The 57085-nt window shown below is 38.6% G+C and overlaps 2 protein-coding genes across 2 annotated transcripts; both read right to left on the bottom strand.

Annotated features, from left to right (window-relative positions):
- Positions 1–5285: 5285 nt before the first annotated feature.
- Positions 5286–20211, bottom strand: IL18R1 (interleukin 18 receptor 1; the record flags this gene model as incomplete). The annotated part of the gene is made up of 9 exons (XM_082277764.1): positions 20132–20211; positions 14325–14502; positions 13260–13413; positions 12697–12759; positions 10359–10515; positions 10043–10176; positions 9031–9192; positions 7311–7469; positions 5286–5686 (listed from the first exon to the last, which is right to left on the bottom strand). Exons 1-9 carry the CDS (start codon positions 20194–20196, stop codon positions 5286–5288), a joined length of 1473 nt encoding a protein of 490 aa, XP_082133890.1. The 5' UTR covers positions 20197–20211.
- Positions 20212–24587: 4376 nt separating this feature from the next.
- On the bottom strand, positions 24588–48698 carry LOC309570830 (interleukin-1 receptor-like 1; the record flags this gene model as incomplete). Its single annotated transcript, XM_082277842.1, has 12 exons — positions 48629–48698; positions 46211–46412; positions 45772–45940; positions 45527–45689; positions 43308–43376; positions 41323–41455; positions 41073–41230; positions 36835–36978; positions 34693–34851; positions 32310–32652; positions 27532–27723; positions 24588–25257 (listed from the first exon to the last, which is right to left on the bottom strand). The coding sequence occupies exons 1-12, from the start codon at positions 48693–48695 to the stop codon at positions 24588–24590; spliced, it is 2469 nt and encodes an 822-aa protein (XP_082133968.1). The 5' UTR covers positions 48696–48698.
- Positions 48699–57085: the final 8387 nt, after the last annotated feature.

Genomic DNA, 57085 nt, shown 5'->3' with positions numbered 1-57085 from the left:
TAAGCACTCAGTGAAATTACATACAGTCACAGGTGGCTTGTGGAGCTTGTAGGTGATTCGCTGTGAAATAAAGGAAGGTGGTGTTACTTAGCACAAATTTGCTGTACTACAGTGCCTTCTGCCTTGGGCATCACGGACTAACATGTCTAGAGCCACAGAGGTACTTTGAATGTACTAGTAACTGAATAGCCACATGCCAAGAGAGAAAGCAAAGCAAATTCTCACCATGCAAGCCTTTAAAAACTTTTCACTCTCACAATCATTAGCAGTTAATTAGAAAAGATTGTCTAGCACCTCAACTATTATTACTATTCCTATTCTCTACTATTCTCAACTATTATAACTATTCCTTCTTGCCTTCCTTGGTAGTCCAGCCTGCTTACTGCAAGCCAAGAAACATAAACCTGACAGGGATGGCCACAGATGAATTTTCAGTTTTCTTTCAGAAACTTACTTTACTTCAGCTTAAAAGTAGGTCAGAGTAGTTTCTGCATTACTCTCACAGGAGACCTTACCGTTATAATGGCTTTAATGCCCATTGAACATTTATTCTAGGATACATCCTTGTATGGATATCATTCCTTAACTTGAAGAACTCTTCTTTCTAGTGCTTTTCTTTACCTGTATGCATTTGGTAATAATGCTCCTATTCCTCTCCCTGTTCATTTTACCAACCTAGGCAATTTAAACTCTTCTAGGATCCCTTTTCATGGTTCCCCTGGTGATCCTCATGGCTCTGCCTCACAGGTCTCAAGGTCTTGCTTCACTGGAAGCAATTCATCAGTATTTGTCTTTCCTTCATCATGCTAGAAGCTGGAGACACTCCTGAGTGTCACAAGTTTTCATTTCCAGTTTATGAGTTCCTTCCTTGTAGATGAATTTTTGTTGCTAGTCCTTAAAGACAGTATCTTCCTTATGTATTACATAAATAAATATGCTTAATGTACTGCTTATTAAGCCACTATGCACAAATAGAGACATTGCTATCACAGCTGAGAGATAAATATTTACTTTCAAGTCTCCAGAAAAGCCTGAATCCATAAATGAGGTCTTGTGATGATGTCCTCAAGAAATCCCTTTGCTAGTGATATTCAGATAATTCCTAGTATATACTGCCAGCTCTTCAAGACTAGACATGGTCACTTCAGAATTTTCCCAACTGTTTCTAAAAAGTCAAATTTCTACAGCATTACAAGTAGTTTTGGAACCTCTTATGGAACAGCATTCCTTCACCATAGTCAAAACCCCTAAAACAGCTACAATTTCCCTTCAATGAATAGCAAACAGTTTTGTAGCCATATAGTGGAATGATATCTCCAGCACGCAACTGAAATTGGCTTAGTTATGGTAGTGGTCAAAAGCAACAGAGCAATAACCCATAAACCTATTTGATTATCTTTCAGAAATACCTTAAGGCATCAATGTACTGAACTTTATTATTTTTGTATTTGATAGGTTACAAGCAACAAATATATTACATTGGACTGTGGTACATCTTGCTGATGTACACACTATTACTTACCCATGGAGGCCAGATGGGAGATCAAACAACGCAATAGAAGACAAAACCCTGTGATGACTTGTTTATATATATAGCTGACAAAAGAAAACAACAAAAAAAAAGACAGTATTGTGCCTTATCTGCAGCTGCTTTCGCAGAAATTCAGAAAATTTGAATTGCTGAACTACAGGAAGCTGCAAGTTGTGGATACTGCAGAAAGATTGGAAGCTGCTGCTTCACCCAGACAGCCAATCTACTTCTAGTTTGGAAAATTATTTCCCAAAAATGCAATCACATTTTCTTTTTCAAAACACTGAATGCTTTTTAAATACATCACAAGCATCTCATTAGGAAAGGAAACATTTCAAACATTCTTAAAGTCTGTAAGCCAGACTGTAGTCATCTCCAAAAAGAAAGCAACTTTTTTTTTTTACTTCCTCTGAGAAACCAAGATAAAAAAGGACAACTTCAATATATAACCACAGCTCCAGAGTAACTTTCCAGGCCACATTCACACATCTACCTTTATAATTGTTAATCTCTACTTTCTAGCAATTTTTAATGACCCGAGGAATCAATCTACCGAATTCTGGTTGTGACACATAAAATTCTGGACCATTCTGCATAAATCAGCTATGTAGTCCCTTAAGGTCTGAGATGTCCAGTGAATACTAACCTTGTCCTTCACACACAGTAGTTCTGTGCCCAGAACTTGTTGGACCATCCTTAATGGAGCTCTCCTTTTTCATGCTGACTGCAACAGCTATGTTTAACTTCCAGTTCAGTAAACACATTGATGACAACTTGCTTCTGCAGGCATCTTCAGTTGCTCTGCAACATAACCAGCAATCTTAAGGTTCCCTCCATCCTCCAGCCCTTCTGCAAATCTCCTGCATTCATTACAATCTGGAAAGTGATGGAATTGATAGGATTTGTCCTTATGCTTGGATTTGGAGTGACACAGCTGGTTCGGAGGGGGAATTTACTCCTGTTTTACAAGTTCTACCTCTGTAATCTCTGTAAAGAATGCAGATGGTCATGAAGGAACAGAATTACTTATAGTAGGAAAAAACCCTCTAATTGACAAACCTTATGCAGTTATAGGCCCTTATTCACTACCCTATAGTAATGATACTATATACAATAGTCCTTATTCTTCCTACATTTATGTTACAATTATCAACAGACAAGATTTCTTTGATACTGTTTTCTTTCTAGCCTGTGTTGTGTCTGGTAGAATTCGGTAAACCAGTAACACTAAAATAATGCAGACACAGACCATGTTCTCACAACCAGTTACTATGTTGTAGTACATAGCAAGAGAGACAAGAAATTTCAAGACTGGTGGCTTGCAACAGCTGTCTCCTTGCTGATCCTATCTGTGTCCTCCTCAGGGAAATTACATGTTTCAATAGCCTTTTTTGGATTTTGCTTTGTTTTAATCTTCCTAAACTACAAATGAGACATTTGTTGCTTGTGGTCTGACCACGCTTGCTTTTCTTCCATTTTTTCTTCATACCCTAAGCTTGATTTTTGACACTTACTTGTGGTGGTGCATCTCTCCCCCCCCACCCCTCAGATCACACTATGAGCTGAGAAATAGGCCTCAGCCTTGAACAGCACCTGGATTGAGCTCTCTTGAAGAAAGTTTCCAACCCAAATTGTGGCCAGGATGGAAAATTACTATGACTAAAGCCTACTCTCTTCAATGCTATAAACAGCAGTCCTAAGTAGGACCCTTTGAGCTCTCCTGGACCACAGTGAGCTGCAACCAGCAACCTCCTTCTCAGAGCCAGTGAACTCTCAAGCCTGCTATATTTGGAGGATCACCAGACAACAGCAGATCCTGGGCTGACACCCCCACTGCTCAAGGCTCAACTCTTTGTCCACTGAGAAGATGCAAAGGCATCTGATGTGAGCACATCACTGAATTCGAGGGGCATTTTTCACAGGTATACCTTATATATATTTCTCTAGGTCTGTGGGCATGAGAGTGTGAATATTCTGTAGCAAATGTACTATGAATGGTGCTCTCCTAAGGTATTTAAATTTGTAAGCTAGGCCTGTAAATGAGATACTGTCATGCTGTAGTCAATTCTGTATTAATCTTTTGTTAAATTGTTTAACTTAAGTTATCGATTGAGTGCTGCTAAATCTTTAGGCCTGAACTATTGGTCAAGACTGTGGCTCAATTTAGCTGTGGCTTTGAACCTTGTCCCTAAATGGGAAAATCTTCCTTATTCCTTTTTACCTCTTCCTACCCTAACTCTTTTGTTCGCCCCACTCCCACTTCCACAGATAATTTTTGGGTTGACTTTGGGGTTAGATTGATTGATTTTAGGTTTTAGTCTGATTTTCGTCTGTTTGCTTTAGCTATCTAGTAAGTAGTAGAGTGGACCTTGCCAATGAACTTTTTCAGCCTTTCACTTTTATACTAAATCAGCTTTTGCCAAGACATGTGTCTGTGATTCTATAAGTGACCTTAAAACACACATTCACAATATTACTTCTGTCTAACTGCAGCAAAAACAGAAGCCACAGATGTGGAGAAGGGGAAATTAAAAGTTTTATTAAGTGCAAAAGTGAACAAAACCCACAATAAAAATCATTGAAATGACCCATTACCTCAAACAAACTATCATGTGACTTCACTTATACATTGACATACACATGATCAGGCAAATCATCACAACTACAGTCTAAAAAAGTAATATTAGCAGTTCCTTTTCTCTATGGACTGGCAAGGAGAAAGCAGGCATTTCCAAGCCCTGATAAATGTCAGTAATTCAGGGTATAAGAGCAGTAAGAACAACATCTGGCATTAGTATGAGTATGCATATCCTTAATTTCCCTTGTCTCCCTCTTCCACTGCATCACAGGCAGCGAGGATCACCTACAGAGATTAAGTGATGGTGTCATGATACCCTTCTGTGCAAAAATACTTCTCCTTTTACAGATGTTGAATCATTCAAAGTGTGTCTGCTTTGCTGGCATTCAAAGAACTTTGGAGTTAATACCATTTAGCTTTCAACCTTCCTTATGTATAATCCTCTGTTATTCTGTAAAATCTCAGGGCAGTCAAATTCTGTATGGTGTCACAGGCTTTAGGGTACAGCTTCATGATGCGTAGCACGTATAGGCAGTCACATTGTCTCTCCAAGCTGAGGTGAGGGGGCATCGACGGCAAATTCAATTTCAATTTAAAGTAGCTGATTGTCATACAGGGCATTAAACCATCCAAAACTGCCCTACTCTTTCAAACCTCCCTTTTCTCTGTTGGTTCGGGTTTTTTTCTGCTTGATATTGCCCAAAGCCTGCATGCCAAGCTCTTTAACACAGGAGCTATTTGGGCCTACTTACATTTAGAATCCTTAGAAAACATCAAAATACGAAACAAAGAGCATCTAACTAACAATAGGAGATTGTAAGTACTGGTTTATTTGTTGAAGAGCCTCAAAAAGTATATGCAAGTAAAACAAGTAGCATTCTACATTACTGAAAACTGTGAAATAAAAATATTTTTCATTGTGCTTCATGCCACATGGTAAGTCCTAAGCAGAATGAAACTTCTGCTCCTTATGTAGATTGCTGAGGAAACCTTCTCCGGAATAAGATTTAATGATTAGGGTTAACATCATCCTGGCCACTGCAGCAACTTCTGTGTTCTTCTCAGATCTCAGAGCTGGCCTCTTAATCAACACTATTTCCCAAAATATTAGTTTATTTGGTTCTATTAGTTAGCAAAACATACAGTTTTCTGCTACATCTTCTGTCTCCAGAATTGTTATACAACTGCATTAAAGTCACAGCCCTCAGTCTGTGGTTGAGCAGCTTCTGAGCCTAAGCCAAGATTATTACAGTGCCCTTTGGTCTTTATCTTGACAGGCTTTGCCGGCATCAGGTACCGAAGATTTTTCCAAAATCTGGAATTCACAGGAAGAGATTTATCTTTTTTCCACTTCACCACCCTCTTTGATGGTAAAAGTGACAGTGATTCTGGCAAGAAATTGTAGTCACTTACAGGCATATATTCAATTAATATGATCTTAGTTTTTCTTTCAACTAGGGCTTTATGCAGTCCACTCTCAAGTTCATATATGGCTCTGTCAGAAACGTAGTTCTGGCTCAGTATAATGATTAATCTTCTGCTTTTATCAATGAATGAATTGATATCATCAACAAATGCTGCAAATTAAAGATAAATTCATTGTTAAATTCAATTGAAAAGATAGGCAATGAATCGACTTATCTTTTAAATTCACATATGTACCAGAAATGTCCCTCTTATAAAGTGACAACATTTAAGCATCTTGCCCTTATGAAGAGATTAATGTGTATAAAGGATTAAGGGTCTCTGAAAATTAACTCAGTATTGGTCAAAGCTTATTCTCTAGAGCAGATATAAGCCTACTTAATAATCTCATCTACCCTAGACAGCTGTCTGGCTGTAGGCACATGGATAGAAGGTGACAGCAAAATCTAACTTCCCCCCAACCAGACATCTCTTTGCTCTTTCCTAATAGATACCATTGGAGTGATTCCACAGAAAGGCACAAACAGCAACCTCTCACCAAGTATTCTGTAACCCTCAGGTTGCACCTTCCTTTATGACATCAAACATCCAAATCTATTTCCAGTAATCCAAGGTGAAGAAGACCAGCATGTGATGGCAGAAGGAGTTCCAACTGTGTTTCACATTGATGACTTTTGGCATGAAAAGTGGTGAATGAAAGTGAATGGTGATACCCTTTAAACATCAAATTGAATTTTCATGCACAGCTTCCAGTGCGTGTTTTAGAACCATGGGACAAAGTCTGCATAAATCAGAGATCTGGACAACATGACTTGAAGAGAAAGGCAAAGCAAACTGCAGAACTAACCTAATGAAGAGAAAACTGAGGGTAAAAAGAGGCTGACAAGGGTATTACAACACCAAAGGATCATGTAAAAAGAAGGAAATATTCTATTTTCCATGTTCACAATGGATCAGGCCAGAGAAAAGGAAATAAGCTAAAACTATTGAAAGATGTCAGTAAACATTTTTTTAATACTTAGAGAATAGGTTAAAAAAAAAAAGGCTTGCAAGAGCTGTGGCACCTCTCAGGTTAGAAAAATTTGTCAGGAATGGATATAAGGAGACAAGATCCTGTTTAATGAAGGATGGTGACTGATCTTATTGTTCTGTGGTTTGAACAATGAAATTCTATTCCTCAACTAGATCTTTGGACTAAGTGGAAACTTGTAATATCTTTTATCCAAACATCCGCAAAAAGCAGATGTCAGATACATCCATAGGCCAAACAAAATTCCATTTCTTATTTCTATTTTTTTATGGCACCCATTTCATTCAGAATATGGTTTCAACCACCACACTGAAGATACAGCAAACATACAAGTTACCTAAGAATAATTAGTACCAGAAACACCAGCTGCTCTGTGCAGTAAATGTGAGTACATTAACTGGCCCTCAGCAAAAGCAGAGCAAAAGCACTATTACTGTGAAATATCTGACACCTTCTGTGTCTTCACCTTAACCTTCTCGATGCTTGCTCTTTCATCCTTTCATCTTGGTTCTTTGTAATTAGTGATATATGTGTGCATATGTGTGTAAGTGTATATTAATTAATAAATGTAACTATAAAACATGTAAAATGTTTGCAAGCAAACTTTGCATGCACATAGTCCAGATTAAATGAAAACTGTATCCTTTCAATGCACAGCACATGGCAGAATTCCTTCTAATTATAGACTTTACCTTTTTGTGAACTTGATGAGCCTATTCAATGACAAGAATATTCAATACACTCACCTCCTCCAGGGAATACATCCCTCTCAAATATACATAACTTGTACCCAAAGTTTTCTTCTAATATCATGGGCAATATCTTCAAAGCAAATTCTCTCTCCTCTTCAATGGGAGAAGCACAGTCTTTCAGGTAAGACACAAATGCATCATATTCTTTTCCATCTGAAAAGAAATCACCAATTGTTGTCTTGTTATCAACCATTAGAAATCCAGTATCTGATTCATTATTCTGGTTTTCAAACTTAGTGTCTCAGTAGCAAAGCATCTAGAAACTCCTGCTCTTTCTTCTGAAGACTCTGAAAAGTCTTCAAACACTCTTCATTGGATTCAAAAAATGTCCTGAAGAAATTTAATTTTGATATAAAGATTCTGATTTCATTTGGCAAATACTTGAGAACATTACTTTTCTACATTAAAGTGCTTTTTAAATAAAATCAGATTAATTTAACCAATTAATGTCACACCTGTGAAGCTCAAGATATGAAGGGAAGCAAAAAATGTGTCTGTAACCTGATAAAATTGCTATTTAAGTGGTATCGCAGATTTCCACATTTATTTTACACTTTGTCTAAGAGTATCAAGTAGAATGGGTACTGGCAGAAGAGAGAAAAAAAACAGTTAATTTTTTTTGTTACGAGAGCATGCCTTGTCTGGTCATGGTTTGGGAAATCAACGACCAATCCAGAGGCTGGGTCCACCGCACTGCCCCAGAGCAACTATCAGGATTGATACACCAGCACACGTGGCTTTTCTTCTTAAACTGCACTCCTTTGTTTCCCTTTCTGAATACTTTACCACATAAGAGAGAACACAAAGTCAAGTCCATGAAACCCTACACCTTCAAGAGCTCTAGGAGTAGGCAATCCATTGCCTAGTATTCAACAGGCAGCTCCTCCAGGGTGGCCTAGTCCAGGATCTCAGAGATCGTCCCTGTAAGTCAGTGTACACTGTGATAGCTGACATCAACAACTAGATAAATAACACTGGCAGGCATAAATGACATCCAACCATTGTTGAAAAATCTCCAACCACTGCTGTTTATTCAAGTTATATTCAAGCTGATTTAGAGACAAAGAAAGGCCAAGAAAATCAGACCCATATATACAGCAAGTTTTGTCACTGCAATTTTCAGAAAAATAATTCCTAAATTGAGTAATTGTCAGGCTTGCTTGCTGTGAAGGCCACAGAGCTGGTGCCTGTTAAGATACTGGTAGTGTGCACTCCAGCTCTCCTTAAGTGCATGTAGTGACAAACCTATAAACATGCAATGGCCTCTACAGTCAAGGGAACATTTTAACCTTCACCTTACTGAAGGGCATCAGTGAGGTGAAAAAAAATTGTGTCAGTCTATCCATCTGACAGCTCCAGAGTGTTCATCCTCATCACAAATAGACAACTGAAAATTTCTCCACCCTTATCAACTTTTCTGATGAAGAACATGTCAGAACAGAGCTCATCTGAACAGCTGACATCCTCTCCACTGCGTGATCCACAGGAAGCTTCTTCACTGTTTATCTGCTGTCATTGCCACATGTATATAACAACACACTTTAGCACCTGACCATCAAGTTCTCTTTTATATATTCTTTGTTTCTTCTCACACTGCTCCTGAATTTAAGATAAAAAAATTATCTTCGTCAAAGATGGTTTTTTCATAGAACCTACTAGAAATTATTTTTTAATCAATACACTTATTTCAATGTCAGCATTAGTAAAATCATACCTCCAGCAGTATCGTCTCTTCTGCATGTATCTCTGTAAAATAGAACAAAGTCGACCCTAAACATCACAAACACAAACACCACAGCTACAACAACAAACGGAAATAGCAGAGCAAGGACCATTCCAGTGGTAAATATGTGCACAGGTAGGTCTTGGGTCTTCCCTGTAAAACAGAAAAGCAGCAAATTATAGCCTTAACAAAGAGTATTATATGACAAGATTACTGTATCCAATACTTATGACACCTAAAAATCATCTCAAAAAAACCACAATGTTGATGGGAATCCTTTCCTGCTAATGCTTCAAGCACATATACATGCCACTAGTCCTGAGATGAAGAGGAACTACACAACATGGATTACTCTAAGAACTGGAGAAACAATCCTGCACATAATCACATACAGTTCATTTATGTGTGTGCAGGCTATGTGAGATCAAGACTGACACTACAGATCCTCATAGATGTGCAGCATCCCAAACTGATGGTCACTTCCTTTTATGATGAGTTTCCTTAAGGTTCTTTATTATTTCCTGTTATTATCTACCTTTCACCCCTCTCTCAGTCCCATCCATAAGTCCTTAATTTTCCCTTTAATCTGTTTGGCTGAGATACTTTTGTATTTTTTTTTCCTCCAGTCTCTTTCAGGCTTTTCTTTTTCTTTACTATTATTATTATTACTATTTTATCTTTGGGTTTTTAGTTCCAAATGCAGATTTTTAACACTTTAATCTTTGTGATTTTTTTTATGAAGGCACTGTCAAGACATGCTCATTGTAGTCAGCATTTCTTTTGCTTTGGATTACTTCTGCCCCTGTCTGAGAGCAGGAGGAATCACCCAGGGGTTGTTATGTACAGCACCAGATGGATGAGGGCCTTCATAAGCGGACAGACGTATTAGGAATGGTGTTTTGAAATGAGTACCCTGCCCTCAGGTTTGAGAAGGCTGGCATGATTAATAATTAATAAAATTACTTAATAAAAATTAATAAATTCTTTCTAGATTAGGCCATACCTTTCTTCAATTTTACTATTTTTATCTGTGTGCTTTCATCAGCTTGCAACATGCAGGTGAAATTATGATGCATGTCCTCATCTCTTACTTTTTTAATCCGTAGTAGCCTTGTGACATAGAACTTGTTTCCCAACCTGCAACATAAGGAATGGTGTTAGCAACCCTATCTGTACAGAAACCTACAACCACCTGAGAGGCAGATTTTGAGGGGAAAGGTTCTAAAGAAAACCCTCAGACTGTGGTTTTACTGAATTTGCAGTTCCACAAAGTGTAGGACATTATCACATACTAAATGCAGGATTTTCAGGAAACCTACTGTAATTTTTTGAACTCTTCTTCACATATTGAAGGTTCATTCTCAGGGATACCTGTGCATTGTTCTGGAAACGTTTGGTTAATTAACCAGTAGAGGCTGGCATCTTCTTGCATATAATAACCCAAGAAACCTGTGCAATTGAGTATCTCTTCTTTACCTACAAAAAAAGCGTAACATGAGAAGATCTAGTGAGAAGTAGTATTCATGTACACAGTGCAAGAAAATGTCAGCTTTCCAGGCAACATATCCTATGAGCTGTGCACCTTTCAGGATTTCATAGCCCCTTCTCAATGTTTTACAGGTGTTACACCTGCACTGGTGGTGTCTTCAGCAATCATGCACTGTTGCAAAGTGACAGTCATGCATTGCTTTCTTTCAGACAAATCATCACAGCCAGGTGACTTTAAATAGGCCAGAGAATTTCAGGCTTTAGAGAACTAAAGGGAATTTGACTTGATGATGCTTATGGGTTCCTTCTACTTCAGATATTCTATGATTCTATAAACTAGACAGTGCTCCGCAGGCTGAGAAGATAAGAGGACAACCTGTCACCAGTGCTCCAGGGCCAGGTAAAAGTAAGTAACTGGTAAGGGGAATTACAACAATTAATTCATTATAACAGGTAAACTATATATGATTACTGAATAAAACCAAAGCCCAGGCTGAACATGCACAGAGAAAATTATCATCTCAGTATCACAACTGAAAATTCCTGAATACATGAACAAGTCATTTACTCAGTCAGCTACTTGTTCCATTTCAAAGCACTAACTGTAACTGACAGGAACAACCCCATAAGGTTTTGATAGTTTTAAGAAATTGCAAAACTAAAAGGACAACTGGACACTTGGAAAAAAATAAGGGCGGAAGACTGCAGCTCTGGAGTGTGAGATTTTTTAAACTCTGCCATGGGAAGCCTGACCTGCATTTAGCTGCAACCATCTAGGTTATTCCAGCATCATTTCCAGGGAATACACCCAGAATGCCCTTTATTAAGCCAGGAAAAGTGCATGTCAGTCTTTGTTCAGGGCATCATGCACAAATACTTTCCAGTAAGCAAGGTCTGCACAGCAATTCTCTAAGAGCACATAAAACTGACTTCTCAAGATTTGTCAGAGACTTCTAGAACCTTCAAAGCAAGATACAGCTGAAAATCTGGCCATCACAGATTCAGGCCTTAGAAATCCAAATTACAGTTGCACAGACCTAACCTTCCAGTATCATTGACCTTGCAACTCTAGCATTTTCAGCATATACAAGACCTATTTGGAGGCAAATATTATAGAATGCCATTTTAAACAATGAGAGATGTTAAAGGTCATGGATCTGGCTCATCCTAAATTCCCTTCCCTCTCTACCATGCCATCTTTCTCATCACTCAGCAGGGAGTTCAATGACCTTATCAAATGATCTTATCAAGGCAGATAAGGGATGGAAGACAGGTAGTTCATATGTATATGATGCCAGACCCTTCTAACTTCTAAGGGTTGGGACAAGCACAGTAACGAGGCAGAAATGTGCAGGAAGGGTGTACTGGGAGTTTGGAAGGCATGAGGAACCATAGGATTGGGGTACTACCATTGGGAAAAGGACTTAGCAAGCAGTATTGGCAGGAAGGCAGCAAAATTAATATCTGAGGTCCTAGATGAGCAAACGAGATATGGGTATGAGCCACAGAGGAGATAAGCTTTGGAAAGGAAGGATTAGCTACCCAGAAGAGAGAAGCCTCAGGAACAGGAGAGGAAAAAGACAGGTAAATTTCTGTTTTTAAAAATTATTTATAGCCTCAATCGCAAACTCCTGGATCCTGCCCAAGACTGTGTGAAGCCTGCAGATAATTTTATCTAACCTACTTCCACCTAGAAGCACAGATAAGGTCTCTTGACAATACAGATCTTCATGCACACATTGCCAGGACCGTCATACCTCACACTTCTCACTTCCCTAACATTTTCAACCGCATCAGGTATCAGGTGATTACTCATTACTGCTGTTCACTGAGTGAACCATACATCTTTTACACATTGCTTCATGGGTTTTGCTATCTACAAAAGAAAGCCATGGAGAGATATTTTACCACCACCACCACTTTCTCTTGCAGGTTGTAGCAGTAACCTCAGCTTCTGCCTCTCTGAAAGGGTACATCGTGGGTACTTGTATATTAATCATGTAATACACTAGGCAAAACATTACCAGATGTGAGGTTAGATCAGATACAGGATGATGCACAGACAATTCTTAGTTTGGTTATACTTACCCAGACCATCAACCATAAGGAAATCAGAACAAAAGCCTGTAGGTAGAGTAGCTACACAAACATTTTTGTGTTATCTCATACCTATTTCTGTTTCAATTTCTTCATGATGTCCAACTATCTCCAAAGTTACAGCCTCTGCTGCATCTAAAACAGAAGTACGGCTATTGAAGTAATACTTTACTTACATTCTTCCATAGTAGAAGTTACATACGTGCTCTATATCTAAAATTAATCACAAACATTCAATTTAATTCACATAATATCTGGGTTCTGGCATTACTGAGTAGTTTAAAACCCAGTATGTCTTGTTGAATTTTTTCACATACATATAAATACAGAGTACAATTTGCAATGGTTGGAAAGGCTCTTGTGCAAAATTCTCAGTAAGTTTAAATAACTTACTTAGAGCAGCTATTTTGAAAAAAAAATAAAACTGCAGGGAAAACATACTAAATACATCTTCCAAAATTGGTTATATTTCATCTTAACTTCTGCTTTTTTACTTCTCAAATTATTCTGAAGTAGTTCAGATTACCAGACTTGTTCCCCTTGGTATATATTTATCAAATGAGAAGTGCAATGAAAAATCTCCATAGTAAAATGAACCAAAAAGTATGCTTCAAAATTTTAGAAAGCTTTCTTACCTTCTTCTACTACAAGTTTAATTGTATTTGTGCTGTGGTATATCCTTCCTTCATGACTGATTAAAATTTTACAGGTATATATCCCAGAGTGCTGTACTGTTAGGGTTCTAAAATTTAGTTCCCTCTCTGTTTCATGTTCATAGTTCTTGCAGTCCTGCAATAAAATAAAACCAGAAAATACTATTCTGTAGCAAACGTGCATTCAAAACATTGAAGAAATGATGAGGGTTTTTTGACACAAGTATCACCATCACCTTTTCACTGTCTCAAAGACAAGTGTCTGACCCAAAAGAGGTGTGCACCCAATTTTCACTCATGGTCACTTAAATGCCACATCTGAACATTTAACCCATTAGAAGTTCAGAACATTGCAACTGAGGAAAATATAACGACCTATGGCCCTATCCATCAATGGTCCCATCATCCCAGGCCCTGAAACACAAGAAAACAGGGCTGTAGTTCATTCTTGCCAGGTTACTCCAGATGCCTTTACTAAATCAGTCAAAATCTCCTCCAGAAACTGACTGATCTTGGAGTGAACAGGGTCTGTTACTCCAACCAGGAGACCTGAGAGGAATAAGGATCACTTCTCAAAGTGATGACTTGCCAAAAAATGAACAGAACTGGATCTGTTACACATGTAAAAAGTGTTCAGAAACAGAAAAATTGAAAAGTTTGTAATTACTTTACAAGTACATGCCAACTGTAAAATAAAAATCTTGGCACCTCATTTAGCATCAGTACAATATCTGTATCAGCAAAGTGGCAGCTGGCTAAACCAGCTGCTGCCTAAATCAGCAAACAGACATGCACATCAAATCTTTTATGATTCCAAACTATGAGTTTAATAACTTCTGTAACAGGTGTATTTTTTTAACAAATCTGAGGGCAGACAAAAACTTTGTTTTGCATACCTGTCTAAAGTTTTTTGCCCTAATCCCATGAGAAATTAAAGCTTTACAATGTTTGTAGATGCTTCTAAAAATGTTTGCAATTAATATTTCCTGTAATCAGATGTTTTGTTTCTATAGGCAATGATTTGAGTGACACTGTTTCAGTAATTACCTTGTACCATGTTATGCTCTCATTTTCATAGATGGACAAATCACTGCATTTCAGTGAATGACCAGTTCCAGCACTTTTAATTTCTGTAGTCAAATGATTTTTGTTGAAACAGCTACTTTTATTTCTTTCAAGTACATTCAAGGTCCATTTTTGAATTGTTAAATTTTGTTTTCCATTGCTAAGAAAAAAAAAGATAAAGCAAAATCAGTTTTAGGAGCTTTTAAAAATTATGCAACTTAGTGAGTTACAAAACACAAATAAATTCTCAAATACATCTGGTAGGTAAAAAGTACATCTACAGTGACCTAATTATTTTTATTCCCCTTTATAGTTTCCCACTCCCAAATAAGTGTTATTTCCTTTAACCAAACAGGTTACCTAAACTAAACACACTACCGAAAAACATCTGACAATACAATTACATCTATGGAACGTGACAATATATGCTACATTGACCTGAACAAGGATGCAACAGTCTGTGACATCATGAACAGTTACATGAGAGCATCAAAGAATCTTGGACCTTGAATCAGCTAAAGATCCTGCAGGCTTAATTTCCTATGTGTTGCTAAGGTTAAAAGCCATAACTGAAAAATATATTTGTAAAATAAATGATAAGACTGGCAACTCTGATATGGTTCATAAAGCAACATTAATCATTGTTTGATACTCTGCAGATAGTCACTGATATTTTGGAAATATTTCTAAACTCCACAAGTCTCATGAATCACAGCATCATTTATGGATTCAAGCATGTCTGCTAAACAAGGCATTTTGGAAAGGGCGCATCTCTTTGTCTTTTGAGTCTGAACTGCTCAAAGATCTACAGTAGCTGAGCACCCCAGGCTGACTGGAAGAGTCAGGAACTACCACTTCTGCAGCAGAGGCATCACATCCCATGCAGTGTCTAGAAAAGATCACACAAATATGCTCAAGAAATACCTCTTTTGAATATCTGGGAGCTGATGACTGTCATTTAGATATCTACTAAGTTCTATCCATATATTCCTTGAAAGAATCAGATTATAGCTGTTATTTCACTGATATATCCAAATACATGACTACCAAGGGAAAGGAAGCTGGAGGACTTTTGACTTAAATTTGGCAAAGTTAGAGCTTAAGAGAAAGCCATATGTTGCTGTCAGTTAGCGGGTGAGATTCTGACAGTTAATGGGTGAGATTTTGCAATTAGTGCATAAAGCTCTCATTTGTTTTCTGAACGAGCAGGGCCTGACAAAGAAAAAGCAGCAATCACAGAGCACTTCCCTCCAATGTCAGTCATATCTTCATAAATATGTTTGAATCTTTCTGCCTCCAAGAAAAGAAAAAAAAATTGCTTCCAGAACTGCAACTGGTCAAGAATTGTTTCAATGAGAGAGGCCAAGAGGACAAAGCAGTTGGAATGGAGAAGCATCCCTGGTGAGTACATCATCTTAAATATCATTCTTGACATGCCTTTTGAGTGTACAGGACTCAGAAGAGCTATTAGGACATAATTTTTATGATGAATTTAGACCAAGTCTTGGGTTGTTTCTCTTCTGCTTTTTAAGCCCCCTAAACAAATGTATTTATGTATTCTGCTCACCCTCTTTGCACTGTAGCCCTTTTTCAACCTACACAAGTTCTCCTTACTCACTTGAGATGTTTATTACTCGTAATTGACTCTTTAAACCAAAACATCGTGGTTTGGTTTCTAAATCAGCTACCTATGCTGTTACAAACAGGAAAAGCCTTACCAAAACTTTTCCATCAGAGATAAGCTTGCATGGGTATTTACAGTGGGTGGAGTCCTTCTCACCTATTCTTCAATATCATATTTACACATTTAAATCAGAGCTACTAATCACAGTCAGCAGTGGGACCACAGTCAGTAGTCAACCTGTTAGAGTGCAGTTTATATGACCTATTTTTTATGTTTGCTTTAGGACAAGATAATCTGTGGCCCAGAAAGGCCTCTCTCTCCCTGACAGTAAAGGTACCTAAGATAAGTTTAGGTGTAGACATAAACATTATATCAAATTAATTCCACTGAGTCTGTGTGTTTCTTTAGGCATCACTCTACCAATCTGAATAATGTCAGAGAAGCAATTTACAGATCTAGCCACGAAATGCATATGATTTTACTGTCTAAATTCAGCAGATGAAAGAAAAGGATCTGTAAAGCCACATGTTCCCCTCAGCACTGTCACTCCACAGAAGGTTTCTTCTGTGATCCTGTTTGGGGAAATCACTCGAAGTGGATCAAGATATTCTACCTGATGAGCCAAAATCTGGCAAGGAGAATGTCCCTGGAAGGTATTAAAACCATACCTATGCAAACAAAGATTAATTTGTCTTGCATCATTTCTAGTTGCCTGCCATATAGAACGGTTTTCAATATATATATATAAAAAAGGCATTTAGGTGTATTTTTTAAACTGCTAGTGTCTAAATTGTTATATTTTTATCCTGGTTTTTACTTGTTGAGAGTCTTTAGTGATATTTTGTCAGGAACAAACCATTTCTGGTTTAACAGACTTTCAATCTTCCCCCAACAAACCCACCAAGAAGGAACAACAAAATCTAGCTTGGCTCAGAAGATGATACAGGGAAGTGAAAGCCCTTAGAGAATATAAACCAAGTTTACTGGATACATAACCAATTCTAAGTCATCCCTTAGCTATTTCACTGCAGCAAGCCAGTGTTATCGCAATATTTCAATCTACTGCAGAAACTGTCACTCTGCTTTCCAAATTGCAGTATTAACTCCAAATGCATGTTCCTATGGCTTTCAACTGTTCTAATCATATTGAAAAGTTGAAAAATATTAGGATTTTAAAATTTATCGTGTATTTATCATGGTTCTCTGTAGTTTTGGGTTTTTTTCAGGAACGTGTAAGTTCCCTCCGTTTCAAGGTCACCAAAACAGAGCAACCTGATGACCTGCTTTTTTGTATTCTGTTTTTCTCTTTGACAACCACAGGATATAGGCTATAAAAAACACCCATACAAATTTAAAATCTTTCCAAAGACCTGTGACACAGTTTTTTTCTGCTTACCACACTCACTACAAGTACATGTGAAATTTTTCAGCAAGAATGTTGCTGAAGATGGGCACATTCATGCTTAGAGGTGATGTCCATTGATTCCTGAATTAACATCCTAAGTCTAGTGTACTAACACACGTGAACACATCAACACACATATATGCACACTCCAGCTATCTACATACGTCTCAGCAGGACACTTCTAGGTTAACTGTAAACCTTCTGATTCCTTTATAAGTAAAAAATAAGCGGTTAAAACACCATAAAAACATTGTTAGATCACCTTCGCCTCTTACTTCTTGTATATTGTCAGTTGTAACACAGCAGAAAAAAAATTCCTTTGTTTAATGAGTTTGCAAAATCTGTCATGTTGTCTTCTTTTCTTGAAAATCTGCAGTATATGTAGCTGTCACATTGTTCCCTGAAACTGCCTAAACAGTTATAAGTAATCTAAAAATTATTTCCAATATAGCTTACAAATACCTATCCCCAAATTAATAGTTGAAAATTTAGAAGATAAATAAAAATATATTTAGCATTCCTTCTTTCAAAAGTAATCCCTTTAACCTCCTATAAATACTCTGAAATTAAACTAATTCCACTCAGTCATTCTTATTAAATATTAAACCAGTTCAGTAGTCCACAATAGCCCACAATCTTTCCCTACAGCAACTGCTAAAATCCTCTGTCTCTGCAGAAAAAAAAAAATTCAATAATCTTCTGTATTTTCTGAAATGTATCTCATTTAATTTGCCTGCCAATAGTGAAATCCATCATATGAAGTAAGCCAAAGATCCCATTAAAATCCATTATGCCTGTTGTTCCAGCAGTGAGACCTGTGAAGAGCTCTCACCGGAGGATTGCAAGCTTCTGGCATCATTCTGATCCTAACAGAAAAATGAGTATTCATATGGGCCTAATGAAAAGAAAAGAAGAAGGGAAGGGCAGGAGGAAGGGCAAGGGGAAGGGCAAGGCAAGGCAAGGAGTTTCAGAGTAAGAAATTTTTTCCTCAAAGCAAAAATACTTTCTTTCAAAACTGATTTTTAAAATGTAGCAGCTAACATAGTCCTAGAACACAAGACAAAAAAGCAGAAAATCAAAACTCTCAATTTCAAACAAATGCTCTGATGTAATCAAGACTTTTTTGCCCAGTTTCTCTCTTAAGCAAATTAGTAAATCAAGACATTTCATAAAGGATTCTGATATTTTCATGTTTTCCAACAATTACTTATTTTAACAAACCTCATTTTAATAGTTTTACTTCAGTTCTTTTCCTGTCATTTCCTTCTTCTATATGTAAGGCTGCTTCCTTCAGTTTTGAGGTTTACACTTTTTCATAATAACTTGATAGAATTCTTATGATTTACTGTGGATTTACTGTCATTACTCCAAGTCCGTAAAATAATCAGAAAACCACAATGATCATGAATTAAGGCTGGGGTTATCATAGCTCTCTTCTCTTCTGTCCTGTATTTTAGACTCCTTGTGGCAGTCTCCTTCGGTAGCCTGGCAATTCAGGTACGATCTCCACCTATCTTTCCCTGTGACAAAATTAGTCAGTCTGCATTTTGTGCCATTGATTAGGTGGTATTAGAGTGAGTTTTAGATTTAATAGCTCTTTTTGTGAAGAGACAATGCAGACAACTGATCAACACAACAAAACTGCACAACAAACTAGACAAACTACCATATCCATCATCCTTAATGAAAATTCTCTTGAATTTAAGATAGATGAATACATTTTTCTCATTATTTACCCTTCAATTAAAAATACTTTGCATTTCATATACGATGACTCACTACTTTTAAAAATAGTATCAATAAGGAGGTACTAGTAATGATGCATGGAAAAATAAAACAAGGAGATTGCAGCTTCCAAGTTAACTTGGAAGTTAACAATTGAAGTCTAGCTTCAAACTGTAAAGTATCGAACTTGAGCCTGCGATATTTCTGGAAAAACATGGGGAGCATTTTTCAGTATCCGCGTCCCGTAACCTTTACAAACCTGCCTAGAACCTTAAAATTATTACTTGGAGAACAGGACAAATCATTACATGCAAGGTAATCTGCTTCAAATGAATTGTTGCTTCAACTGTAAATGCTGAATTATGGGTTTAGTGCAAGTTAGTCATAAGAACTCAGTGCAACAAACCTTTGATTTAGTCCCTTAGTCTTTTAAGGTGTTCCAGTGAAGACTGGCACCAAATAATGGAGGCCCATCCTTATTTCTCCTTTTAACCCATGATGTTCTACAGCAGTAAGAAATCAAATCCAATTATTTAATTTGTTCTTTGAATGGCTTCATGCAGGGAAAGGTTTGAACAGAAAGCAGAGTTTAGCTATGCTATGTTTAATCTTTACTATACAGTTAGATGATTTGGCAAGCCTCATAGCATGAGATCTGCTCAACACAGCAAGCAAGAACAAGTCTGGGGAAGAAGACAAGCAAATGTTTCCTTTTCCTTGTCAGGGGACAGAAGGGCTGCCTGACACTCATTTTGCTTAGGTAATTAATCACAAGCCAGAAAAAATGCTACCTGCCTTATCAAAAGGTTTACAGAACATTTAAAAGGCTGAAACTCCTTATAGATATTTGTAAATATTAAAAGTTCACCTTGACAGTTATTGTGAAATGAAGTGTGAAATGACACTGTAGTTAATGCAGTTCCCTGAGCCCCTTTTATATAGATGCCACTATCTCTACAAAACAAGACAAAGAAATTATCTTCATCATAGACATGTGCACAGGCAAGACATTTATACATTCTGATGTGTACCCACCTGTGAATGACAGAGTAATTCCCAGAGTCACTGAGTTCAGCTGGCCAAAACTCCAGAAAATTCATTTGTGAAACAATTCTGTGTGTTTCCTTTACCAGTTGCTGCTTTCCAGCACTTTCTTTGTACCAGTTTATTGTGTATGCTTCTTCCTGAAAATGTTCTTGCCTTGACTCAAGGTAACAAAGGAAAAAATATTCCCCTTCTAGAACATCAATGGAGGCACGAAGGGGGCACAGCTTTTCTTCAGAGAAAGGGGAAAAAAAGATACGTTAGGAAGCCAACTACTTATTTCAGAAAATTACATTAACCTGACTTTAAAGTAATTTGCTGTGCTGCTGGTATCTTATAAAGAGAATTCTTTCAGCAAAGTGGTCTGGCAGCATTTATTTATTTATTCCTGCAGTATTTTCTGAAAACCTCAGTTTTCCACACCTTTATTCTATCTTACCAAAGCAATACCAGAAGAAAAAGGCGGCTGAAAATAAAAAGACATTTCCCTATCTCTATGATTCTTTCACATGAGTTCCACAGAGTCAGAATAAAATTCTGAAAGGGCAGAATCTGGCCTCACTCTACAGTAAAGCAGCTCCCACAAATGGAAAGAGAAAGGAGAAGTTCTTCACATATGATTTGACTTCACAAATATGTCTGAGATAAAAGCACAGATCCTATAAATTAACATTTGTATTTCCTTATCTTCTTAATTAAAACAGAATCATTATGTAGATATATTTCTGAAAAACTTCAGATGTCTTTGGAAAGTTGCCTTGGAACGAGATTATGTGTGTAAAATTTAGTTTTTAAGTCTGCCTTTCCGCACAAATTTCTCAAATTTGCTTTTGCATACAGAAGTCATGAAAAGTACAGAAAAGGAACCATGATCTAGCATTAAGAGTCAAAAATAAAATCAGCCTTCAGTCTCTCTTTCTCCTAAGGTTCTCAGAGATTATTGTTGTTTAGCAACTATTGTGACCACACTTCCGAATGGCACAAAAAGAAGCAGACTCTTTCTCTTGCTTGCTATGTCTCTTCACACAGTCATGGTCACATACAACAGCATCAGGTTTCTCCAGGTAGCATCCTTGCTTTTTCATTTCATAATTTTGGTGTTTGGGACCAAATTTCCCAAGCCTGGAGCTGGGCTGAAATTGCCAAACCTTTAAGTTTTTGTTCTTGGCTGCAAAACACAAAACTTGTCCTACTCCAAGCAACTGTCAAGATGCTGGCACATATTTTGAAGGTTCTGGTTTTGAATTGAAGACTTTTACTTACCAGTGGCAGATTCCATGACAAACATTACCAAAAAAATCATCAGAGTCATTTTCCTGAGTTACTTCTCACTTTTGAAAAAAAAGAAAAGAAACCGAATTTCTCTTGTTTGTTCTGAAAACCTAAGAAAAAAAAAAACAGATTCACAGTTCATCACAAGTTCAGTAAAACATTCCTTGGAGCATGTGAGCATTGTAACTATTGCCTGGTGCTGAAGAGGGATTTCCAAATGGGAAGTTACATATTTTTATCATAACAGCTATTTTCATACATCAGGTAATGTATCTAGATTTTTCTTGCAATTTCACTTCAAATTCAGAAAGCACTGCAGGATTTCCTTCTTCCATTTTCTTATTTAATGCATGCATTTTGCAGTATTACAAAAGCACTCAAATCCCAAGCCAGTAGATACCTACCACAGGATAGGACAGTGCTTTTTTTTCTCCACAAAGAGAGCAACTTTGCAAGACTGGACCTTGTAGAAACAGCCAGTGGAAACTTCCCTTGTTTTCAGTGAGAACAGCACAATGTTGCAGATTGGATATGTTGATGGCTAACTTTGAGCCTGCTGGAAAACAATGAGACATGTAATTTCTCTCACAATTTGGTCCGTGGAGGCAATAAGCACCAGCTAAGAGTGCTAACATTTCCACTGGGGGGAAGGACATGAAGCAGCCTATATTCAGTTGCTTCATGTGTAGTCAACTGATTTCAAAGGCAAGTGAAAAACACCACTAAATAAGATCAGCTTGGAGCACCTTCTGAGGTTCCTCAGAACAGCAGGTTAACTGACAACCAAAGACAGAGCTACTCCTGAGACTCTGCTTCAGTTTTGCTTACAAAACAGACAGGTTAGATACACAACTCAGTTCAGCCTCTGAACCTAAAACAGACAACCTTGCTCAGTGTTACCCAAGCATGGATGGACAAATGAGACACATGCACACAAGATGTATTTCAGAGATCTAAGAGATCTCCCAAAAGAAATGTCATTAGCAATCCATTTCTTTTTTATTAAGCAAATCTGTTGCAATTTGAGAAAGCACAAACTTAATGTTGTAAGAGACTGCCCTGAGATTTACAGTCAGAAAGTTCCTGTGACCTGAAGAGTCTGGAGGCAAGAGGGTACTGCATTTCCCACAGTATTCCAGAATGACACCAAACTGAGTAGCTGCTCTCCCTCTCCTATCTTTCTTCTCAGTTCTTTACAAGTGTGTCATCATCCCATAAAGCACTGTAAGGAGATGGAGGAAGTGTTTCACATCCCTTTTTTCAGACAGCCTGGTAGGCAAATCCAGATTTAGAAAGCTAAAAGAGACTGGATGCTGAGTACTGGAACAAGCAATTTCAGTTCCTTGTTACGCATGGAGATTCAAACTCCTACACTTCATAAGGAAAGAGGGGCCTCTCTCTTTAATTTCTCTAATCTTTTTATCCTATCACATTCAGAAGAAATACAGCTGTTAGAGACTACAAGACTATGATCCACTACATAAAGATAAAACCATTTATCACCAGATTTTTAACTCTAAATCCAGTTCTTTTTTGGTATATCACGTCAGCACACAGTGGAAGTTCGTTTGAATGCACACAGTATAATGGAAGCTATTTAGTAATGACCAGGTTTGAGATTCACGACTAATGAAAAGCAAGACACAGGACCTTAATCTTACTCTCTCATTGCTGTTGAACCTGATCAATTTGTCTGAAATTGTTCACTGTAGGCTAAAAGTGTTTACATTTGAGCCACACAGTTTGAGTACTCCTCAATGAAAAGTTGGGAGGGGCGGGGGGGGGAAGATGAAAAGAAAGAAAAATGCTTTTAGTGGAAGTCAGTTAATACAAAGATAATCTTTGAGAAACAGAATAAGAATTTTAATTTTCGGAAAAAATTGAGAAATATTTTAAAATAAAAGCAAAAATTCTCTGCCTAATAAAGGAGTACAGAAATATTAAAGGACAGAATGCTGAGGCAATAGAGGGAAATGACAGTTTCGATGAAAATTGGTTAAATTACCAATTGTCTATAAGGATCAAAGTGACAATAGCTTTAAGCACATTTTATAAATTTTATACCTGTTTAAAACCACTGATGGAATTTTAATAATAAAATATGGTTCTTAAAAATGCTTGTGCCACTGTGAAACCAACAAAAACTTTAAATAAACTGAAAATTTAAATTCTGTAAAGTGCATTACCAATATCTCATTAATTAGAAAATTGTATATATTTAAGCAGCCTTAAAATTATTCCCCACTTTTCTAGAATCACCAGAAGATTTTGAAATGAAGTGGGGCTGATACACAGAAGTGACGAATCCTCTGTCTTGGATAAGTAACTCATTTTGATCAACACTTTTGGAAAACTCAATTTGGTCCTGAAGGGTTGTGACTTCCTTTTTTAAAAAAACACAACAGATTCTTCTGAACATGAGACTGCTCTAACAATCATCTTCGGGTCAAGGGAGGAAAGCACTAATCTTTCCTCTTTAAGGAATTCCTGTGGAATTTAAGTATTTTCTAAATATTACTACACAGAGTCATAATTTTCTCAGCATTCATGAAGAAAACAAAAATATTTAACAAACAGTTGTCTTAGACATATTAGATCCAAGCACCATTCTGCCAGGATTGCAATTTCTTGGTAAAAATGAAAATCTGTCTTAATTTCAAAGAAGACAAGCAAAGCTGTTTACTTACTATGCAAGTCTTGACAGGTGGAAAGTGGAAGGAGAGGGAGTCTTCCAAACTCCAGGGAGCTGCAACTTGAACTTATAACTCTTCTGAGTTTTAGTCATCACTGAAACAGAGAGTTGTCTCTCTCAGCAGGTGAATGCATAGATATTTCAGTTTGAAAAACCTTCTGAAAAAAGGAAAAGAGAACTGCTGATTGCAGGAAGGAAAACAGAAGAGGGAGATGTGAGAAAATAATTTCTGCTGGTATTAATGGAAAGGTAAAGGCAAGTCCTTAATATTAATAATTTTTCTAAATGAGACATTTGAGAGCTGATATAGAAATGCTTTAGGCATTATCTTTTGCTCCTACCACCTACAACAGCGCTGAAGGAGCCCATCCTCCTCCAAAGCCACCCAGGTGTGAGGGAAAGGGCTGCAGACAGCCCAGACAGGGCGACAGGGACTGTGTGTTGAAATAAGCCATTTTCAGGGCTAACCTGTTTATGGCAGCTCTATAATGAGGAAAAATTATATAACGGACCCCGGAGAGAGGTGTCCGAGCCAGGTGGTTCTGGGAAGTGCCGGGCAGTGCCGCGGACAGGGAAGCGCGGCTGGGTGGGAGAGAGACAGGGCTGGGGACGGGCAGGGCTGGGGACGGGCAGGGTGGCCCGGAGAGATCCCCGGCCAGCGAGGGCGGCGCGGGGCACACCCGCAGGGATGCCCTGACCGGGGCAGGCGCTCGGTTGCGAGGGAGGGGAGAAGGAGCCGCCCGCGCCCGGCCCTTGCCTCCCCCAGCGCGCTGCCCGCCCCTGCCCTACCTGGCTGCGGCAGCAAGGCAGCTTGCCCGGCTTGGCGAGGGGGCCACCCGGCCCTGGGAAACCCAGAGGCGCGCCCCGCCAGCAGAGCGAGCGATGATCAACTTCTAGGAGACGGAGAGGGGGGTGTGGGTGTGTGCGTGTGCCTTCCTTCTCACAACCTTCCAGGGGAAGAAAAGCCGTAAGGAGATGATTGTCTTCCGTTGTCTTCAGCTGAAACGCCTCCTCCTCCGCCTTTCTGCTGAGCGCCCATTGTAGGACTTTTCCAAGGAGTGTGGTGGAGGTAGGACGGAGTGCTACGAACGAGTATATTGGGCTGAGAATACCAACTTTTATCTCTGCTACGGCTTCCTCCCCACCTCGCTGCCTGGTTTGAGAATGAGGACGTGCAAAGAGCTAAAACTGAAAGGTTGATGTTCTGCAAAGACCTCAAAAGACACACACACAGAAAAAAAGAAAAAAAAAATACATCCCACAAAAAAAAAATACAAAATATGGTGTGGAGGAAAATAGACAAGGCAAAAGACATGATACTATATTGGTTTTATGATAAATGTCCCCATTTGAGTGCTATTTTTTTCTGTGCTACCATCCCCTTCATGGGGACAATAAGGAAAACTTTCAAGACATGAAACATTTTGTAGTTCCGTTACCGCAAAGTGAGTGCATGTATTCACTTTAAATAAGCCGTGGTGCCGTTAGTTGAGTCGGCTTGTTAGCCAAACGTTGATACATTGGAACTGTGGTTCCACCAGGGGTTTCTGACAGGCATATTTCCTGTTTGAGTCCTGTTCCTGAGTAAATGAATGCTTGCCTTTGTTAATTACATTGCATAGTTTATCTGCTAAGTACTGTTCAATATACTTCTAAATAAAGTTAATTTGGTAACAGTGGGAAAAAGTCATTCCCTCAAGAATTCTTTTATTTTCATATCACCCTTTTCATCTTCAGAAATTTGCTTGGTGACAGCTATCTTTTGGGTTTTTTACCCAGGACGACTCCTAATGCAAAAGGTTCCAATTGCAACAAGAGGGATCAGGCTAGACATAAAACAAACAGGTTACACTAAAAAGGAGGGAGGGATTACACAGAGCTGGCTGTCTTGCATATTTTCATTGCAGAGGTGAAGCAAAGAAACCCTGGAGTGTTTTACTGTCTCATCTCATTTTTTTCCTCATCACAGATTGAAACAATATGTATATAACAACAATCAGACCTTTGGTTAACATAAATCAGCACAATTTCAGGACAGTAAGCTAAGGATACAACTAACTATGACTACTTTAAAAATGTGTAAAAGGTACTTTATAGTGCTTTTGGTTCTATGACTTAGTACCTGATTTTAAAACCAAAAAGAAAGTAGGTATCATAAAGATGATAATGATTTTATAAGACAGTTTGGAAACTATTTAGCAGTCAATAAATAAAACCATAAAGTAAAATGTCATTAGCTTTTTACTTCCACAGACTAAGTCTTCATAGTGACAGTTTTGAAACTTCTTTTTTTTGACTTAGTCTTTTACAGCAATATTTTCCGTGAGCTTTTCTCGCATTTTCTCTCATGTGCATTCATACTCTTTTGAAACCCTCACAAGTTTTTTGAACTTTAATCTGCATTGCAGAAAGAGCTGTGTTCAATTGGTCCTTTCAACTGTCATAGCTAGCTCTGTGATACATGAATATATGTGAAAGGAGAATAAACTTCACACTTTTTAGTTCTCTGACTAATACAATTTTAATAGAGAAACTTTAGTCTGGTAATAGATATGTAACTTGACTAAAAATAGCTACAGCTTAGATTTTCATTTTGAAAATGCCATGATGAACATGAAAGTTTGCACTAATATTGGAAAACAGATTGTTGAAGGAAGCTCTGACAACCTGATCAACCAGTTAGGGAAGACCTGTTACTTCACAGTTTTTCACTTCCTTTCCATCCAACATAAGCTATACCAAGGTGCTAAATGAAAAACTGAAACTATTTCCATCAGAAATTGCAACACATCCAACTCCTGTAACCATGGTTTAAACCTGTTTGCTGTTAGCTGGCAGTAGTCCTTCTTAAACTACTCCTATTATCTCTATATACAAGTTATATTAATTCTTAGCAGAGGTTAAATTATATTCAATAGTTTTTCAGCATTATCTTCCCCTGATATCAAAAGAGCAGGTTACAAACTGAAAATGTGTCTGTTAGAGCCTCATATGTTTCTCATAAATATTAAAATACTGAAGTTGGACACTTTCAAACTTTCCTCCATATCACAGCATCACAGGGTAATTCAGGTTTGAAGGGACCTCTGGGAGTCCTCAGGTCCAGCCCCTCTTCAGGGTGCATACAACTGAGACACGAACACTTACAAGGGTGGGGATTCCGCAGCTTCTCTGGGTACATGTTCCAGCTTTGGACCATACATATGGTGAAAGTGTTTTTCCTAATACATAATACAAATTTCTCATGTTCTAATTACTGCCAGTTACTTTTTTGTCCTATCTCTGTGCTCCTTTGAGAAGAGTCTGGCTCCATCCATTCTCTCTGTCTTTTCATTAGATTCTCGTAGATGGAAACAGGGCCTCTTGTCCTCTCCCTGTATGATCTTGGCTCTTGGTGGTCTTCCCCTGGACTTCAATATGTCAGTACCTCACTTGTACTGGGGAGCCCAAAACTTTACATAGTGCCCCAGAGATGATTTCACAAATGCTGCATTCTGGGGAATAACCACTTTCCACAGCTACATTCTCATTAGTAAGGTGCAGGGCGCAGTTGGTCGCCTTAGTCGCAGGGATACACTGCTGAATCATGTCCACTTTAGTGTCAACCAGGACATCCAGTCTATTTCCACAAAGTTATTTTGTGTTAGGTTGACCTCCAGGCTGCGTTGCTGAATGGGTTTATTCCATCTCAGATGCAGCACTTTGCACATGCCTTGGATTGAACTTCATGAGTTTCTCATCAGTCCATTTCTTCAGCCTGTTGCTGTCCAAAACAGCAGCCCTGTGCTTCAGTGGGTCAAGTATCCCTCCACAGTTTGATTTTCTGTCTAAAAATCCACTGGTTGTGCAGTCTGTCCCATTGTCAAGGTCATCAATAAGGATGTTAAACAGTCCTGGTACTGATAACACTCCCTGAGGGATGTCTCTAGTGATTTGCTGTGAGCTGAGGTTTGTACACTGGTCACAACGCGTTGGTCCCACAGGGACTTTAGTCCCACTGTTTTTCTGCTCACTTTTGTGGATTTGTCTATCTAACAGAGACTGTGTGAAAGACCTTGCTCAATATAAGATATGCAGCATCCAGTGTCCTCCCACTGTCCAAAACACAGCTGGACATGCATGATATGTATCTAAAACAACAGCTGTAGTTTTCCAACCCTTGAAAGAATCAGGAACATACAGTTGTACATTCAATTGAATATACTATCAATTTTACACATCATCTTTCAAACAGGCTTTGTTCAATGAAAAGTAAGAAATTAATGTTGCATATACTACAAATAATAGCTTGCTACGAAAACTTCCAAAAATTTCTAAAAACTTCCTTTAAGTGGTCAGTCTCTTGGGCTTCACAACCATGTGAGCTGTAGGAACATAAAATCTCAAACCTATAGGATTTCTAGCTGGTCAGAATCTCTGGGTCCCTATTCACCCAGGAGAGGGCAGGATGACTCTGCTCTATTAAAGAAGTTAAAGCAAATCTGCTCTCCACCTTGGGGTGCCAAAACCAGAGAAGCACAGGGCAGAAACTGAAGAACATTAAAACTCTTTGTGGACAATATAATTAAGCAACAAAATTGCCTTGGTGCTGTTTAGTTTAAGCTTAAAGCATCCAAACTGAATCTTCTATAAGATTTCTATATTTATTCCTATGTTATTATTTCTATGTTTATTTATTTCTATGTTGGAAGAAGACTTGTTTGTTTGTTTTGGTTTTGTTTTGTTTTGCACAGAGCAGACTGTCATTCTGTTATTCTGTGAAGGCAGACTTCTTAGTGTAAAAATAGCCAATTTTAATCAAAAAAGTGTTTTTGAAAATCTAGGTTCTGTGTAAGTTGCATATCATAGAATGATTGAGAGTTGAAGGCACCTCTGGAAGTAATCTCATCAACCCCCCTGCCCAAGATTGGCCAGAATCTAACCCTGGAGATTTTTTAGTATCTCCAAGGCTGGAGACTCCACAACTTCCCTGAGCAACCTGTGCCAGTACTGGGCCACCGTCACTGTAAAAAAAAAAAACCTTTCTGATGTTCAGAGGGAACCTCCCTTTTTTAAGTTTTCACCCATTGCCTCTTGTCCTGTCAATGGCCATCACTGAGAAGAACCTGACTCCCTCTTCTTTGTACCCTCCCTTCAGATGAGGGACTTCACCAGGCTAAAGAGTCCCAGCTTTCTCTGCTTCTCTTCATAGGAAAGATGTTCCAATTCCTTCACCAAACTCAAGGCCCTTTGTTGTACTCACTGCAGAATGTCCATGTCCTGTTGAGGAGCTCAGAACTGAACACAGAACTCCTGATGTGGCCTCAGTGGTGCTGACACTGTAAAGATGCTGTAAAAGTATTCCACAGTACTTTTTGTGCTTTCTCTCTAACATTACAAATATGATAACATCTGTAGAAAGACATCCATTTTAATGTATAACTCATATTTCTTTACTAAACACCAAGGAATAACAAAAGAAACTGTGACAACTGCAACATTTTTTAGTCATTGTTATGGTCACATACTCACCCCCCTGGTCCTGTAAATGTTCTTTGTCACTCTCAGAATTTGCTCCTTTTCTTTCTGTCAAGGCCATTTTGTTCACTGCTGGCAAACCACAATAAGAATTATTTTCTGCCACAGCCTGTGGCATAAATTAAATCTCTCCTGATGGGAGAGAGTTTTTAAAGTCCTTGCTAGGAGTTAGTTCGAGAAACAAATGGAGACTTTCAGCCTTCACTGCTGCTAGATAGTTGTTTATTAAGTCTTACCAGAGAAACAGAGTCACTAGCATGACCCAGACACAGCACAGAGCAGAGAATGCAGCAGAAAGCCTAATTATCAAGATTTACACAGCCTTTTAAAGATAATTTAACCAATGGTTACTAAAAACGTACATTATTTTCACTTTCCTACCAATTATTCAGTAACACAGGCAGGAACTGTGGAATTCTTTGTCCAATCATCCCAAATAAGTTTTACTGCAGAATATGGAGTAGTAGAAGAAGAAGAAGCAGGTTTGGAGAACAACCATAATCCTCCATTTTGATGTTTTTTGCTCTTATCTATTTACTACAAAGAGAAGCCCAAAACCTCTAAATTTTTCACCTTGTGACAATCTTACATAGTAGTCTATCACCTAATTCACACCATTGTATTTTCTAGTTCTTGCCTGATAGTTGGCAATTTTTTCCATGGACGAAGGTCAAAACAGTATTGTTCAGGGGGGTAAAAACCCTTCAAAACAGGCAGAGAAATATTCTCTGCACTCTGGGTTCCTACAATTTTCCTCTTTTTTTTTCTGGGCTGACCACAAAACTTGAAAAAAAGTAGCATCACCACAAGAGCCATGTAGTGAGTTTGGTTTTTTACCACAATGACTACACTGACTACAGAAGTCAATGATACATCAGTTTGTTTCAGAGTGATTTGGCTCATTGCTGATCCCATGCACTTCCTCACTGTACCTTCTCCTCATCCCTTTCCAGCTTAAAATTCATCCCAGGCTTCTCGTTTCCAAGATTCTCACTTGTCATCCTTTCTTGTTCATTACATGCCCAGGACTCAAACCATATTAAAAACTTATCCTGTGATAATCTTGGAGGTGAATATTCTGTCTTGCTCAGAAGCTTATGTGAAAAATCTTCATAGTAAATTTATAGCAACAGGCTTTCCTGTTTTTACTATGCCTTAGTGTTAGTATTCTCTCTGTGGGAAGAAATGGTACTGTAGGAATAAACCAAGTCTCACACTGGCATGAATCCATTTTGTGGAGCCTCCCCAGAGACAGTAAGGTTTATCCAGAGGTATCTTTAGGAACAGGACCCAACACTGCACTAAATCTAATGAGGCAATAACAAAATGCAACATGAAATGCTTTATAGTTGTGGTGAAGTGAGTGATGAGTGAATGAACACTTGAAAATAGATTCATTAGTGAAAAACTGTCTAGGTTGCCATAGATCTTTTAATTGAATGCCGAAAAATATCTATACATATATTTTATGCACATTTTTTCTATTCCAAATAGCTCTCCATAAGTCTGAAGATCAATATTCAATAAAAACTTACAGCGAAAGAAAAGAACTTGCCTGTTCTGTAATCCTGGACTGGGTAACAATAAGTGTTCTGCATCTAATTTTCACTTTTTAAGTCCATTCCGTAGCAAGTCTAAAGCTGAAAACTAAGCCTTCTCTGACAGTAAGAATTTCCTGGGTTTGAAAAGCTAAAAAAGATTAAAGTTTGCAGGGATACCTGTACTAGAATACATCTTGTTCATACTACCCTGAACCAGAAGAAGTTTTGGCTCTGACCTTTACCTCTAAGGTTATTTCCTATCAGAAGAAAGTATAACTACACATGAGGCCAAAGCATGGAAAAAAGGTGGATATTTCTTGTTATAAAAAAGCACTACAATTTTTTCAGTAGCTTAAAGGAGTGCTATCAGTGTACCAAAATCCTAAATTTTAATATGTTATTTCTATCTGGAGATAATAATTAGAGTAACAGCATGGTTATTGTACCTGAAAGATTTAAAATCTCCCCTTTGTGAGAGACTCAATTTAATAGATATATAAAATATTTTAAAATGCATATAAAATACCTATATATATTAGTGCATTTATTTCCCTTAAAACTGCATTTTTTTAATGCTGTATTCATATCAGTCTCAAAAGAGCCTTTAGTGAGACATCCATACTAAGAAAAATAAAATTTCGTCTTGTGAGTATCACTATTGAATCAAAAAGGAATAAGTGTCAGGGAAAAAAGTTAACAAAAGCATAGCATTATACTTTCTAGTTGCAAAATACACATTATACTTTCTAGTCAAATAATACAGAAGGCATTTATATTTTATCAACTGCATTATAAAGCTGAAGTAAACCTGCAAGGCATTCAGTTATTCACAATCATAACTTTCTGTTATATATAACTATATATAGAAATAGTATAGGTACATTTGGTTTCCTGTGACATGTTCTCCACAAAATCTAGAACTTTTTCTTTACAGAACTCTCACACCATACTATAAAATCTTCCCTCAGTTTCCTAGACCTCTTCCATCAATTTGCCTTATCATTACTCAATTGAAGGACTGAAAAAAAAGTTCAATAAACACAGCCAGACTTCCAGACTGTAGAATCACATACCTTCTGAAAGGAAAAACAGTTGTGGGCTTGTAGTCCATTCTAATAGTTCAGCACTGTTTTCCAAAACTGTTCACCTGGCGTTAGCTGAGTGTGAGGACCTGCATGTCAGCGGCATACGGTACCTCACCTGTTTCCAGAACTTAGAACTGGGGGACTGGGGGTGCACTGTGTGCTCCTCTTTCCATTTGATGGTACCTTGCTGCTTAATAATAAACCTAAGAGATTCCTGAAGATTCCCATAAGTCCCAATTGTCTCCATTTCCAGAAGGATCACCTTTGTGTCATTTTCAATGAGAGCATTGTATAAAGCAATGTGTTGATCATAAGCATCTTCTTTTGAATGAATCAGCTGGTGTGTTAGCAGGATGATCAGCCGTCTGCTCTTCTGTATCCTCTTCTCAATTGCACTGGCTGCATCTAGCAAGGTACAATGTGTTATTTCTTTTTAAATTCTTTTGTGATTGGAAACTCCATTTTCATTGCTTTGTAACCAGAAATAACTTCTATCTCACTTCAGTCTGGTACAGTTTATTTATTAGAAAAAGACTTTACTCCCGAAACCGGTCCAAAAGACAAAAAAACACCAACCAACCAAAGGAGATAGGGCAGGGGGAGAGAAAAGCAAAAAGCCCAAAACATACAGTTTTCATTTCAAATGTTTTCTTTGGCTGAAAAATTATTTTCACTGCTTTTAAGTATTGTTAGGAATTTCTAGTCCAGTGACCTAGGTCAAGTCCAGTAGATCTGACTGTATCAAATTCGTGTTTGATCTACAGCCTCCATGTAAGGAATCATGCTGTACCAAGTTTAATGCCTTAGAAATGATCTTACAATACTTACTCGTGAAAACTAGTCATTAGGAGACTTTTGGGTGACTTGCTTCTAAGAGGCTTATTTACAGGTGGGGTTAGAGTTAATTACAGTTAATTGTCCTGAGTTATCGTGTGCTAATTTATATGCTAATCTGTGCATTATGTTGGTCTTCACCCTGCAGGGGTAGATCAAGAACTGCAAGGCATCTGTGTGTCAGCACAGCTGAAGGTGTTTGAATTACCCACTGCCATATTAAGGACAGCTGATAAATGCCACTGTCACTGTGATGTTGGAGGTGCTGAACGCCAGAAGCTCAAGAGCCAGTGTGCTATGGAAAAAACTTCTGGGCCAGCTTGGAAATCTCCACATCAAGCCTCTGGGAGCTGCTTTTCTCAATGACCTGCTGGGATGTCTATGGGAGGTAGACTGTAAATGAATGCCTGTCCAGTGAAACACTCATCCCAGTTATAAGAGGTTCTGATGGTCTGTATGCTGAAAGCTGGAGTTGTTTTGGTGGGAACATGTGATGCTGGGCCAAAAGAAAAGAAGTGGTGGCCCAGCTGAGGAAATTCTATGCAACAATTATTTAACAAGCCAACTGATTTGCACATGCATCAGCCAGCTCCATATGTACCCTCTTCTCCTTTGCTGGGGCATGCCAGACCACTACAAGTGGTGTAAGTTTTTGCCATTGACAGTTTTGTGAGCTACAGTTAGTTCCTTGTGCCGGATCTGGGAATGCTCTGGCTCAACAATTTTTGCAACTTTTCTTTACCTTAATTTTTCCCAAGGCCAGGCAGCCCTTTCACAACTTTCCAGAACAGAAGGGCATCAAAGATCTCAGCCTCAGCCCAGGTCAGATGAATGACACCTGGCCCAATGCAGATGATTTCAGAAATGGGAAACAGAAAATGCACCAGCTTAGACTTCATGCTGGCTCACTGACAGAGAGAAAACATATGGTCTACAGAAGAACAAGAGCACAAGATAAACAGACAAGTCAGCTCTGGAGGAAAGCAGATAGCACCTAGATGACAGCAATCATATGCAATAATGTGAAGGGTGTCTATATGGAAATTAGCCCAGATTAAATAACATGATTTCATCCTGAAAGACAAGAAAGCAGGTATAAAGCATACCAATTCTCTCCTGAACTAATGCTGGGAATTGTGTGAAGGGAAAATAGAACATGTCAGTGAAAAGAAGCTGAACTTCCTGCGACTCTAATGCCCTCACAAAAGGTTGAGAACTCGCAAGTGATAGCAGCAAACATATCTCCTCAACCTGGTTTGTGGGTTTCTCCTCTTCCTTGTCTTGTAGACAGCTAAGCCAACTCATGCACAGTTTGGTTGTGGCTTTGCCCAGATAATGTCTGTGCAGAGTTAGACTTTCCAAAGAGCAACTGTATATTTAGAAGAGTCACACTCAGGGTCATATTTCCTGCACATGCCAAGATGATAAGAAGTCTGTGCCCCTTCCTTGTAGTTTGCTTTGCCTTGTGTCACCTAGCCTGAAAGAGCAGACAGATGGCTGCTGAGGAGATGAGCATCAAGGTCAGGGATGTAAAGTGACCTCTTATACACCTAAAAGGGATTAGAATCACAATTTGGTCAAGCTTGACAAGTAATCAGATCTGAAACTTACCTTCTCCAGGATATATATCTCTCCCATAAATACACAGTTTATATCCACATTTATCTTCTAGAATATCTGGCATGATTTGGTAAACAAAATATTCCACAAAATTAGCTTCACTGGTGTGGTTTTTGGGGTAGATAACATACGCATCATATATCTTCCCATCTGTAAGGCAAAACAAGAAGAAGGAGTGTTGTGCTAATATGAATTAGAGCTGTCTATTGCAAAAAGTAGGAGAGAAATAAAAATATTAATTACTAATAGAGATCTAAGAAGAAGTTCTGGCCAATCTGAATAATGTATATCATCCAGTACATGTTTGAAAACTAAAGACTGTGTATATTTGGTGTTTTCCATGCTCAGTTGTTTTGTCCTGTGTGTTTGTAGCTTTGGAGAACCTGACCTTTGTATTGTGAAGGCTGTATCCCAAAGAATATGGAGAAGATTTCAGTTGATTTATGTGTATTAGCATGATACAGCAATGAAGCTCAGCATTTGTTATTTCACTGATACAATATGCTATTAACAGGCTTTGTCTCTCAGGACAAGATATTCCATTTAAATTCTTCCATCATGAAGAAATGATTCATCATTCCCACAACATATCATCCTCCTGAGTGAAAACCCCATTACTTAGGAAAAAATCTTAGAGTCAGAACCAAGCACAAAGTTAAATATTTATTTCATTCTTTGCTTCATGTCTCTCAATTAAGTTTTCCATTACAGCGTTTTTATTCTAATCCCAAATGTTTCTTTCTTTCCAGTGAGGTTTCTTTCTTTCTTTTGGGACTGAGGTTGTTGCTCAAACCATCCTAACAATAGATCCTATGAAGAGCAGCTGAGGGAGCTGGGGTTATCTAGTCTGGAGAAGAGGAGGCTCAGGGCTGACCTTATTGCTCTCCATAACCACCTGAAAGGCGGCTGTAGCCAGGTGGGGGTCCGCCTCTTCTCCCAGGCAACCAGCTGTGACCAATAGGTAAAACTCTGCCTGTTGGTCACAACCAGTGACAGGACAAAAGGACATAATGCCAAACTGTACCAGGGGAGGTTTAGGTTGGACATTAGAAAGAATTTCTTCAGAGAAAAGATGATTAGGCATTGGAAGGGGCTGCCCAGGGTGGTGTTGGAGTCACCATCCCTGGAGGTGTTTAAGGAAAGGCTGGCTGTGGCACTGAGTGCCATGGTCTAGCTGACATGGTGGTGTTTGGTCATAGGTTGGACTCGATTATCTCAGAGGTCCTCACTGATTCTGTGAATCTGTGATTTTATGATTCTGTAATAATAATGAAATGTCCATTTCCAGAGTCTGATTCATTTCATCCTAAAATATACTTAAATGGAAACTGCCCTAAAAGCATACTTCTTTCCTCTTTAAAGAGAAGCAACTAGATCAGCTGTAGATATCTACCACACAGACATGTGTGGTAAGAGCCAGCTTCAGATTTAAATATTGTCCATTTAGCTGGATTTGGTCCCTTAAAAATATATACCTCATCATGTCATTAGGCACTGCCTGCCCTTCAGCTGCCCCCTGAAGAGGGGTTCAGGTCTCGCTTAAGCCGTAAGGCAGCACCAACTGCTTACAGTTAGACAGCTGAACCCAGCCACAGATCTCCAGGTTTCATGCCTATGATGAAAAATTGCATGTGTGCACCTTGATTGCAATTAAATTTAGATGTCTGAATTCCATCAATAACGTTAGGAGGGATGTATTCCTCCAGAAATGTCTTCCACGCTACTGGTATTTTTCTTTTTGGCCTATAAAAACTGTATTGTTCTAACCTGTGCCTTTAACATGTCAGCCAGCAGGTTTGTTCCTTTGCTTTAGAAAGCACATAGTAAGTACAGTTAATAGCACAGTAAATCAGATTTTCAATGCTCAATATTTTTTGGCAAATCTTCTCATTTAAAAAACTACAAAACCAGGACTGAATCCCTCTTTTATGCAATTCAGCACTACAGAAACCAGGAAGCAAGGGAATGTAAAGCAATTGCAGAGCTATGTATGACTTCTCCTTACTAAAGGCATAAAAAAGAGAGGAATCCGATTCAGGAGCCGTGAGTTAGTAAGCAGCTATCAAATAAATTACTTTCTCTATAATTTGTCATTTTCCTTTTTTTAAACTTTCTTTCTCAAATATTACTTACCATCCTTGACTGAGTCGGGCTGGAATATCTCCCGATACAACAGGACAATATCAGCTTGGAGAGACTGGTAAAGTATAACTGAGATTGCTATTGCACCTAGCAGAACTAGAGATCCTGCAATCAGGAGGACAGTAGGAAGAACCTCTGCAAAGTAGAGGAATATATTGTTAGCAACAGAGAAGTTAACCTGTGTGCTGAAGCTTTAGCCTCATATTTTTATTTCTATTACAGCTTTTGGGACCTCAAAACAGAGATGACAAAGCTTTTCCCTTCCCCAGCTGGCACAGCCAACACACAGACCTCTAAACTAGAAGCATATTATACAGTATATAATTAGTATTCACTTCATTGAATCCAGACCTACTTACACTAACAACTACAGCTGACAATGATGTTTAAGTATTTTGTAACTTTTTAAAACTGGTAATAACACAACCATTTTGTAAGACATCTAAGCCTACGCATGGAAATCATGTGTCTACAAAAGGACAAGTGGAGGCTTCTGGCATGATTGCACAAACAGGGTACAAAAAGCATGTGCAAGTAATGAAATCTGCAAATAAGAACTAAGATGACACTAGACAAGCAGGAAAACAGAACATGTCCCGGTCACAAAAATAAAATAAACTATGCTGAAGTCAGATGATGTTCTCTCATGCTTTTTCCTTTCAAGAGGGCCAAGGAGCATATAATAGCAATGATGAGTAAGAAAAATTGGGAAAGAAAGGAGCCACCCACCTTAGTTCCAGTTTCATGGAACTAGTTCCACTAGTTTTATGGGCTTAGTTCCAGCTCATGGAAGAGCTTTAGAATCTGACCACCTTTACCTCAGAGATGAAGACTTATCAAGGATAAATTAAGTCTAGATATATGGATGACATTTTTTACACTGAGAGTGGTAAAACACTGGAACAGATTGCTGTTCAAGAGAAACTGTGGATGCCCCATCCCTGTAAATGTTCCAGAATAGCTTGTATGGGGTGCTGAGAAATTTGGTCTAGTGGAAGGTGTGCCTGAGAAATTCTGCAGAAAAGGTATGTAAATGAGGAGTTTACAAGTACATTTTCCCTTTCCTCTGGTAGGATGCAAGGTAAATTTAACATGATTTTCACATTCTTTACATTTCTTTCTTTGGCATTTAAAGGGAGAAAGAAATAAAAAAAACTTTGTGATGAAGCTTACCTCACCAGAGCTAGACCGGGGGAAACACCTTCCAATGAGGTTGGGCAAGAAAACAACCAGTTCCTTCTGAAGCAAAGTTTGGCCATATTTTTACCACTGTCACATGATGCCTACAGAGGAACTTCATGCTTGTGGACCCCTTCAAATTTTATTATTTGATCCATTTTCCTGGTCAATACACACACGCACAAAATAAGGAAACCCCTTCCACTACCCAGTGGGTATGACTCAAGCATCAGAGTTTGAGGTTGTTTCTTACCGATGCATTTGTCGACAGTGTGCTCATCGTAACATTACAATTACTGGTGTATTGCATGAAGTGTCTATAAACATCGAGAGAGGAAACCTGTTCCAACACCAACTTCTGCAATTACAAACCTAAAAAACACTGTTTCTATTTGGGGTTACACTGATTAGACCAAGGCTGGAAAAGAAGTGACATGCCTATGCAGTTTCTAACATGTCAGACATGAGCCCCACAGAGGTGCTTCCTGGACGAGCAGGTTTGATTCCCAGTAATGCTAGCTTAACCTCTCATTTCTCTGGAATAAATTAGCCAAACATTCGCTAATTTAATTCGCTCATGAACATTCGGCATAATGGGGGCAAGTGCCACAAGCCCCTGAACAAGGTTGAATAAATCCTGTTGTTTCATTTGACTTTACTGCATCATTTAGCAGCTGAGTTCATGAGTAAGCCATCTTCTATTTATATTCAAGAGCAATGGGAATACAGAACTAACAGCTCACAAAGAATAATATTGGAAAGGCTGGAGAAAACATGTCAGAAAGCAACTTCCTGACAAATTCCAGAAGAGCAGCAGTTTTTTCTGTATTCTCTGGCTTCTAAGGTGGATGCACTTCCAGAGAGTGAAGGCAGAGATCTGGGTCTAGGGATCCTGTCCACATCAGTCTACCAAATATGAGCCAAAAGCTTAGCTTTAGCATTAAACATCTTTGACAAAGAATAGAGCTGATGCTTTGGGCTGAACTTTATCTCTGCTTTGAATGACTGTAAAAAAAACATTAATGAGATAGTAACTAGCAGACACAAGTTGTACTGAGGGAAACACTAAGGAGCAATCCATATTTGGAAAAAAATATGGAAAAAATAATTTTTCCTATTAAAAACAAACACACAAAACACAGAAAAGAATTAGCGTGCACATCTTCATTACACATTTACAAGATGAGAGGCACAAGAAAATCCTATAGCATTTTTATTATTCTCAGAGACAAGCGGCATTGCTTTAGCATAAATATTGCTCAGCTGTGTGAGGAGTGAGTGAAGAAAACTAAAGTAGAGCACAGCCACTTCTGGACATAGCATTGCTGACACCAACAGTGCTGAGGAGCAGACGCAGACATCTTGTCAACAGCAGCAACAAGGACAAGGGCACAGATATCCATACAAAAAGGGCAGCAACGAAAGCAGGGTCACAGTCAAGAGCTTTCATGAACATTTACTGAAGACCTATGAATAAAAAACAAAATAAGATTTGACTATAACAGAAATCAGATTCAATGATTCATAGGATGAATACAGAATATGCTATACGGTCTCCTTCATCTAGTCTGTAATACCGGGGCCAGTCAGGGACTTGTATTGTTGAACTAGTGAGCAGACACTGTTACTCAGTTTCCTTCCCTCTCGTTGCAAGTACACTCCCACACTCAGGTACTTCAGTGCAGAGGTGGTGTGCTTCCAGCTTCCTGAGTGAAGCTGCACTCAAACTTGCCTATCCAACCAAAATACTTCCTGCCACCTTCCTGCTGGGTGCTATTCTGCTGTTACAATTCACCTATGTCCCTTCCAGTCCAGGCTACAGGAAGGAAATATGTCTAGGCTTTGAAGTCATGATCCTGTAGAACATCATGAGCAGTCGAGAATATGGCAGGACATGGATGTGTGCACATCCTGTGATCACAGTACACTTCATTTTACTCTTCCCACCACTCTCTTATAGAAAACCAATCCCTATTAAAGGCCTTGACATTTCTTTTCAAAGTCCTCTAGAAAAGAGAGTAGTTTTAGATTAGATATTAGGAAGAGATTCTTTACTGTGAGGGTGGTGAGGCACTGGAACAGGTTGTCCAGAAGCTGTGGATGCCCCATCCCTGGCAGTGTTTGAGGCTAGGCTGGATGGAGCTCTGAGCAACCTGGTGCAGTGAAAGGTGCCCCTGCCCTTGGCACGGGGTTTGTGACTAAATGATCTTTAAGGTCCCTTCCAACCCAAACCATTCTATGATTCCACGATTCCTGGTGGTTCAGCATATCTGAAGGGATGAAAAAGGAAACCATTGATCATAGCTTCTTCTTGTGCCTTCACAGACAAAATAGCATTTCTGATTCAGGAGTGTTGGCAACAATGCTTAGGGATCTGGCTATCCCTATCAGAAAAGAAAATTCCCATATGAGCAAAGATTATCCCTGTCCCTATCATTTACTGCCCTGGATTTTTCTTCTCTTTCAAGTACTATTAGAACCAGGAATTTAAAACAAAACCAAGGAAATGCCTTTGAAGTGCTACTCACACCTCTGTGTGGCACAAAGTGAACACAGAAGCACTCACAGCAGATAAAGAGAGATTTTGAAGAGGTAAGTCACACAACATTCAGTCAAAAAAAAGGCACAACAGTGGATGCAGTATAGTAAGAAAGGCAAACAAACTGGCAAACCAGCAGCTGAAACACTTGTTTTTAAAGTTTGCCTATTTTCTGTCATGGTTTTACACCAGAAAAAATATTTGATTTGTCGCAGTGGACAAATATCCTAGAAACAAGATATTCTTATCACAGGGCTGATACAGTCATGAGTATTTAATCTCTCACTGATACTCTTTGAATAACGTCCCCCTTTCTCCCCAACAGAATTTACCCCAAGGATTCAGCCACAAGAATTTTGCAACTGGCTTGAACATGTAGGGAAGAAGCAGGCTGGTTTTGCTTCTTATGAACTGAAACTTTTTTACTGTCTGAAACAAATAATAAAATAAACTCACCAACATATTTCAAACTGAGTGCAAATTGTAAAGGATCAAAATGAAAAAGTCCTACCCGCAGATTGCACTTTGAGTCGTAATGTCACCGTGACTCTTGTGTTGTACATTGTGTTCAATGCTATACATGTGAAATTTGACTGCAGATCCTCTTTTTTTACTTCAGTTATATTCAAAGTGGTCTCTTCATAGTATTCTTTCTCACGTCCTTCAAAACTAACAGAAAGAGAAAGAGCTGGTACCATTGGTTTTAATGGCTAGGCACGGTTTGCTTAGAAGAAAAATTAATCTGTGTTATATGCACTTACAAATGAGTTTCTTCATGAAATCTATAAAAAACAAGGCTTTTCACTGGGATGTTATTCACATCCCATCTGACAGCAGCCAGTGGCTGTTTCTTAATCCCCAGGCGTGCCTGACATTTCAGAGACAAAACAGCACCTAATCAAGATACAGAGATATAAACATTCCTTGATGAAAAACATGATTTTATTTTCCTCATAACATCTTTTTCTACAAATCTTCATACAACTTGTGAGTTTTGTCATAACAATTTTGACATATTTTTTCTGAACTACTGCTGACAGAATGGTACATAGAAGAGACAAAAAGAAATAGTAAAATGAATTTTTCAACAAATGATCTAATAACACACTAAGGATTACAAAAGTAATTATTTATATTTATTATTATGAAGGCAACGTACCCTCTACTTGTGATGCTTGACACATGTAATCAGCTATTGAGGAACATAGAAAAAATATGCTGGTTGACAAATGTACAGAGAAATAACCTAATTAAATTTCAATATATATTATCTTGCATAAGACTTTTAGTGCTGCCTTATCTTGGATTTTATTCAAGCTGGACAAAAGTAAAGTAAACCAGTCCAAGCAAAACTAAAGCAGGAAATTACTTATTAAATATTTCCCATTAGGAAATATTTATTCCAAAGTAAGGGTCACCATCGCACTGAAAAAAGGTATAATTAAAACATGTTAAATTGTTTCCATGTAAGTCTGCATCTAAGCAAGTCTTAGATAATATCAGATCTTAGGGTTAGATCATGAATTGGTATTAGGGACCATGGAGAAATCCCTTCAATTTTGCAAACAGGAAACAATAGAACCAGTACAGCAAGTGGGTTTTAAATAAAGTGAATTTTCTCCATGTAAGCAGTGCCAGAGTGATAGGCAGAGCCCACAGAGCACTAGGCACTGACCATCTTACTAGAGAAAGCTTGTCCTGGAGCAGAGACCATCTCATTTCTGAGTGACAGAACAACTGGGGGAAAGAGGAAAAAATGAATGGGAATGTGAGTCAACACGGCAAGCCTCTGAGCCCCAGCACATGGCACAGAGAGAGCTGTGGACCCCTGCAGTATCTGCTACCAGAGCAGTCTTGGTGTAGGACAGAAACAGTGGAGTGGTAGTTAAAATCCTTTATGTCACTGGCCCAGCTTCATCCCACTTGCCCTGGGAGACAGGCATCCTGGATTATCTATTTAGATTTCACATGGGTTCAGTCTCTTGCTGGAGAGTTCCACCTTTCTCCACTGACTACAGAAAAACCCCAGACAACTCTCACTCCTACCAGAAACGCCTTGTCCTGATGGTGCAAGTCACCCAGAATGAATCTGAATCTCTGAGAACATCTACAGCCCTAAACAGAAGGGAGCCAGGAGCAAGCTCTACATCATGGGCTGTCCAACTGTCTACACCTAAGTTCACTGCTTGGTCCTGTCCTTCAGCCCTCCCAGTATCTTCCAAGCAGTCTGGTCTGATCGCTGCTAGCCAACACGGATATGGTGCTCCTCAGCCTCAAGGCCAGCAACCAGTTCCTTGCTCTCCTTCATTCCTCAAGAGACACAGCCACTGCTCCACATGGGGACTGAAAGTAACAAGGAGTAGCTCTAGTCACAAGAGCCATCCATCCTTCCCTCTTAGGAGTACCATCAAGCAGTTTCGAGGGATTTAGCTACAGCCTTCTTTGAAGTGGATGGAAGCTGTCACCTTTCAGCTGAGATGTAATGATTCACTCTGTGAATAATCTTAGTCTATCCCAGTGAGAGTAGAACAGGTTATTTAAATCTCCTTAAACTTCACTTAATACCTAAACAACCCATCAGTTATATCTAAATTCACACCCCTGGTCCTGGAGTGAATTAAATCTGGTAAATATTATGAGGCAAAACTGTGTGGAAAGTTCCATCATTACATCTTCTTGAAGATACCCATGTTGGCTAAACCGTTACAAAATGTTAATTTAAAAACAAATTAAAATTTGTACTCACCAAGCTCTGCTTCTATTACATCTTCATTCTTTGGAAATATGATTTGAGGTGGTAGAGGTGAGTATTTTTCTTTAGAAATTTAAGAGGAAAAAAAGCACATATTAGAAAGTTGTGAAAATGCATTTTGTAAGATAAGGTTTGTAATCTGTACACAAGACAGAATTGCAAACTAACAGTGTTTCACATACCTATTGGGATCATCTGGCTTTATTCCTACAACCAAGTATTTCTGGGGAGTATGAACATGTTAATATTTTCAGTATTTTCTCCCCATTTATTTAATTTTTACCTGTGTACATAGAAAGTAGGGAAAAAAATCAGTTTTTGAAGTACTGTTTTAGCTGCTGAGTGGGGGAGGGGGGGGAGCAAATGCTGCTATAGGCTTGTGTTTTCTCAGCTGTTTTGGTGGTTTTTTTAAGAGACATTTGAGAAATTACTCACATCCATTATATGAAATAGCTAATATGTTCTTTTATGCAGTATCCTAACTCCAAACACATTGCTTACTAATCTTTTCCTCATTAAGCTTCTCCATCTCAAGGCATCTCTGTGAAACCCATATTTTCCTAAAAAATCTGCAGGAACACATTTCAGTTCCTGCTTCCCAGACTGACTGGATATGATAAAATAGAAGTCAGGAGAGAGCCAGTAACCTCCTGGCTATCTGACTATGCCAAGTTCTTAGCTGCCAGCATTCAGAGGCAGAAAGTCCTCTGAATCAGTGTGGATCTGCAAGGCAACGGGAATGTGTATCATAGCTCTCTAGTATTAACAAAACATAACAGCTCCACTCATCAGCATGCTAATTTTAAGGTCTGATAAAAACTCAAAGTCGTCATTAAGTACTTTGAATTTAGCAAAACCTGGAGCAGATATGCCAGACCCAGACCAGATTTCACATGTTATGTTGCAATCTCTTCTTTCAGCAAGGACTTCCAAAGAAAGTTAGATAAACTTCAAGCTCAAGATCTGCCCAGATGTAACAAAGGCTTTTGTAAACTTGAATGCCTTTGGGCCAAATAATAACCAGAAATTTTTGTTGCAACCCAGGATGAACAACATTCCAGACCAGTCAGAGAAGCTTTGACGGAAGTACATTCAAACAAAAATTGTTAGGCAGAACAGTATCACATGGAGCATGACCATGTAGAGCAATAGGTAGAAAATGAGGAAAGGCACATTTCCCAGCTACTGAACTAGGCCTCTGCTCAAATTTCTCTTCTGTCCAGCTCAGAATAATCAGAACAAACTCTGCTACTGACATCTGGACACAGCAGCAAAAACAGCAGTCAACACTCCAAATCTGCATTCTGCCCATAGGTTGTGTGCCTCCCCAGAGCAAAAAAGCCTGATATTCAGTCTGTAAACTAACATTACTTCTTAAAACCAAACTAACTAACTAACTAACTAAACAACAACAAAACAACCACGCAAGCCAAACTCAAGCCCTCCACCACCACCCAAGAAAAGGTCTTTCTGATTTTTTTTTACTGATCTGATTGCAGAACTGAAGATGCATTTTGAAGTTTTGTGAGTTGATGCAATCTGATACTGCCAATCACTGGGTGCCCTTCCCCAGACCACCATCCAAATACAAAGCCTCCCTGAGGAGACTGTATCCCAGAGGCAACCCAAAGTCCACACACCTTAGTCATATTGGCCATGTTCAAAATTACAGAGACATAGTAATCACTGGGCTATATAGATCTTGTTCATTTTGTCTCATTCAAGACAAATCTAAAAGTGTTTTCAGTCCTACCATGAAATAAATGTTGGATAGTTGAGATGGACCAAGAGGCATTAAGTTGTAGGCCATCAACACATGACTTACCTAGTGACCACCAGATAATCCTCCCTAGCTACAAATTGTGCTGCCCTCAACAAAACAGAAAGCAGAGCATTGTAGCATCTCTCTGAGGAGATCCTTCATTTCAGAAATGTGCTACCAGAGAGCTCTGCCAACCACAGAACCAGAACAAGAGTCATTAGGATCTTTTAAACAAAAAACTGAATGTGACCAGGTCTGACTTTACTCCATCTTGCTCTATTTGGATGGCCATCCACAAAATTCATCTAATAAAGCTCATCTAAACCTTAAGTAAGATGATAAAACAAACCAAACAAAACTCCTTTTTTCCTTAATGTACAAAAGGAGTTTCCTCTGCTCTGAGTTGACATTAGTCTTTTTATCTTAGCAAGATGCAGAATTACTGTCTTACCCTCACTTATGAAAATTCTTGTTGCTGATACATTAAATACATTTCCTTTATGGGTATAAATAAATTGACAAGTATAGTAACCATCATCCTCCTTTCTTGGGTTCTCAATATAAATATATTTTTCTTTCTTGTAGTATCTCTGTTCTTGAAGAGGTTTGCAGTCCTGGAAAAGAAAAATTTATTTGGTTTCAAAGAGCTTTTCACAGTATTCTGGCCTACACTGGTACTATCAGGGTTTTATTTACCTTGTACCACTGGATGATAGTAGCATTCTTATAGTTATCAATGGTAGGACAAACAATTTTTCCTCTTCCAGTGTCATTTGGGTAGCGAATCTGACTTGGGAAACATTCTCCTGGCTTGTATGAGTGCACTTGCACACTCATGTTGTATGATTTTGTACGATTACTTGAACTTTAAAAATGGAATAAGGTATGTCAGTGATTGCATTTTTATATGGAATATATTAATATTTATAATAAATGCGAGTCATTTTATAAACATATGAATTATTATAGTATTTCAGTCACAGATTAAGTTTCATGATCTGCCATAAGAAATAGCAGTCGCAGGGTGAAAACTTATGAAAAAAAGGCATCTTTTCCACAAATAATATTTAAAATATATTGTTAAAATATATATTCTTGCCAGTCTTACACCTTCCACTCTCCACACAGCACTTACAAATGTGTTACACAAGTGTAGTTTCCAGAATCCTCTCTCGAAGTTGGCAGAAACCAAAGAAATCGTTCTATGGAAAACACTCGTGATCCCTCCTCTTCTGCAGAAATTATTTTGTTAGTATCCGTGTGATACCAGGTGACTTTCACAGACGAACTCCATTTGGGACATTTTATAACCAAAGCCTCACCTTCCATAGAATCAACTGCAAATGAACAAAAGATTAACATCTCAGATAAATCTGTCCACTGAGACAGAGAACTTGGCACTCCTGGATCAGTAAGCCAGTCATGTGCCTCCACCTTCCTTGGGCTTTCAGAGATGATGCATAGCAAGCTTATTTTCTCTAGATTGTTTTTCAATAAAAATTTTGTTTACCTTGAGTTATGGAGCCATTTTTTTTTCCAAAAACAGTAATCAGTGTGGGGGGCACAAACAATCAAACAAGCAAACAAATCCCTAGATTCTAAGCAGACAAACACTAAAAAGTAAGAGAATTTAATTGAAAAAATAATGATTTCTTACAATGAGCTTATTATGTAAATATTTGTCTAAAATGATGTTTTTATTCAAAACACGAATTAAAACACAAAGAAAAACACTGGCTTTAATGTAGTTATCTTTCCTTACTTCTGTATAATGAATACTTATTTATACAATAGATAAGTGCTTTTGTTCTGCCTTTTTAATACAGAAAAAGAAAATTGATTTTTCTTTTCTTGGGAAAAAAAAACATAGGAGGAAGTCTGTAGATTAGATCCTGAGGGGGAAAAAAAAAAAGAATAAAATAAAACCACAAAGGAACATCTTCTATCTGAAGTTCATGGAAATGGGGTGGGAAAAAATGAAAACAATGTAACAGCCTGAAAGGAAGAATCTGATAAGAAGATGGGAAGGTGAAAAGATGCCAGAAATAATTAAGAGACAAATAAGAAGCTTAGAAAAATAAACTACATATTCTCACACACAAGAAAATTTGGGAGTGAGACAATAAATTTTTTAATTCTTTTTTTAACTGAGTATACTTCTACTTTTGAATACTGAAATTGGTCCAGAGAAACTAGAATCAAGCAATTTTGACAAATATTTAAGTGCTCAGGTACCTGAATATTGTACTGGCTTCAGAAAATGAACACTAATCTGAAAGTTAAATTGCATTCTGAGAAAAGAAAGATGAGAGTATGAGCAAGGATGGTGACGGGACAAAGATGGAGATTGGCAGAGGAACTGCAGTAGATAAAGGAGCATCAAAATGAGATTAGATAACCAAACAATGAACCAAAATAGACAGTATCTATCAAAAATGACACTCTATGGTAGAGTTGGCTCCAGCTGGCTTTAGACATGTAGGTGCACAAATCAGGTGAGTCTCTCTACATGAACATTTCTGCTCTGGTTCTTTCTAAAGTGATCCATCTCCATTGATATTAAGCATCATCTCACTTACTAATTTAGGCACCTAAATTAGCCACATGACGTTTGAGTAACCCCAACCCCATCATTTTAAAAGTTTTCCCACCCACAAGCCTTGCAAAGACAGTGGGACATATCAGGGGATTTAGAAAAGGCAGCATTGCCCCACCAAAGGTGGAACACACTGGAAATACAGCTTTCTTTGGGGAAAAATAGTGTGAAGAGGGAAGACATAGAAAAAGAAAGACCTCATCTAAACTCGATTATATCAGTGAAAATCATCTTCAAATTCTTCAGCAGAATATGGCATCTTAATAAATCTAATTTGCTTGAATCTTAGCACTCAAGCATTCATATGGTAAAATTGACAATATGGAGAAATATTTAGAGATCGTATCTTACAGAATTTTTCAGACAAAACAGCATCTCAGCTAGAGAAGTACATGAGTGCTGTGAAACACTGTGTCACTGGTCAGCATTATATAGCTGAGACAGTAGAGCTGTCCCACCAGAAAGAGTTTACTGTTCTGAACATACCCTGTGTGCAGGGGAAACATTATTTTTGCACTGCATTTTTCACCCCCAAATTTGGGACATTAAAGAGCATTTCTACGGAGCACAGCAGCCATTTACACCCCTGATTCAGCAGGGTACATATGCATGTGCACTGTTCAGTGTAATTGAAGCATGCTCTTGGAGTTTGTGCCCAGCTGGGACCTGGAGCACCACCTACTCTCAAATTCTTTCAAGAAGACCCTTTTCTTTCTGCTTGCAGAGGTGCCAAGTGGCAGAAGTAGAACCTAGACCTGCTGTCATAGAAATGGATAGTGCTTGGTGCATTTTAATATGCAGAGAAAACACATTAAAAGCTAGTTTTTAAGGTGTGATTTCTGGCTTGAGGTGAACTCACTAATTTTAGGCTTAAAAATAAAACCACCAATTTGGAAACAGCCTACGCATTTCTACAGAACAAACCTTACCAGAAAATATTTTTAAAACATGACTTACATGTTTCAGATGTCATGGAAACCGAGAGGAAGGTAGATAGGATGATCAAATCTATATGGCCCATCATATTTCTAAACTAAGAAGAAAAACATTGATGTCATAGAATATACTCTGACTTCAACAGTAATGCTGTATCAATGTACATCAGAAAATTGAACAGAAAATTATATCATACAGTGATAAAGTGCATCATGTGAGCTGCTCTGTACAGTGTGTGTGTGTGTGTGTGTGTACATAGCAGTGGTTTTACAGTTTGAGGTGATGTTATTTGTTCTATCATCACTGAAACTACAGTTATGACAGTTTAGTGGGAGTCGGGGAATTACTCTGCTGTGGTGCTCCTCAGGCAGAAGACTCTTTTAGCTTGCTTGCTTTTTTTTGGTATTCTCTTCACAGTCAAGCACAGAAAAACTATACCACAACTTAGAAAAGAACAGATCCTGGGTTTAAAAATATTTTTGAATATTAAAAATATAAAAATACATATAAAATACATGAAAATGTTATAATGTTTTTGAATTAAGGTTACATTCTATCAATTGCTTAGGTGCACTATACTTTTTTGTCTTTTTGTGAACAGGGAGTTATCTTTAGTGGCAGCTTCTCTAGGTAAGAATTTAGCAGTAAGAGCAAAACCAGGTGAGTGTTGTAAACAATGCTAAACTGAAGGGGAGCTGAAGAGATGGACTGGAAAGGTAGGTAAAGGAGCATATCTTGTACTCATATAACAGCAGTAGGGCAGATCCTGTATCTCACTGATGTTTTCATTTGTGTGTAACTGATATGCACCAGCTGTAATTTACACCTCATGGTGTGGCCCAAGACCTCTCCAGCAAACCCCTTTATTAAAAAAGCTGACCATTTGATCATGGGCATTAAGTTGACCTAACCCAGGCATATCTCAGGAGACAGCAGGCATGCAATCCAGCTATACTACATAGCTGTAAGCATTCTACTTACCAACAAAAAGCCTTGAATGCAGTTCTTCACTGCAGATCACAGAGCAGTGGGTTCTATTGTCGTGTCTGAGTAAGCAGCAGTCACAGGGTACTACAGGCAGTAGAAGGGAACTACATTTTATCTTGCAGATAGTGAGCACAAGGGGAGTAGTGAAAAACAGGCAAGAAGTGTAAGTAATGTCGTCACACTGCAAGGAATTTTTATTTCAGTGCCAAAAGCTTTCAGACTAAATAAACGTTGAAAAGCCTTATCAAGTCCTATGCTTTTGCCAAGTCTGAAATTCAGAGCAAACTCAGTTTTGAGCTTTCAGAAATATCATTGGCTTTATACTGATATAGGAAGTTTCTTCTTTTAGAAGGTTTAATAATATTCAGGGGATTATACTTAAACTCTGAAAAAGCAATAACAAAACTTAGTGTTGGAAGAGAAGTGTGAGAATTTAATTGTAGGTATTGTGCAGGGATATTCATAAATCCCAGGAAAGATGAGGTTTAGACCAAAAAAAAGCAGCATCTCAGCATTAATGTCACAGCAAAGCCGATGCCATGCCTTTTGCAGGAAGTGAGTGACCAGTCAGGAGCTCCAAGAAATATTATGTGTGAGGAGCTACTTGCTTTCACTATTTCTGGAGAAAAGCACCACATACAAGCACAAATCTATTCTTTAATTTTACAGAAACCTTAGGCCAGGTGAACAGATTTTGAAAGGGTACTTTTCAACACTAACATGAACAAGGTGGCCCATAAAAGGTTAATGTGTGACCTGGGACTGGACAGACCTTTTAGGAGAGAAAGATAGTCACAAAACAGCACACAATGAAATTCACAGCATCAGCACAGAAAAGCATTCATTTTTGTTCACCATTTCGAGTATGAGGCTTATTCCTAGAAGTTATTTCTAACACTATCAGGGAGCAAAAATATCCAGAGTATTCCTTCTCTATTAGAAGCCTTTTCCCAACAACTGTTTGGGTTTGTTCCAGGAACTTATTTGCCTCCAACAAGGTATGCCAGCAGTTATATTAACTGCCCTTCTATTTTTAGAGCTATTTTGTTTAAATGAGTGATACCTCAGCAAGATGACAAAAAATAAACTGATTGATTTTTAAAGAAAAATCATTTCATAGACTAAGTTTGGAGTCTTTCTGAAATGAGTTATTTCCTCATTTGATATTTTATTTGTGTGTGTTTATTATTAATAGCCACAAGTAATACCACTGTTGGAGACACTGGCAAATCCCTTATTGCCAGTGCTATTGCAGCCCTAGAAATGGAAGGCTGGTGTTTACCAGAAAGTTGCAAGAAGACGTGCTTTCACTATTTTTGAGATAGAACTTTGTCCAGGAAGGGATACAGCCAGTTACTTGGTTTCACCAACTTTTCTAACAAGCACCAGAAGGATTCAGGAGTAAGAAACTCATCATTTCCTATCCCCATACTTGCCAGTTGTTGCAGCTAGCCTTCTGTTTACTGAAAAAATATGACTTTGAGAGACCTTACACATACTGGGCTGCCAGCCCGCACCAAAAGAATGTAAAATATTTGAGCTGAGATGCTCCCCAACAAATTTGATGATCACTCTGTTGATTTTCTCTCCATTTTTAAGTTGCTGTGTACTGGCAGCAGTTCAAGTAGAGTTTGGAGGCTGTGTTTGAATATGTACAATATGCAGAATATATGTACAATTAAAGCAGAATATTCCCTGAAAATCAAAAGAGCTCATGCAATTTAAAAAGCAAAGTGATTCTGTTTTCATTTTCCGAAGTCAGCAGCAAACACTGAATTACCTCAATATGAACTGAAGCAGAAGTTGCAGTTCTAGACAGAAAATAGCAAGAGAAGGGCTGGTTCTATAGTGCCTTACAGCTTCTTCCTATAGCTTAGAATGACTACATGGTATGAGTGTAAACCTAAGCTCTGCAAATGAAAACTTTAGTGTGGTGCTGAAAAAACACTAGATCCAAAATTTGGGATAACTACCCTAGTATGTCAAAATGCAGTTCCTAATTGTCCAGTGTCAAAGGAAGGTGAGGGAAGTGGGAACCCACTATGTATGTTTCAGAAGCAGCAGTCTGTGAGGGTTAATTCATTGCTTCTCTGAAGGCAACTGTTAGTAACATATTTCTGGTTTTCTTTCCAAAAAATGTATTCGCCAACAAAATGTTTATAATATTGTTTATATAAGTGACAAACATTATCTTGCATACTAACAAAACTTGGAAATACCTAAAGAAAAATCTTAATATTTTTCTACCTAAAAATCTTAAGACTTTACAATGTAAATATACTATGAAAGAGCAGTTTTGTGAGATTTTTTTACTAATATATACAACCTATACACATTTTGAAAGTGATTTTCATTCTTCTAGCAAACAAAAAAATCCATTCTGACTGAAAATATCCTATTAAAATTGCAACAGTAAAACTGAACTTATCCCTTGTGAACTAATATTCACAAGAGTTAACAATTACACTAGTTACAGGTGTAGGTGTAAAATTTAGGAAGTGCAGTATTAAATCATTAAAATTCTAGAAGTGATATACACATTATTCTTAAAAAATATTTTGAAGCAAAAAAATACATAAATATGCTAAACTCTGAAAAATAAATTGCACAGTAAAAGTTTTCTGTGTCTTTGACAAATTAGTAAAACCATATGCCAGGAAACTGATGGCAAAATCCATTTCTAAATACACTTCACTAGAAGGTAAATTTTTGTGTTAGTCCCAACACTGTTTGTCTATCATAGAAGCATAACCACTATTTCAATCTAATATTATTTCTTGAGATAAAGAAGCACATAAGTGAACTGAAATAAACTTTCTTATCAAATACTTCAATTATTTCTGGTTAAATGAAAATATAAAAATTTGACCTACCATCCGGAAAATTCAAAAAGCAGAGGAGTGGCTCATTCTCTGTGGATGGGTCTTTTGCAGTGATTTCTCTGCTTAGTTTGTACCAGATATTACTGTGAGCTCTTTTTATCTGGCTTGGACAGTTCATATCTGTAGCAGTAAGATACACAGCTTCATTCTGAGGCACCTCCCACTGAATAGAGCAGAACACGCAAATTACTGTAGCAATTTACTTTAAGTACCTATCAGAGATAGTATCTCATAGTTCCAATTAATCTCATAGTTCCAAAACAATCTTTTACCACTTGCATAGGTTTTCCTTTCATTGCAAATTGTTCCTTTTTAGCACAATTATAGTGCAATAAATATTCTGGCTGGGGCGGACAGAGATACTCAGATGGCAGAAGGCACTTTGAAACAGATTTTGCTTGAAAACAAGTAACAGCTTTGCCTGGCCTAATCAAGCAGCAGCTCCCTGAGAACAGCTTGAAAAGTCTCTGGAGAATCAGGAACAGTTTTCAGTGAAGGAAACTGCTTCACTGAAGCTAAGCTGATCAAAGAAGGTGCTGAAAAAACAGTTATCTGCACCAACAGCTAAATTAAGTCTCTGAGGGAAAGATTTATTCTATGGTCATTCAAACTTTTATTTTCCATCCCTGGCAGAGTTGTGAATACCATTTGTCCCTTCCAGTATTCCTGGGACTCTACTGTCAGCATGCAACAACTCCAATTCAAAAAGATGTGGGAATTATATGCCAGTATGCAAAATCTTACCTATGTCACACCCATGGTCTCCCCAGTTCTTGGTGCAGCACTTCCTTCGAAGTGGTCTGGGGGTTGCACTTCCCATATGACAAAGAAAATGCAAAAGAGCTAAAAAAATAAGCCAAACAGCCTGCAACAATGAAATCCCACAATGTTTTGGTCAAACAGTTCAGACCCCTTCAAAAGCTCACAAATTACTCCCTGCTCAAGATTGTGAGGTTTCATCAGAATCAAGGTCTTCCTCGTTTCCTGATGTGAGAGACTGTGGTGAAAATTCTGGAGTAACCATCTGCATTCAGTGGTGTGTTCAATATCCTCTAACCACAATATGTCAGGTTCATCTAGGGAAAGGCTAAATATATTGAGGTAAAGCTAACTTCAATTGCCTGGACACATAAAAGGTTATTCTATCATAAACTCCACTGAAACTTAGATCAGAGGTGCTCATACCTCAGAAGAGCCCTTAATCCTGGAGTTTGTTCCCCATGCCCAAGTTGTTCCCAGATCATGGTGCAGGTGGAAAACTGAGCTCCTGGCTAAAGAAGATAGTGCCAGCTGAGCAAAAGCTATTCTGCAGCTTTCATAAGAAACTAAAATCAGTGCTGAATGCCTTGTAACTTTGGGCCCATCTTCCAAAACAAAGCCCTACTGATAAGTATAGAGAAAAATGAGCTTACAGAAATACGTCAAGAGATTTTTTTGAGGAGTTAATTGCTCCCTTGGCAGCCTGTATGCATAGCACTACAGCAAGCAAGGGAGTCTTCTGTTCTCAAAGCAAAGAGATGAAGAGGTAATGGGTTTGAACTGAAGCAGGGGATAGTTAAGCAAGACTGCAGAAAAATCTTTTAAAAGGTAAGGTAGTGAAGCACTGGAAATTTGCTGGTAACTTAGTGCAGCTGCCACTCAGTGTTTAAGAAAAAATTTAGTATTGGTATCATGAATGAATGTTGATGGCCCCACAGGTCCTTACTAGCACTAGAAGTCAATGATCCAGAGATTCAACTATTGGTGATTCAAAGACTAGTTTTGGCACAGCATGAGTGTATGAACTTAACTCAATTGTGTTGGCAAAATTACTCCTAGGCTGTGAAAAATATGTAAGCTAAAGCCACACAAGATACAAAAAGTGAAAACCCAGATTGCATGAAGTTACTGACATCTTAAGAGTTCAAGCATGCAAGAGAAAAAATGATGACATGAAAAAAGATAAAGTCCAAAGATAAAAAGCAGAGATAGGGAAACAGAAATTCAGCACCATCAGAGTTCACTTTACTCCAATAAGCAGTGCTTAGCCTAGTAGCACATTAGCCCTGCTTGCCTACTACCTAATTTTATTAGCCAGGAAATATTTGCTGGGTACAGTTTTTGCATCCTCCTTACAGACTGTCAATGGACACAGTACAGAAATATTCGGACACAAGTGACCCTGACAGGAAAGGTTTCACGATCTACATTTATTGAGGCCAACCCAGGGAACTCTGGTGGAATTGGCAAATGGTGGGATGGCAGGAGAAGCTGCTGTTGGATGTGCCCTCACCTGTGTCAGGTCTAATGTTTTTCAGCTGGTGGGTATCCACCCTACTGCGGTTGTAGTGTTCTTCCTGTTCCCCGATGTCATGGTGCCCTTCTCATGGCTAGCAAAGGCATCTCATTCTTTGTGTAAAATGGAAATTAGAAAGATTTTTCAAGGTTTATAATATTCTAATAGAGACAGACTTCTCCCAGGGTAAAAGTTTCCCCTGGGCTCTACCATTGATCATGCAGTCCTAGTACTGCCCACGTTCCGGGTGACGAAAGGGCTGGTCCCCAGATAGTTCTGATGGTTCCTTTCATTGAGAAGTTTGAGATCATTACCCCAAGAAGACACTGTTGGTGGATACATTCCTAACCAGAGTTTATTTGGTTTGGCAAAGCTTGGGAGGGTACAGAGGTGACTTCTGTGAGAAGACACCAGGAGCTGCCCCCATGTTGAACAGAGCCAGCTCCAGCCAGCTCCAAGAGACCCATGCTGACCACAGCTGAGCTCATCAGCAACATTCTCAAGTACTCTGTGGGAACATATTTAAGAAAGGGTAAAAACTGCTCCACAGCAACTGTGAGAGGGCTGAGACAACCCTGTAGTGACCAAGGGGGGGGAGGAGGTGTTCCTGGTGCTGGAGCAAAGATTCCCTTGCAGACCATGGAGAAAATCATGATGACACAGTTTGTCCTCCTGCAGCCCATGGAGGATGCCACACTGGAACAGGTGGATGTGCCTTGAAGGAAGATGTAGCCCATGGAGAGTTCATGGTGGAGCAGGTTTCTGGCAGGCAGTGCAACCACAGGGGAGCCCCTGTAGGAGCAGGCTTTCTGGAAGGTGACACACACTGGAGCAGTCTGTTCCTAAGGGCTGCAGCCCATGAAAAGACCCACACTGGAGCTGTTTGTGAAGAAATCTAGCTCATGGGGAGGCCCACTTCAGAGAATTTTGTGAAGAAGTGTCTCCTGAAAGAGGAACACCCTCTTTGCAGTAGTGTGAGAAGGAAGAAGCTACAGAAAAAAAATGTTATTAACCGACTGCAATCCCTGTTCTCCATCCCCCCGTGTCACTTGGGAGGAGGAGGTACGAGACTTGGGAATGAAATTGAGCCTGGGAAGAAGGAAGGGGTTGGGAGGTAGCAGGATTAGTTTGGGGTTTTTTCATACTATCCTACTCTGTTAATAATTGGCAATAAATTAAAATAATTTCCCCAAATTAGGTCTGATTTTCCTTTGAAGGTAATTGGTAAGTCATCTGCCTGTCTGTCTTGGGGTGACGTTATGATGTGTATCCCATATCGCTGCCTATGCCCAGAAATTAATTTTTGTGCCTTTCTATGCCTCTAAACTGAGCCTGAGAGGGGGAAGAGGAAAAAAAATGAGCAAAACTTTCTCCAAGCAGTTTGCAGCTCGTTCAAGGTCATATAAAGATAGCAGGTTTTTTTCCCCCCCCCAGCTGCGGCAGGGGAGCGAGGAAGCACCCAGCTTGCTGTTTTGCAGTCAGCTTTTGGCCAGTTTTTTTCAGTTTCTCATTCTCTGGAGAGAGACTGAGAGTTGGACTTTGCTTTTTCCTTCTCTGGAATTCCGGATTTTCTCCCTTTCCTACTGGACTGCTTTCAACCTCAGAGCACATCGGGAGGACTTTCCACCGGGCACAGAGGGCCTGGCCCTGGCCCAAGCCCCAGCTCCGAGGAGACCAAAGGGAGGACTCTAATGCTTTCCCAGGTTTTTTCCTCCACAGTGAAAGATTTTACCATTTAACATTATTTTCCTTTCCCGGGTGTTTGTTAAATAAATAGTTTTATCTTCTTCACTTTCCTTCGAGGAAAATTTATTTTTTTCCCGAACCTGGTGGGGGGAGGGGTGGTTGTACCTTCTCTCAGAGGATATATTTCTAAATTTGGCCAAACCGGAACACTGCCCTTTTCTCAACCCATGAACTTCTTGTAGTATTTCCTCCCCCGGTCCTATTGAGAGGTACGGTAATAGAGCAGCTTGGTGGGGCCCTGGTGGCCAGGCAAGGTGAACTGGCATGGCAGGCTCCCACACAACAGTAAGTGAGGACAAGCATGTGGACAAAAAAGGATTAATAAGAATTTAAATTTTACAAAGCCATCAATATTTTTACCATACTCCTCTCTCTCCTTCATCCCACCAAATCAGAAATATTAAATATCTTGTAAGGTTTTCAAATCCACTGTAGTTGCCAGATAGCGTATTAAAGTCCAGAGGATGTAAAACAGGAGGTCACTATCTTGAAGGAAGCAATTGGCCAAAGTAGCCAGAATCATATCTGCACTTTTTTATGTCAATGGCAACTATTTCCTTTGGGTTGCACATTGATACTTGGTATGTT

This window comes from Coloeus monedula (genome assembly GCF_965178545.1).
Source record: "Coloeus monedula genome assembly, chromosome: 3".
Taxonomy (NCBI): Eukaryota; Metazoa; Chordata; class Aves; order Passeriformes; family Corvidae; genus Coloeus; species Coloeus monedula.
The sequence above is the reverse complement of the archived record's forward strand: the minus strand, read 5'-3'. Positions and strand labels throughout refer to the sequence as shown.